General features: G+C 36.0%; 1 protein-coding gene and 1 pseudogene across 4 annotated transcripts; both read left to right on the top strand.

Annotated features, from left to right (window-relative positions):
- The first annotated feature begins 5,691 nt into the window (after nt 1–5,691).
- On the top strand, nt 5,692–27,383 carry LOC106145160 (uncharacterized). Of its 4 annotated transcripts, XM_078043168.1 has the most exons (7): nt 5,700–5,839; nt 7,530–7,635; nt 7,743–7,859; nt 19,594–19,720; nt 20,442–20,537; nt 23,543–23,600; nt 24,054–27,383. In XM_078043168.1, exons 3-7 carry the CDS (start codon nt 7,845–7,847, stop codon nt 25,120–25,122), a joined length of 1,365 nt encoding a protein of 454 aa, XP_077899294.1. In that variant the 5' UTR covers nt 5,700–5,839; nt 7,530–7,635; nt 7,743–7,844; the 3' UTR covers nt 25,123–27,383. The 4 variants fall into 4 exon arrangements, with proteins under 4 accessions (XP_077899290.1, XP_077899294.1, XP_077899302.1 ...); XM_078043176.1 differs by lacking the exon at nt 7,743–7,859; XM_078043174.1 differs by lacking the exon at nt 7,530–7,635 and having other exon boundaries at nt 5,705–5,839.
- A 7,663-nt stretch (nt 27,384–35,046) lies between these two features.
- Nucleotides 35,047–36,845, top strand: LOC144376246 (phosphoglycerate kinase 1 pseudogene; annotated as a pseudogene).
- Nucleotides 36,846–61,392: the final 24,547 nt, after the last annotated feature.

The following is a 61,392-nucleotide window of genomic DNA, read 5'->3' as shown; positions in this document are numbered from 1 at the left end:
AAGGCAAGGAGGTAGGAATGATGGTGGAATAAGTTAGACATCATTACCCTAAGTACCTGTATGAAGACAAAAATAGTGTTAAAATATTTTGTGTACAATTAGTGACCTGAAAAATTGTGATCTATATGTGTAACATGAAATAAATTGCATTCTGCCATCATGTATAACAAATTAGAATAAATAAATTTTAAAAAGAAAGAAAGAAAGAAAGGGCAGAACAGCTCTTCCATCTTAAGTATTAAGCTTCCACACTGGAAAAAGAGTGAGAGCCTGCGTTTGCTTTATTTAAATGAGGAAACATCAAAGGTTTTCCATAGAATGTTCTTTGCCAATTAAGGTAGGAGTGGGCTGTCCAGTTTCCAACAGGTTACGCCCAACTTCAGAGCTATGAGAGTGGTCTTCCTAGCAGAGCCAAGGCAGAGGTCACATGCATTGTGCAATCCATTGAGTGGGAAGGTCCACAAAATAGTTTGCAATGCCAAACCTAAACCTTCCCGGCTCAAGACTGAGTATAGATGTTCATATAAGTTCAAATAATTTACAGGCAGTGTCCCACACTAGATGTGTTGCTTTTGAACTCCAAAATGTCTATTTTTTTCATAATATTTTTCTCTTTATTGAGATATTGTCATCAAATCTTCCTTTATGTCCTTAATCATGGGTTTCTTTAGTTCTTTCAACATATTAGAGATGCTTTAATGTTTTAGCTAAATATAAAGGCAATTTCTGTTATCCAAATTTTCTTTTTTTATTTCTTCTTTACAGATATACATCATGACAGTAGAATGTATTTGACATGTTATACATACATGGAATATAACTTATTCTAATTAGGATCCCATTCTTGTGGTTGAACAAGATGTAGAGTTACACTAATCATGTGTTCATATATGAAGATAGGAAAGTTATGAGTGATTCATTCTATTGTTTTTCCTATTCCCATTCCCATTCCCTTCCTTCATTCCCCTTTGTCTAATCCAATGAACTTCTATTCTCCCTGCCATGCCCTTATTGTGTGTTAGCATCCATATATCAGAAAGAACATTCAGCCTTTTTTTCTGGAGACTGGCTTATTCATGTAGCATGATAGTCTCTAGTTTCAAACATTTATTGGCAAATGCCATAATTTCATTCTTCTTTATAGCTGAGTAATACTCCATTGTGTGTATATGTACCACATTTTCTTTATCCATTTTCTGTTGAAGGGCACCTAGGTTTTTTTCATAGCATAGCTATTGTAAAATTGAGCTGCTATAAACATTGATGTGGCTACTTCACTGTAGTGTGCTGGGTATATACTGAGGGATGGGATAACTGAGTCAATTGGTAATTCCTGCCAAGTTTTCTGAGGAATCTCCATACCGCTTTCCGGAGTGGTGGCACTAATTTGCAGTCCCACCAGCAATGTATGAGTATACCTGTTCCCCCACGTCCTCAACACTTATTGCTTGCATTCTTGATAATTGCCATTCTGACTGGAGTAAGATGGAATTTCAGTGTAGTTTTTAAATTTGCATTTCTGTAATTGCTAGGGATGTTGAACATTTCTTAATAAATTTGTTGACCATTTGTATTTCTTCTTCTGTGAAGTACTTGTTCAGTTCCTTTGCCCATTTATTGATTGGGATTTTTTGGGGGGTGGGGGTAGGTGTTAAGATTGAATTCATTATATATTCTGGAGATTAATGCCATATCTGAGGTGCAGGTGTCAAAAAAATTTCTCCTATGCTGTAGGCTCTCTGTTCACATTCTTAATTGTTTCCTTTGCTGTGAAGAAGCTTTTTAGTTTGATACTATCATATTTATTGATTCTTGATTTTATTTCTTGCACTTTAGGAGTCTTGTTGAGGAAATTGGTTCCTAAGCCAACATGATGGAGAGTTGGGGCTACATTTTCTTCTTGTGGGCACTGTTACCTGAATTTTCTTTGTGTATGGTCACACATTCCTACTTCTTTGTATCTCATAATTTGCTTTTGTTTAAAAATGAATATTGTAGACTATGTATTATGACAATGTGTCTATTGATCCCCCTGCCACATACACACACACACACACACACACACACACACACAAACCAGGCATTGTGTTTGCCTGCTTGAGGATTTTGACTTGTCTGGGCTATTGTAATGAAGTCTAATTCCCTTGCAAAGTGCAGCCTCTGATTTAGTTCCTCAGAATGGTGAAGCCCTGGGCATTTTCACAGTGAGCCACGAATAGCAATGTTCCCAGCAAAACTCCCTTTTTCCCTAATCTCTTTATAAAACTGTCCCTTTTGGTTAGTCACTACTAATTTCAAGCTGATAGTTATTGTTTTACACAATGATCTGGAATATAAATTACACTACAATGATCCAATTAAGTTCAGTCTGCTTTTCAAAAATAGTCTTTGAGACCAGGTTTTCAGATTCTGATTCCAGTGATACCAGTCCATTGCAGATGGGGAACAGGTTCTTATTCCCCAGTGTTGAAGAATAAACACAAGAGATGCTGAGGCAAGCATAGAGAGAAAGTTTTACTAAGAAAGTGATAGGGACAGAGTTTTCGAAGAGAAATGGAACCTCAGAGCCAAGAGTCCATGAAAGGGGGTGCGACTTGCTTTTTTACAGAACCTCAGAACAGGAAGGAACAGAAGCATGGAGGTTAATTGTTAGCAACCCAGAGTGCCTAGGAGCACAATCCAGAGGTTGACCATTATCAACCCATTGTTCTTTGTTAACCAGTCTTCATCCTCTCTCAACCATCATCCTTAATTACCTACACTGATTACCTGACTTTTGCCCCTCCCTCAGTTTGCTGAGGATTGTGACATATCCTGTCCACTTAGGCCTGGCTAGGCTGCAGGCAAATTGCTCTTTGGCAAAAAAAAGTATGTGGAGGTCAGAACAGTGGGTCCATTATATAGAATTATTCTCCTTAACTTTGTGTTCTACCATTTTCATCTATCTGACCCCTAATACCAGGACTATTCTTTCTAGAATGTTTTTGTCTAGTTTATTCTGGTAAACTTCTGGTATAACTTGTTTCCCTCATGGAACTACCAGCCTTCTTCATTGTCAATACCCCAAATCTCTGTTGTTTCACTTTCCATATTATCTTTCATAGTCAATTCCCATGGAGACAGCTTCATAGCACACTCGCTCACGCTTGTGCGCTCTCTCTCTCTCTCTCTCTCTCTCTCTCATAACTTGCTTCTCCCTCTGGGAAAAAACTATGCTACAGCTCTGGAGCTAGAGATAGGAACAGTGGCCTAATTTTGTCACAGTTACACCACTATTTGCACACAGACTGCTGGTCGAGGATGGAACTCTTTAGTATTCTTTGTATGCCACACATGGGATTTAAACTTCTATCCTACAAGTATAGTGTGGCTAGGACTATCAGGGTCCCAGGAATTTTGACCTACTATTTCTACAATGGAGCCTTTGACTGATGAGTGGGTGCTATTTTAGGAAAGGGGCCCTCTGACCTTTCACCTGCATTTGCCTGGAATACATCTTCTGTTCCTGGGTTTTTCTTTGTTCAAACATCAGTTTTTATTACCCATTCAATCTCATTACTTGCTATTGGTCTCTTCAGGTTTTATATATCTTCTTGGTTTAATTTTACTAGGTGGTATGTATCTAGAAAATCTTTCCATTGCTTCAAGACTTTCTATTATATTGGCATATAAGTTTTCACAGTAGTCTCTAAAGATCCTCTGAATTTTATAGATGCTTGTGTGGTAATAGAATTTCGGCATCTCTTTGAGTTTCTGATGATCCAATGTTGAATTACAATTCTGTCACCAATCTCATTGAGAACTCTTGCTTCTAGCCATGGGGCAAACTGGAAAATGCAGTCTTCCTCTACTTCATCATCTTTGATTCCCCACTCTGATGTCTCTTATTTCCCTTCTTCAGCTTACTTTCAGTTATAGTTGGTTTTATATTTCTAGTTTCTTCAGGTAGAAGCTGAGGTCATTCATTAGAGATTTTTTTCTTTAAAAAAAAAGTTCCTTTCATTCAGCAGTTACATAGTAACAACATACAAATTTGGACTGTTTTTATTTTAATTCGGTCCTAATTAGCTTCTAATTTCCCCTTTGATTTCTACTTTAACACATGGTATATTTAGATTATTTATTTTCCAAATGTTTGGATATTTTCCAGATACATATAGATATTAACTTACAATTTAATTACAATATGGTCAAATAATGTGTTTTGAATGACTTGAATCCTTTTAAATTTATGATGTATTATATAGTGTCTTTTGGTAAATTTTGCGTGTGCACTTGAACAGAATGTATATTTTTCTTTTGGAGAGTAAATGTACTTTATAAACATTAGTCACATTAGTGATGTTAAAATTTTTATGTACTTGCTGATTTTCTATTGGCATACAAAATACTGAGAAGGGAGTATGAGATCTTAAAAAATAAATTTGTAAGCAATGTATAAAACTATATATTTTTAAGCTGTCCTATTAAGTACATAAACATTTATGATTGTAGATATTGAATCAACAAAGTATTACTTAAGTCTTAATTGAGACAGTGAGCAAAATTTGAACATGGACTGTAGATTATGTTAGAATTGCATCTATTGCAGGTTACTAACCTGAGAATAAACACAAGGAAACAAAGACAACTAAGAAATACACTATGAAGGAAAGATCAGTGGGGCTAACTCCTGACAGGGTCTACCAAGGTCACTGTAAAATTAATATTGATGGCCATAGGTTTCTCAATGTAGTTAAGAAGTTTCATTAATACCACAGGCACACTAAGATGAAGTCTGCCAGGTCATGACCCCAGCACCCTCATTAACATACAATTGAATTGCAGAAGAAGCTCCCCCTCCTCCAATATTATAGTCTCCAAGACAGAGAGATGACCAACTAGGGCCCCAAACTCCTGCAATCTATGTGAAGAGGGAGTAAACATCTGATTAGCGCAGACCACAGAAGGTAGACCACAGTTCTCAAGGTAAACATAAGACAGCAATAAATTTGGAAGCAGCATTGTTTCCTTTGCCCTTCTCTGCCCACAGGCAACCCTCTCTAGAAAGCGTTCTTTGCTTGAATCTTTTTTTAAAACTAAATTCTCTTGAATTTTCATGTCTGACTTTAGCTTTTATTAAGTTGGGATATAAGAACTGAAGTTTGGAGCTTCAGCTCTCCACTATCCTGTGTCAGCTTAATGAGCTCAATTATTTTGAGACTCTTCAGAATTTCAGGTTGTCGTATCTAGTCAATAGCACTTGGCAATTTCTCTAGGCTTCGGTCTGAAAATACATTTTTGTTAAATAAAGAAATATAAAGGCATTAATTATCTGGACTAAGATTTATTGGACTTTTACGAACTCAGGCCTGAAGAAATGAAAGTGTGGGTGACCATGGAGTTTTTAGATTTAAAGCTACAATTGCTTTTCTTTCCCATATGCTTCCTTTATACCTGTCCTTATTTCTTCTGTCGTACATCACTATAGTACTGAGTCCCAACCACGTTACCTAAGTTGTCCATCAATATCACTTCGGGTGGTTTTCTGCCTTTAAGCCAATTTTAACCACTCAACTCCATGAATAACCAAAAGCTCAAGTCTCCAGAAAAGCCCAGCAGGAATCATCAGATCACTAGAGGGCGCCAAATCGCTTAACTTCATCCAAATTCGTGTCAAAGCGGAGGCTTCCCGCAGAGTGCGCTCTGCGCATGTGCAATGCCCTTTCCTTTCTGTCTGGGCGGCTTTGTCTCACGCCGCAGGGGGTTGAAGACTCCGGCGCTACCAGGTCCCCGCAGCGGAGCTGAGGGCGGGGCCGGGGCTCAGAGTGGCCTGGGATCAGAGACAGATCCCTTGCAGGTGTGTCAGAGGCCTCTGTGGGCGGGTTGGGAGCGGGGAAGCTCGACTTTGTGACAGCCGGGTCAAAATCTGGAGGCCGGGGCCTGCGCCGAGAGCCTACAGGGCCTGCGGGAGGGACTTGGCAGGGAAGCCGGCCTTTTGCACAGCCGACCTTCTCCTAAAGTTGTTGTCGCGACCTGTGAGGGGCAACCCAGGAGGGCCCACTCTGCGGGGAAAGCAGGCCGGGCCGCCCTGAGGGAGCGGCTCTGGGTAACGTGGAGCTGGACCCGCTGCGTCCGAGCGCGTCTGCGACGCTGGCTGTAGCCAGGCTTGGCCCAGATCCAGGGTGTGCTGCTGGATGGGCGAGCTGATCTCAGGGTGATTCCGTCATCTGTAAAATGATGATGAAAGCACCCTTGAGGGTCGTTTGCTGTCCTGAATAAGGCAGTAGATGTAAATAATAAGGAATTAATAAAGGTGAGCTGCTTTTATTACAAGGCATGCTGTTGTTTTCATTATTGGCTCCTTTAATCATTGGCAGTAACCACTTCCGTTTTAAGAAATTATAGTATTACAGGTTCAGAGATATAAATTGGTTTACTCGGAATTAGGTAGGATTTAAACTCTCACTGTTTTTACTCCGTAGTTAATGCTCTTTCCTACATTAAAATCCAGTCTTAGTTTGTATTTAAGCAAGCAGTTGTGCTTAAGCACCACCAGAGTATAGTTGTGAAGTGTATTGAACATCATCTCTCCATGTAGTGTTCTATTTCCAAAAATTCTTGGGATTCCTTTAGAACCCTTGGCTCAAAAAGTCAATTAAGACCCTTCCTACATCCTCCAACCTGATTGTTCTCAGCAAGCGCATAAATTGAAACCAGAGTTGGAGCTTTCAATCTTAAATTTCTCTAAGAAGTTGGAAATTCTATCAAGGCTAAAGGCTAATTTCTAGAGGGGAAATGGTAGAGACAGACTTTAAAAAAAAAAAAAACAACAACTGTGATTCTTCCATGCTTTTTATTATGTAGGTGATGTGATAATGCTTCTGATGGCTGGTGGTATCTGGGCTTATAATTATCATCTTTTAAGCCCAGAGTGGCTGGAAGTTGTTTCTGCTGCTTATGAAAAGGACCACAGGATTGTGGCATCTGTTGTCTTTGCTACACCTATGAAGTGTCTGGGAATTTTGGAGCCAAAGTGCTATTTTAGAAGCTAGATTTATGTGTCAGCAGATTAGGGGCCATGTCAGTTTATCAAGACTGGACTAAATTTTACCCTAGACCCAGCCTAAATTTGAGAGGTCAGTGAAATCCAGGGCACTATCTAGATTTGTGGTCCTGGGTAAAGACTTTAAAAATCACATGAGAGGTTGTTCAAGATTACCTGATTTTTCCTTATATTAAAGGTAGCAGCATTGAAAGTAAGCCTAAGGTAGAACTGAAGTCTCCAGATTCACTATATCAAAAGAAACTAATTTAAAGAGAAGAACTATCTCATTTTTGAAAACGCTGAAATAACTTTAGAATTGTGGGATTTATAATATTAACAGGAAAAATTGTTATGAATGTAAACTAAACACCTTTTATATATCAATAAATATATCAATTCATCATCTGTAATGCTAGACATAGGTATCCATATTTGGATATATTATACATCGTATTTAATCTGTTATTTATTATTTATTTTTCAATTCTTTTGTGTTATTCAGTGAACATACACATAATTTTCAAAGCAACCAATAAGAAAGAAATGTTTAGATTCACTCAAAAATATCCCAGGTTCATCAAGATTATGTCAGAGTCATCGATGGACAGGTGGGTACTACTTCATCATGGTACTTCCTATTCCTTCTCATGGGTCAAAGGGACATTTTTCCAGGGGTTTGTATTTTACTAAAATATTGTATGGAAATTTCCCACAGGAGATTCCTGGAGCTGTAACATATGGTCTCTTATGACTTTTCTCTTACAACTTTCCCTGCTCGGGCTTTATAGTTTCTACCCTTTCCCAAGAGCAGCAGAAAATGAACAAGTTCAAGGTGAGTCATTTATTTAGCCTTTGTTTCACTTTGTGTATGTGTGTTTAATGTGTGTGTGTTTTTTTTTAACTTGACTTGAAACTATATTTGTTCTTTTTTTTTATTGGTTGTTCACAACATTACAAAGCTCTTGACATATCATATTTCGTACATTAGATTGAAGTGGGTTATGAACTCCCAATTTTACCCAAATGCAGATTGCAGAATCGGTTACACATCCACAATTTTACATAATGCCCTATTAGTAATTGTTGTATTCTGCTACCTTTCCTATCCCCTACTATCCCCCCTCCCCTTCCCTCACATCTTCTCTCTCTACCCCATCTACTGTAATTCATTTCTCTCCTTATTTATTTTCCCATTCCCCTCACAACCTCTTATATGTAATTTTGTATAGCAACGAGGATCTCCCTTCATTTCCGTGCAATTTCCCTTTTCTCTCCCTTTCCCTCCCATCTCATGTCTCTGTTTAATGTTAATCTTTTCTTCCTGCTCTTCCTCCCTGCTCTGTTCATAGTTGCTCTCATTATATCAAAGAAGACATTTGGTATTTGTTTTTTAGGGATTGGCTAGCTTCACTAAGCATAATCTGCTCTAGTGCCATCCATTTCCCAGCAAATTCCATGATTTTGTCATTTTTTTAGTGCTGCGTAATATTCCATGGTGTATAAATGCCACATTTTTTTTATCCATTCATCTATTGAAGGGCATCTTGGTTGGTTCCACAGTCTAGCAATTGTGAATTGTGTTGCTATGAGCATCGATGTAGCAGTATATATCCCTGTAGTACGCTCTTTTAAGGTCTTCAGGGAATAGTCCAAGAAGGGCAATAGCAGGGTCAAATGGTGGTTCCATTCCTAGCTTTCCCAGGAATCTCCATACTGCTTTCCAAATTGGCTGCACCAATTTGCAGTCCCACTAGCAATGTACAAGTGTACCCTTTTCTCCACATCCTCACCAGCACTTGTTGTTGTTTGACTTCATAGTGGCTGCCAATCTTACTGGAGTGAGATGGTATCTTAGGGTGGTTTTGATTTGCATTTCTCTGACTGCTAGAGATAGTGAGCATTTTTTCATGTACTTGTTGATTGATTGTATATCCTCCTCTGAGAAGTGTCTGTTCAGGTCCTTGGCCCATTTGTTGATTGGGTTATTTGTTATCTTATTGTCTAATTTTTTGAGTTCTTTGTATACTCTGGATATTAGGGCTCTATCTGAAGTGTGAGGAGTAAAAATTTGTTCCCAGGATGTAGCCTCCCTATTTATCTCTCTTATTGTTTCTCTTGCTGAGAAAAAACTTTTTAGTTTAAGTAAGTCCCATTTGTTGATTCTTATTATTAACTCTTGTGCTATGGGTGTCCTATTAAGGAATTTGGAGCCCGACCCCACAATATGTAGATCGGAGCCAACTTTTTCTTCTATCAGACGCAGAGTCTCTGATTTGATATCAATACAGAAATGATCCCTGAAAGTATAGTCTTGTGTGTATGTGTTTTTAAGAGAGCTCAGGTATTTAACTAGAAAGGGAGCTATGTTACAGATCATCTTCAAGGAAAACACTGCTCTCAAAGTATGGTCTTAAGACCCCTGGGAACCTTAAGACCCTCTCAAGGGGTCTTTAAATTCAAAACTCTAGTGCTAAGATACTAATTGCACTGTTGGTATGAAAAGCAATGGTGATAAGTTCCTGCCTATCTACTATTGGCATGAATTAAGATAAGGACACCTAATTTATAATCATTGTATTTCTCCAAGTAAAAACCTGCCATTTACTTAAGGATAACCTTAATAAAATAGTAAAAATTATTAATTTTATTAAATATTGACCCCCAAGTGCATATATTTTTAATATTCCATGTGATGAAATGGAAAGTTAAAATAATGTGCTTCTGCATCCTGAACAGTTAGTTGTCTGGTCTGGATAACAAGCCCTTGTGCAATTATTTGATTTGTGCACATGCTTTTCATGGAAGACCTTTTTTACATGAAAGAACAAATGGCAAAAAAGCTATAGTTATTTACACTTGGGTATTTAACAAACATATTCTCAAAAGTGAATGAAGTTGGGCTGGGGTCGTAGCTCAGTGGTAGAGCGCTTACCTAGCATGTGCGAGGCACTGGGTTGTATCCTCAGCACCACATAAAAAAATAAATAAATAAAATAAAGGCATCGTTTCCGACTACAACTAAAATAAATAAATAAATAGATAGATAGATAGATAGATAGATAGATAGATAGATAGATAGAGATAGATAGATAGATAGATGAAGTGAGCCTGTCACTTCAAGGTATCTTTTTGCCAATATTAAAATTTGAGAGGACAGAGCAATACAAAGAAATAAAGGACACATAGTTTTTTAGATTTAAAGTTAATTAGACCATTCTAAAAAGTGGTATTTGTGGTAAATCCTCAATTAAATGAGATAGGGAACTATGTTGAAATCTAGTGGCAAAACATGTTAAATAGAGGAACAGCAAATACAGTCACTCTGAGGCATGTTCTAGAAACCGTATCAGGATATTATAGCTAGAGAGAAGTGACTTTGGAAGAGAATGGCAAGAAGTAACATCAAAGAAGTAGAAGAAGCTAGAAGATGTAGGACCTTACGGACTGTAGAACTTTGAATGTTGTTTTTATTTGTTCATTTAAAATGTACAATATATATGTACAACTTAAGGAATATTAATTAACATCAGCCCTGTTGGGCTTAAGAAATGAATATTACTGGTTACAACTGATGGTCTTGATCTCACCATTACCAGGAAAAACGAATACTGAATTCTGTTATCAGTTCATTGGTTTTTAAAAATTTACTTTAAATAAAACAACATAATTGTCAATTAAACATCCAGCCCTATGCTAAGCATTAGTATATTCTTCTCACATAATCCTCAAGTCAATTTTTGAAATGTTAATACTACCATATCACAAACTTTTGGTATGGACTTTACCTGTTACCAATTGAAAATCACAATCTTTGGGCATCTTGCTAGAAACAAAGGAGAAAGTAAAAGGAAGCTAAGATTCAACCTATTCAACAGAACCAATTAAAAACTAGAGTAGGACCTACAGTTCTGCTACAGCAAATCCTGAATATATTTTTATCTTTTATTTGAAATCCTCCTTATCCAAAATTAATTGGGGAGTACATGTGTTTTCCTATGATCTACAATTAATTGCTCAGTGGTCAGTCTGGGACAATAAAAACAGTTAATGAGCCTGTTTCCTGTGGGGGTTTTTCATTTGTTTGAGATAGGGTCTCACTATGTTGCCCAACCTTGTCTCAAATTCCTGAGCTCAGGTGATTCTCCTGCTTCAGCCTCCTTAAGTAGCTGGAACTATAGATCAGGGGTACCATGCCCAGCTCTGCGTTTTTTTGGTTTTTTTTTTTAAGTGCAGTTGTCATTACCAACTCCTTGAAAATTTTATTTGTTGCAGGTTCTTGAACTGTTTGTCTATAGCCATTTTGGCCAGAGTAGATTTCTCTTTTTTTGTATTCCTTCTTGCATTTCTCTACTTTTATTGGTGCAACTCTCTGTTTTTGAAAAATCCTTTATATTTACTATTTTTACTTTGGAGGAGGGTTTGCTAGTGGAAAGTTCTGTTTTGTTTATTTGCACTGTGTATAGAATTTTTCATTGGTAGTTCTTATCTTTGAAAACACTGAAAAGCATAAATAGTCTTGTGCTACTGATGCTGTTAAAAATATACCTGTCCCTTTGTCAGATCTTTAAAGCAAATTTGTCTGTTTGGGGCTAACTGCTTTCGAGATGTATTTTACTATTGTGTGTTTATGTGTGGATTTTTCTTTATCCTAATGAAATTTATTTGTACTTCTTTGGGTTTGAGGATTTGTGTTTTGAGTATTATAACTTATTGACTTTAAGCTCTACTTTTTGTGTTATTGTATTTTTTGATTAACCTGGAAATTATACTATGCCTGGTTAACCTATGTAATATCTTCAAATAACATACTGTTTATTCATAAACAGTGAAGTAAACTTTCAGTAGTATAATTCTGTTCCTATTCTTCCCATTCTTTGTGGCCTTTTTCTTTAGTTCATTTGTAATATATTTTTAACAAGTATTTACTTGTTATTTTTGCTTGAAACATTTACTAATATTTTAAAGAAACCCCCAGAAATGAGTAGTTGTTTTCTGAAATATTCTAATCTTCTGAATTTTTGCTTTTGTTCATCTTTGGATTCTCAGTTTTCTGATTAATTTTGGAAACCTTGATTTCCTAGGTAAAGGGCTTGTTCTAATTGTTAGGGTGAGATCAGTCTATCTTTTGATATTCTACATTATACTCAGAACCAATGTTTTAAATCCTTAGTGTAAAGATACTAGCTCTAATATGCTTTTCTGCTCTCTTTTCTGTGGCTTTGAACTTTACAAATGTCTTGAAATTTCTAAGCAGAGGAATAGTGCTCATCTCAATGGATTTTCCATTTTTCCAAGATCCTGATCCCTCAAATCCTGGTTACTATTATCCTTTCATGCTTTTATACAGCTATTTAGTATGTTTTGTCTTTATTTTTAGTTGTGGTTAAAGACACATAAAATTTACTATTTAACTTTTTCAAGTGTTTAGTTCAGTGGCATTACATACCTTCACATTGTTACTTAACAGTTACCAGTTACCACCATTTATCTCCATAACTTTTTTCATCTCACAACCCATTACAAAACAATTCTGTTCCCTCTTCTCCCAATCCCTGGCAACTAACTACTAATGTTATTTTCTGTCTGTATGAATTTGACTTCTGTAGGTATCTTGCGTAAGTGAATCATACAATATTTGTCTTTCTCTGACTGATTAATTTCACTTAGTGTAATTCTTCAAGTTTCATCCATGTTGTAGCCTGTGTCAAAATTTCCTTCTTTTTAAAAGTGGAATAATATTAGATTGGTTATATAAACTATATTATGTTTATCCATTCATACATTCATGGGCACTTGGTTTACTTTTTCCCTCTTGGTTATTATAAATAATGCTGATTTGAACATAGATGAACAAATACTATTTGAGTCTCTGCTTTTATTTCTATAAGATATATACCCAGAAAGGGAATTTCTGGATCATTTTGTAATTTTTTGAGGAGCTGTCATACTGTTTTCCATAGTGGCTACATCATTTTACATTCTAACCCAAAACACACAGGGTTCCAGTTTCTCTAGTCTTTACCAACATTGTTATTTTGTTGTTTTTAAAGAATAGCTATCCTAGTGGGTATAAAATGATTTATACTTTTTGTTATGTTGTTATTTTTTAACTCAGCAAAATATACTCTTTGGGGTTGTACATTTTATTGACTTTTGACACATTCATAAAAGTATGTAATCATCACCACACTCAAGCTACTGACAGTTCCACAACCTCAAAATTCCCTTATTCCCTTTTTGTAGCCTTTTTATCCAAATTCCTAGCAATCACTGATCTATTCTGCATTCTTATAATTTTGCCTTTCCCTGACTATCACATAAATTCAATTTATATTGAATTGATTTTTTTAAAGACTGACTTCTTTCATTCAGCATAATGCATTTGAGATTTGATCATATTGTAATATATCAAAAGTTTGTTCTTTTTTGTTATAAATAGGATTCAGTTGTATGGATATACATCATTTATACATTTACTAGTTGAAAACTTGTTTCCATCTTTTTTGAGGGGCAATTGTGAACAGAGCTTTTTCAGATACTTGTGTAGTGAATTTTGTGTGAACATTGATTTTATTTTTCTTGGGTAAATACTAGGAGTGGGCTTTCTAGGTTACAGGTGTTATCTTTAACTTTTTTAAAAAAATATTTATTTTCTAGTTTTAGGTGGACACAATATCTTTATTTTTTATTTTTATGTGGTGTTGAAGATCGAACCCAGCACCCTGTGCATGCCAGGCGAGCACGCTACCACTTGAGCCACATCCCCAGCCCAATTTAACTTTATAAGAATTCCGTTTCCCAGAATAGATATACTATTTTGTATTCCTGCTGCAATGTATTAGAGATCCATTTGCTTCACATTACTTGTTAGCACTTAATATTGTCAGTTTTTTTTAAGTCATGCTGATGGTTGAGTAGTAGTATCCCATTATATTTTAATTTTCATTTCTCTAATGTTTAATGATATTGAATATATTTTGGTGGGTTTACATGTTGTTTCTATACCTTATTTTTATGAAGTATCTATTCAAATCTTTAGTTCATTTTTAAATTGGGTTTTTTCTTGTTGAGTTTTGAGAGCTTTTTTTTATGTTCTGGACATAAGTGACTTGTAAATTTTCAAACATTTTATCATTATCTATAGCTTTTCTCTTCATTTATTTAACAGTGTCATTGAAGAGCTAATTTTGATAAGCTCCATATTTTTTCTTTTTTTAGTTTCTTTTGGTATCATGTCTAAAATATCTGCTTTAACCAAAAGTCACAAAGCCTTTTTCTTTCTAAAAATTTTATAGTTTTACATGATTTTTAGGTGATATTTATATGAATTATTGGCTTGGTTTCATTTTTAGATACTTTCCTTTATACATGTATTTCTGTATGTTCCAGTACCATTTATTGAAAAGTAATATTATGTATCTATGTGTGTTTGTAATCTATGCATAATCTTAATATATTGGCTCATATATATAGATAGCTCTGAAAATAATTATACATACATGCATATAAGTATGTCAGTATACATACATGTATTTCCTAACTGTGCTAAGAAGACCTAGGAGCAATGACACCCAGTTGCAATGAGCATTCCTAGTGCCCACATCCATATTTTTATACCATTTTTCAATAAAAGAACTAGAACTTCTTGGATAATTGGTTGATTCTAGGACTGAAGCAAAGGAAATACAAAATAAACCAAGGGAATTTTGTGCCATCAGAAAGTAAGGAAATGCTGTAACATAAAAGTAAACAAATGATTAGGGCATGTCAAATAGACACAAGAACCAATCTATAAGAGCTCCTCATTGGCAAAGCTGAAGCAATTTGAGCAACAAAACAAGTATGCAGTATTATATTCTAACTAAAAACATTTTTAAAAACCAGGTCATGTTGATATAAGTAAATGAATAAATAGGTAAATAATGAGAAGAGATAAATCTTTATGAAGAACCCCATGTGATATGTATAGATAGTGTCCCTCTAGGAAGTGGAGTTTATTACCACATTCTCTTCTTGCATATGGGCTGAACTTTAATTTGCTTTCAAAAAATAGAATGTGAAAAATAAAAGTAGCTACTTTACAGTGGAGAAAAATGGTAAACACAACCCTAACAAAGTAAGCCAAGTTAACGTCACTAGTAATATTATGAACCCCCTGTTATATTTTGATAAGGGTTCTCTATTATTCTTCCCCTAAACCTAAAATCTTAGTCTAATCATGAGACAACCTTTAGGCAAATCCAACTTGAGGGGCATTCCATAAAACATTTGAGTAGTATTCTTCAAAACTGTCAAGGTCATAAAAATTAAGGAAAGGTCTAGGGACATAGCTCACCATGTGCAAGGCTGTGGGTTCAATTCCTAGAATTTCAAAAATAAATAATAATGTTTTTAAAAAATCAAGGAAGACTCATAAACTAAGAGACTAAGCAGACTTTTAAAACATCAAAATACTCTTTTATTGCACTGATCTTTGTGTTTATCCTTTTTTATTAGCGCAATATCTTCCTTAATATAGCAGCGAGTCTTAAAATCAGATAGTGTGAATCCGCATAATTTGTTTTTTTGCAAAAGCTATTTTAATTCCATTACTTTTCCTTATATATTTTAGAATCAGCTATTGACACCTACCAAAAAAAAGCCTTCTCAGATTTTGATTGGAATTACATTAAATATACAGATTATATTAAGAAGAGTTGGCATGGTTCAGAGTCAATTTAACACCCCATTTATTTAGGTCTTTGACTTCTTTGTTTGTTGTTTTGTAGTTTTTGGATATAGACCATGCTAAAAGTTTAGATTAACACTCAAGTATTGCATTTTTGTTGCTATTGTAAATAATGTTGATTTCGCTTTTTTATTTCTACTTGGTTTTTATTAGCATATAGAAATATAGATTTTTAAAAACAAGTTTGGTCTGTGACCTTAATAAGCTTAATGATTAGTTCCAGAATTTGTTTTAAAGATTCTTGGAGACTGTCCACATAAGTAAATGTCATCTGAAAACAGAAACAGTTTTATTTTTCCTCTTTGTAATCTGTATGCTTTTCTTTAGCCAGTGCTATTATTTCTAATATGATATTAAGTAAGAGTACTGAAATTAAACATTTTTTTCCTGTCATTAGGGATAAAGAATTTAGTCATTCAGTAAGTGTTGTGCTAGCTACAAATTTTATATAAATGTCTTTTTTAGATTAAGGAAGTTCCCTTCTGCATTAGTTGGCTTCTGTCACTATAATAAATACCTTATAAAGAGAAAAGGGTTATTTGGGATCACACTTTTAGAGATTTCAGTCCATGATCAGTTGAAACCTGTTGCATTTACACCTGTGTTGAAGCAGCACATCATGCCATGAGCACACGATTGAGCAAAACTGCTCTCATGGCCAGAAAGCAAAAGAAAGAGAAAGGGACCAGGGTCCCATAGTCACCTTCAAAGGGATAGTCCCAGTGACCCCAAAGACCTCCTACTAGACCCTGCTTCCTTAAGGTTCTACCCAATAGTAAGGCTCTGTTTCCAATAGAGTTACCCTAGGGAGCAAGCCTTTACTACATGTTCTTTGGAGGAAACTGAAAAGCAAATTATAATATCTTTTTCACCTAATTTGTTCAGAGGTTTAATCATGAATGATAATTATTTTAAAAATTTGTGAAAAGCTTTTTCTGTATCTATTGAGATGATGATGATGATATTTTTCTTTTTTAATTTTTTCATGTTTATGACTTACATTGATATTTTTATTTTGAGCCAGAATTGCAACAACAGGATAAATCATCTAATCTTTAGTTTTGTAGATCTCTTTCTTTTGCCTGCTCAAATCTAATGTTGACCCTCTCAAATGAATTTTTAATTTCAGTTATTCTACCTTTGAACTCTGTAACTTCTTTCCCTTTTTAAACATTTTTTATTGATATTCTTTACTTGTTTATACATAGTCTTTGTTTCCTTTAGTTCTTTGTCCACAATTTTCTATACTTCCTTGAGCATGCGTCAAAGAGTTGATTTAAAGTGTCTATGTAGGCCAGGCGCAGTGTTGCACACCTGTAATCCCGGTGGCTTGGGAGGAGGCTGAGGCAGGAAGATTGCAAGTTCAAAGCCAGCTTCAGCAAAAGCGAGGTGCTAAGCAACTCCGTGAGACCCTTTCTCTAAATAAAGTACAAAATAGGGCTTGGGATGTGGCTCAGTAGTCGAGTGCCCCTGAGTTCAGTCCCCAGTCATCCCCCGCAAAACAAAAAACAAAAAAACCCAACAACTTTGAGTTTATTTTTGAATAACAGTAAACAAAGTACTCACTTATTATTTTCAAATAGTTGCTGATATTTTAACCAAGAGTAGAGAACAATTTCTTCTTTCCTACCCACCATAAAATTAACTTTTATTGTCACTTATCATGAAAAAGGAAGTTACTCAACAATCATGCATTAATAATATAAGAAGAAAGCAGAAAGTGTGAATTAACTTTTTCAATTGTTGTGAATTTCCCAAAACAAAAGCAAAATAGAAGAAAACTGTTAATACAAATCTTCAGTATTAAGTAATTTGGGACAGTAAAGAAACTTACAAACCAGAAATTAAAAACTCATGATAGAAATGGAAAAGCAAATAAATACAAAATGTAGTTTCATTAACTTAGGAAAAATATAGCAGAACAGAAATACTCAAGGTTTCTGTTAAGTTACAACATGCTCAAGGAAGAAGAAGTGAATGAAGGTACAATAAATGACATGAAATAAATGAATGGACAAGAGATCAAAGTTAGGGCAGAAACAAAATGAATGAGGATCAGGAAGATATGAGTAATAAAAGTAAAAGAAAGACAAAGTAGAGTCCTTAAGGTACAAAAACCAAATAACAAAAGAGAATAAAATTTAAAACTATAATTCAAGGGGGGGCTGGGGTTATGGCTCAGCAGTAGAGCGTTTGCCTAGCGTGTTCGAGGCCCTGGGTTCTATCCTCAGCACCACATTTAAAAAATAAATAAATAAGAAAATAAAATAAAGATATTGTGTCTAACTACAACTAAAAAATAAATAGAAAAAAAACTATAATTCAAGGAACTTTCCAGAAAGAGAAGAACTGAATCTACTTATTGAAAAGACCCTCTGTATGCCACAAAGCACAAAGCATTGATTCAGAATAGTAACCCCCATACGTATTTAAAAGTAATTAAAAAGTTCTCTGGTCTCAAGGGGGAAAAGTACAAATCACTTGCCAAGGAGGAAAATAAAATTGACATAATTCTTAGTACCAAATTATATAAACATAAAATAATAGAAAGCGTTTTCAAGAAATTAAGAAAAAAGTATGAATCAGGAATTTATGCCCAACCAAGTTATTGTTCAAGTGAAAATACATTTCAGATCCTACGGAATATAAATAAAGCATTTATCAGAAGAAATTTTATAGCCTTAAATTGTTTCTTTTAATACAAATGAAAGAAATTAGCATCCTAACTCTGGCCACCAAATCATAATAATCTGGGAGCTGTCCTCTGTCTTCTTCCCAGTAGCTATTAATTACCAGCTAATTACAGTTACATTACACTATTTTGCCATACTACTGCTACTGCTGCTGCTACTTTATGTAAATGCCTATTGCTTATATCTGTCTCTTTGTGATGTGCCATTTGCTACTTCTGCTTTATAGTTTTCTTCTAAACTACTTATCTGCTATAACTCCAGCGCTTACATCTGTATCTTTAGTGGCTCCTATTGTCTGTATTTACATCTACAAAGTGAAGAAGTGAGCATCCCTAAGATGTATAAGATAGTCTACATACTGTGATGTAGATATTGTTCTCTTATATAAATTTTATTCCTTAAATTTAAGACTTGTTAACCTATTTTAATAGGTGTAACATATTAATAAGCAATCTATTAAATATATGAAAAATATAATCTATGGGTCAAAAGAACATAATGTTCTGGCACTTGAATTTATAAAATAATTAATCTTCATCCTATAACCTATTCTCCTATTATACTGTGTTTTTTGTAGTTTAACTTTCATCATTTCTCATGCCCCATGCTTTTTCCAATCATGTATTGTTTATTCTTAAAATATACATAAATCAGGTTGACCATCTAAAAAAATCTAACATGACAATACAAAATGCAAATAACTTTCCCCATTTGTAACCATCTTATATCTTGTATCATATTTGACAATACACCCACTACACATATTGCCTTTAAGCATTTACATCTTTGCCTCATGTCAAAATATTAGTTCTTTGATAATAGAAAGAATTACTTTTATTCATCTTTGGTACCTCCCGGAGAGTTGCAGGCAAAGTAGGAGCTCAGTAAATGTGTATTGAACATATATCTGTGTATAAAATACTGTATATAGTTAGCAGTATAACTATCCAGAGTAAATTCTACAGTCAACACAAAGCTAGTTTAATATGTTTTTTTTTTTCCTCCTCAGTGCTAGGGATTAAACCTAGAGTTTCATGCAAGCAAAGCAAATGCTTTACCACTGAGTCATGTCCCCAGCCCTTACTGTATCTTTTCAATGGTACTCTTTTCTGGTCAGTTCAGATTTAATTGAAATATTGTTCCAGGGACCAGTGACACTTAAGGATGTTACTGTGGAATTCACCAAGGAGGAGTGGAAATTACTGACTCCTGCTCAGAGGACCCTGTACAAGGATGTCATGCTGGAGAACTACAATCACCTGGTCTCAGTGGGTGAGAAAAACTTCCTCATATATGTTTTATTCAGCTTTTTCATTGCTGCGACTAAAAGGACCTAACCAGAACAACTGTAGAGGAGAAAAGGTTTATTTAGGGCTCATGTTTTCAGAGGTCTTAGTCCATAGAAGCTGGCTGCATTCCTTGGGGCTCTAGGTGAGGCTGAATATCATGGTGGAAGAGTGTGGCGGAAGGAATAGTGTGGTGATCAGAAAGCAGAGAGAGAGAGGCCTCCACTTTCTATATACAAACATATACTTCATAGCCATGCCCTCAATAAACCACTTCCTCTAGCCACATTCTGTCTGCCTCCAGTTACCACTCAGTAAATCCCATCAGGGATTAATTCACTGATTAGATTAAGGCTATAACCCAATAATTTCTTCTCCAGACCTTCTTGTATAGTCTCATATGTGAACTTTTGGGGGAGACTTCACATCCAAACTATAACAATGTATAAATCCCAGTCATTTATATTTCTTCTCTCAGTTTCTGGAACATATAAGATCCTTATGGGATTGAATGATATTAGCTTTGTTTCAGAGGTCAAACTTAATCCATTTTGGGTACCAGAATAAGTGTTCCTACATCTCCAGTGAAAGAATCTAAAATTTGACAAGCCTAAGTGGAACTTCATTGTTTTTCTGAAATTGTATTTTTCTTATCCATACAAACTTCAAGCAATTTGTTTCATTTTTTTTATTTTTTTCATTAATAGGTTATCGTGTGAGTAAGCCAAATCTGGTCTTCAAATTGAAGCAAGGAAAAGAGCCATGGGTATTGGAAGTAGAATTTCCACGTCGGCGTCGTCCTGGTAACTTAGAAATTATATTCCATTATTAGTCAGGTGTTTGATGCTTCTTTATTTTTGAAATACTTTTCAGGAATTTCTCTAAATTCCGTAGACTTCTGGAAATGATTGAGAACACTTTATCTGTACATGTAATAAACCTAAATCATACCTCAAATTTCTGTTCTCGCCACTTAAATTCCTCATTTGCTAAATATTTTAAAATAGATTTACTTCTATTTTCTATATTTTCAGAATTGAAACCATATCTAACCTTAACTGAGATTTTTGTCTTTTCTCTAGAATACAGTAACTTCCTCCCTGCACATTATAATATGTGATTATAATCTTAGAAAGTGTTCACAAATATGAGCTGTATTTTTTCAAAGAAAACAAAAAAACTGAAAAATATATTTTTAGCACCAGTTGCAACAGTTTTAACTTCCTCATCTCTCTTTAAACTCTGAACTCAAATTATAAACCATTATGTTGTTCATCATTTTCTTTCATGTGGGGTTGCCCTTCACACAAAGTGTTGATTATTCCTAAAATCTTCAGTACCTTATTTGGGGTATTATAACACCAAGAGAATCCCATCCTGCTTCTTAAATCTTTTTCATTATCTTCTGACTGATGTATTGCTTGGTACATATTAATTGCTCACAAGGTATTTGTTGAAAGAATGAAATATGATTTATAAGAAACCGACAATCTCTATTCTCTGCTGTATGCTCTTTTCACTAACTACTTCGAGGACTTATCCACTCTTAAGAATAAATCATGAATTTTTGTGCTGAGAACTCCTAAAGCTGACAGAATCTCTGTTCTATTTTTATTCTGGTTTCATATTTTACCTTCTTACAACATAGTTCCACTGATTCTACTCCTTAAGGTCAAAATCAAATTATTAATTTAAATTCTCAAGGCCATTGTATAATGCAGCAGACTTCTATTGCCACTAGCCTGTCATGGTAAACTAATACTCACTCACTATTACAGCATACATTTATGTTAATTTTCTGTCAAGAACAAGTCTGACCCTCTCTTGCCTACTGCGACTTATTTCTCCTTGTAGCCCCCAATCACATATTAATTTCCACTTTACCATTCTCTTACATGTTTTATATACATAGGCTCTTATTTCATACATATTCAAGTTAACTTTGCACAACTCAGTATCAAATAACTTTTCCCACAAGTGCCATGAAATTAAAACCCCAAGCCTCTGCTCGTAATCTTTTATTTTTTAAATATGAATAAATATGAAGAATGGTTCTAGGATGATGTTGAGTAACCTAATATTTAGGGAACATGTAGCAAATTAGAAGCAGAAATGAAGGAGCCAAGATTATGAAAGCACAATTCAAAACTCAAGTTGAATCTTATCTTTGGAAATGCAGGATTTTGATGGCTAGGATAAGTTCAGAACTGAAAATCCATGATGCTACAAGGAAATTCATCCTCTTGCAGAATGGCATGCCTCTGCTTTTTAAAAAGTCCTTCTTTTTGGATGTCTATGTTCCTGCATCTTCCTGTCCTAGTGAAAATTAAGCTAATTTTATTGCTAATGAAAGCTTAAACTTCTAACAATGAGAACATTGATGATCTGAGAAATTCACTTTAGAATTGACAGCTTTTTTTATTATGGATAGACAAGGAAGAAATAAAGTATAAGTTTATAGTCTGTTAACTACAATATTTCTCCTGATCTGCACTTTCACTTTCCTTTTAGTTCCCCACAGTCATCTGCAGTCTGAAAATATTAAACAGAAAATTCCAGAAATAAACAATTCATAGTTTTAAAATATATGTCATTCTGAGTACTGTGATGAAATCTAGTGTAGTTCCACTCTGGCCCAGATATGAATCAACTCTATCTAGCATATCTGTACTGTAACATGTTACCTTATTAGTCACTCAACAGCCATCTCAGTCATCAGATAGACTGTTGAGGGATCATAGCACTTATGTTAAGTAACCCTTATTTTATTTTATAATGGCCCCAAAGTTCAAGAGTAATGATGCTGACAATGAAAATATGCCAAAATAAAGCCTTAAAGTGCTTCTTCTAAGTAGAAAGGTAAAAGTTGTATCTATCATAGGTATGTATGTATGTATGTATAGAAAAAACTAAGTGTGTGTGTGTGTGTGTATATATATATATATATATATATATATATATATATATATAGAGAGAGAGAGAGAGAGAGAGAGAGAGAGAGAGAGCATTCAGTACTATCTGTGGTTTCAGGCATTACTGGAGTTTTGGAATATATCCCCTCCAGGTAAGGAGGAACTATTGAACTAGGAATCCTAACATAGTAATATAAATTTAAATTTGAGGGGATAAAGACTTATGCTTCTGGGGATTTTCTTTCTTTCTTTTTTTTTTTTGCACTGAGGATTGAGCCCAGGAGTACTTTGCTACTGAGCTACATCCCAGCCCTTTTTTATTTTGAGACAGATTGTTGCTAAGGTTCTAAGGCTGGCTTCAAACTTGTAAATCTCCTGCCTCAGCCCCCTGAGTTGCTACAATTACAAGCATGAGCTACTGCACCTGGATAGAATATGTTATGCTCCTCCATCAAATGTTAGCTCCTCCATCAAATTTTATCTTCTTTCTGATAATTCCAGTAAACAGAATTATCCACCAATTTTTCTTACCCAAATTACTGTGGTGGATTGTCTTTAATGAACTCACAGCGTTCTCTGTGATTCCCACTTCTTGTTCAGGATGATTTTAAAAGTCTTTTGTTCTCTGTTCCATATTCTTTGGTTTTTGTCTTAATTTTTACATCCAAGTTTTTAAGGTCATATTTGTTTTAAATGTGCCAAAGGAACTTTGGTTTGTAATCATGTTCTTCCCACTGTCTATTACTGAAGTTTTTAATGTTTGTTCTGTGTTTTTCTAAAACAAAGGAAGAGAATAAATTTCTATTTGAGAGTTCTTTCATTTTGATAGATTGACCTGAAACATAGAATCAACCCTACAATCATAATAATGTATTAAAATCTTGATTCCTTTGTAGAAGAACTATGGAATGACCATGGGGCAAAGTACCAGAAAAGTCAAGCTGGAAATTCAAGGCAAGTCAAGAGAAGTATTGTAAGAAAGTCTTGATGGGGGTACTAGAAATTAGATAGCACTAGTTAATACTAAATGTGAGAAAATACTGGAGTGAATTTTAAAGAAAGTAATTCAAATGGAAATGTCCTTTTTCACAGGAGAACTTACTCAAGATCAAGTTATTCAAACTTTGAAGTCATCTTCTTTGTTCTGAATTATACAAAAATCGAGGTTTTATTACACAAAGTAGAGTGCAGTCAGTTAAGAAACCTTATGTATGTTATGCAAGTTAAGTCTATGAAATGTTAAAGCACAGTGTAGGTCAGAGAATGTTTATAGTAGAGAAACCCTATGAAGCTAAAGAATATGGGAACATCTCTAGAAGTCAGTCCTCAGAGCAACTTAGAAAATACATAGCACAAAAAAAAGCATTAAAAGTCCTATTATTAATGAATTTGGAACTTTCTATTTAGGAACGGAGAACTCACAAAACATCAGAAAACTCATAACCAGGAGGAAACTTATGAATGTAACCAATGCGGAAAATCCTTCTGCCAAAAGTCTGCCCTCATAGTGCATCGACATACACATTACAAGAACAAATCCTATGAATGTGAAAAATGTGGGAAATCTTTCTCTATAAATGAAGACCTCGTAAAACATCAGAAAATTCACACCAGAGATAAAACCTATGAATGTAAAGAATGTAAGAAAATTTTCTACCACCTATCATCTCTTAGTAGACATCTGAGAACCCATGCAGGGGAGAAACCCTATGAATGTAATCAGTGTGAAAAATCTTTCTATCAGAAACCACACCTCACAGAACATCAGAAAACACACACAGGGGAGAAACCCTTTGAGTGTACTGAATGTGGGAAGTTCTTCTATGTGAAGGCATACCTCATGGTACATCAGAAAACACATACAGGGGAAAAACCTTTTGAGTGTAAGGAATGTGGGAAAAACTTTTCTCAGAAGTCACACCTCACAGTACATCAAAGAACACACACAGGGGAGAAACCATATAAATGTAAGGAATGTGGGAAATTCTTTTCTAGAAATTCACACCTCAAAACTCATCAGAGGACTCACACAGGAGAAAAACCTTATGAATGTAAGGAATGTGGTAAATGCTTCTACCAGAAGTCAGCCCTCACAGTACATCAGCGAACTCATACAGGGGAAAAACCCTTTGAATGTAATAAATGTGGTAAAAACTTTTACTATAAATCAGACCTCACTAAACATCAAAGAAAACACACAGGAGAGAAACCCTATGAATGCACAGAGTGTGGTAAATCATTCTCTGTGAATTCAGTCCTCAGATTACATCAAAGGACTCATACAGGAGAGAAACCCTATGAATGCAAGGAATGTGGGAAATCCTTTTCTCAGAAGTCACATTTTACCATACATCAGAGAAAGCACACAGGGGAGAAACCCTATGAGTGTCAGGAGTGTGGGGACACTTTTATCCAGAAGTCACAACTCAATGCACATCAGAAGACACATACACGGAAGGGAAAAGCTGACAAATAGTATGAGTTGAGAATTTCTGTCTGAATTTATCCTTCAGTGTTATCAGATAATTTACACAAGAGAAACCTCATGAGTATCATTAATGAGGGAAAAATTTCAGCCACAATCATTACTCATAGAATATCAGCAAATGCATGGAGAGAAATTCTATAAATTTATTAGGGAGAAATTTTTACCACCCAGTAGACTATTAAATATCAGACAATATAGATGGCAAAACTCTACAAACTATAAAATATGAAGAAAAATATTTCTTTCAGAAGTTGTATTTTATTTTACATCATTACACAAGAGAAATCCTATAATAAATAAATGTCAAGATGTTTTTTAACAGTCAGCAACTTACATCCAAAGCTAACATGTATAAGAAACTCCTATGAATATCCTGAGTATTCATAAATCTTTTTTACACAAGTTGCACTTATTGGAGAACTCAAGGTAGATAACTGCAAAGTTTGTAACAGGTATAGAAGCCTTTATTAAAGAACAGATATTTCAATGAATGTCATGTCATTGATAATTTGAATAATATTTCTATAAATATTTGAGAGATTTTCAACAAAATTTCAAATAATTTCTACTGATGGAAGCAGGCAAAAATGAATATTCCAAGGGATTTGATTTTCTTTTTTAATAAACCTGCAAATGTCCACAGATGTGAAGCTTTTTAAAAAGCAAAAATAAATTGAGTAATCAGACAACATCATTAAACACACATGAAGGGTCTTTTAGTATGTGGGACTTTTGTGTGCATGTGATTTTGCTACAAAACATAACTTGTAGAAGTTGGACATGCAAGTAGAACCCATCCGTAATTGTACATAGAAAAACATGTAACCTTAGTTCAATAACTGTTACGTGTAGGAGGACGTGTCACATTATCTGAGCTGAGCAGTGATTCTTGTTATGATATGTATTGTAGTGTAATACTCTTTATTTTTCTTAGTGCATCTTTTCCTACCATTTCCTGGCACTTGTAACAATTATATAGACATTGATACTGAACGAACACTTTAAAATGAAGCTGAAATGTTCTTGTAAAATGTTCAGCTGTCTTATGGTCAGCCAAATTTTGGAGTAGGGGCACATTTATTTTTAGCAAAAGTCTGAGCTGCCTTTAAAGCAGCTGACAACACTAACATGTATTATATTCTATATAATAGAAATAAATAGTGCTATGTAAGAAATATAATTATCTTACTGTTGGTGTTTTAGCAGAGTGTATGTAATTATCTGTGCTTGTATTTTGTATGAGAGTCTTAAATGTTCTCCCAAACCTTTTTATCACTAGTAGAAGCAACATGGTATAACAGTTAAGAGTGAGGACGCTAGGCTACTAGCCTAGGCCTAGATTCCAGCAAAGAGGTCATGTCACTCACCTCCCTGTGCCTCAGTTTCTTTTATGTAAGAGTAGTGATAGTAACATCTTAATATTGCTTTGAGGTTGAAATGAGTTAATATTTTAAAGCACTTAGAATAGTGTCTGAGACACAAGAACTATATATTAGATATTATAGTAATTATAATGTGTATTTCTTGAATTATCGTATAAAAATAATGTTGGCAACCCAACACTCATCTCCCACCTTATTGCTTCCAGTGCCTTGGTTTGGTTTGGTTGTTTGTTTTCCCAGTGATTCTGGAAGAGATCCTGATTAGGCTAGGCCAGTGGTTGGCAAACCACAGCCCATCTGCCAGATCTGGTCCACTGCCCATTTTTGTGCAAGCTGATAAAAGTTTTTTTATTATTATTACTAAATAGCTGAAGAAACTTACAGAATATTTTGGGACACATGAAAATTATATGATATTCAAATTTCAGTGTCCATAGAGCACTTGGAGAACACTAATACAAATAAAAACCCATTTCTTTATGTTTTTCCTTGCCTTTGGTTGCCTTCACCAGTAGAGTTTAGTAGTTGTGACAGACCATATGGCCCATAGAACCTAAGACATTTACTACTTGGCACTTTACAAAATAAGTTTTCTGTTATGTAGAGCTGGAAACATTGCAGCCAATGTAAATGTATACTTTTATACATGAAATGTGATTCAGAAATGATGTAAACAGCAATTTGTGGGTGGATGTTTTTGTGCAGTATATTTATTTTATGCATTATATTTATATGTTTAAAACCTAAGCTTAGAAGTATTTTTTTCAAAAAAATGTGTTTTTTACTTGCTGTATTGACATAAAATCAAAATAAATTTACTGATGGAGTGTAAGAAACATATATGAAATAAACTTTGCCTAAATTGAATTGTATTGTTAATTGATCCTTTCCTACAGTATTTCTTTATTTTCTTCCAAGTCAATGAGCAGTTATCCCCATATTGTTTTATAGTTTGCTCACTATCCCATCACAAGTTACCATCTCTGTGTTATATTTGACATGACCTAATGACAGAAATTTGTAATACCTAACTCCAATAGCTGTGTTATTAGTAACCTATAAAATTATTATCTATATTTCCTATATAAATGATTATTAATTTAAGGTAGTTCAACTTAGATTTTTTTTACCTTATGATGGTATGAATGCAATACACATTCAGTAGAAATCATACTTCAAGTTTTAAATTTTTATCTTCTCTCAGGCTATTAACATGAGGTATAATATTCCTTCCTATCACTAAGCAGCAGAAGCAAATCAACAGCAATCAGTCAGCCACACAGTCACAGGATTAAAAAAAAATGTGTTGGTAAGCTATAGTATTCAGTAGGTTAGGTATTTTAAATTCATTTTTGACTTGATATTTTCAACTTAAAATGGGCTTCTTGGGATATAACCCCAATGTAAGTCAAGCAGCATCTGTAACTGCCAGTTGCTGCTCTAATCTAAATGCCACCAGCACCTTACTTCCCCTTCCTAATATAGATGACTTTTTGATGTTGAACTTCTTAAGCATACATCACTCTAATTTGTCTGATGAACACTTAATATGATATTTAGTGATTGCTTATATTTTAAGAAGGACATACTTTGTACTTACTGCTATAACTTTTGTACACTATGGTAAAAATATTATCAATATCTCTTTCTACTCAAACCATCTATGAGAGGTTTAGGCACGGGCATGCATTTAGATTTATTCTTTATTGCAACCTATTGTGAAAGAAAAGCCATTTTCTAAATCCCTCAAGCTTCTCCACCAAAAAATAAAAGTTAATTAGTACTTTCTTGGAATAACTATGGCAAATCTGTTATGAAGAATAAAGTCTGTACTGATAAGAACACTTAAAAATAGTACTATAGCTGATGAGAATATGATATTTCTATTCTACAAATTCAATCCTGAGACTATTTCTTGGCCATAATCTCAAATCACAAATTATTAACCACCAAAATTGATAAGAGAACTGATGAGACATTGATAGCAGTTAATCCAATACAATCTCTCACTAGTACATGTGTTCATGAAGGTTAACCAATCTGCAACAGCTCCACTTCTCTCAAAGCCAACCACCAAAAACTTTCATTCAGACCATGCCTTTTTTTTAAACTTAGGATTGAACCCAGGGGCACTTTTATCACTAAAGCTTTATCCCCACACCTTTTTATTTTTTTATTTTAAGACACATTCTAGGTTAGTTAGGGCCTCACTAAGTTTCTAAGGCTGACTTGAGCTTGCAATGCTCCTGCCTCAGACCATGCTTTTAAAGTGAGCAAGTAAGTCAAGCCTCAGTCCAGTGAATGTATTTTTATGACTGATTAGTTTCTCAACATTATTGCTTCTGAAAGCCCCACCAATCCATGAATCCCCTTGTTCTCTCAATCCCATATCATTTTATGCTTTGTTTTACTGTGATATACAAGTACATCCCATTGGTCTACGACTTGCTTTGGCTTCAGAGAATGTGGCAGAAGTGCCAGACCTACCCTTTAAGAAGGTCTGTGGCAACTTCTACTGTCTGTCTTGAAGCTAACTATCATGCAAAAAGTTGAACAAGTCTGAGGCCATGCTCTGAAGAAACTCAAGCTACCCATGGTAAACTCTGTGGTACCAAGAATGTCAGTGATGTTTTCTCAGCAGCCCCACCACCACCACACCCAACCCCACCACTGGCTTAATGAAGCTGGTCTATTGAAAAACCAGCCAACATCAGATGAAATGGAATAGTAACCAATCTACACAGAAAAATAAGAAATCATTAGTCATGAACTTTTGAGTGTTTTAGTTTGTTTAGGTGAGGAGAGAATTTATTTACAAAAGACTTTCAAAGGGAAAGGGAGAGTTTTCCAGTTGGAATCCTCTGACCATAAGCTCCATAAGTGCTCAGAAAGTCAGGCAGAAAGGGTTTCTTTTTTAATAGGGAAGAACAAGGCTAGAGAAAGTAAGATTTGGGGAACCATTATAGTTCAGATGATGACTGTCCCCACAAAGTACATGTGGTCCCCAGAGTGAGGGGACTGGGAGGCTGTGGAAGCTTTAAGAGGTGAGGCCTAGTGGGAAATCACTGGGGGTATGCCCCCTGGAAGGGATTGTGAGATGCTAGCCCTTTCTTCTTCTTTTGCTTCCTGGCCAGGAGGGGACAGATTTTTGCTCTTGTTTGAATTGAAACAGGAAACAATAAATAAACCTTTTTTTGTTTCAGAGACTGAATGGTTACTCTCTTTCACTATAGTTATGCAGTATATGTTGCCCTCAGGGAGTTTGCCACTATTTATGACAATTATTTAATCTGATTTATAAAAAGGACTTATCCAAATATATTCATCTGCCCCAAAGAAAGACAAGCAATGTTGATTAAATTAGAGTATCATTCCTAATTAATACTGTATGGTATCACCCCAATCTATATCAAAACTTGAAACTTACAAAGAATAAACCCAAGTTAATAGGGAAATTGTCCATTTTTGTAAATAGAGATATTATTCAAGAGATTGAACAAGTGGCCAGATCTTATAAAGTTCAGACATGGCTTAGGGCATTCTGACACATTTAGACAGTTACTTCAAAGCATAAAGTGTTTTTAAAATTTTATGTAAATTCTGTTTGGATTAAACATTCCCTTGATAAAGAACTAGTATTTGATTGAAAAGTTTTTATTTTGTTTCCATCAAAAACTAACATCATTTTTGGATGTTCTGGATAGCCTGATCTCCCAGACTGAACTCTGTTAGCTATCAACAACTCAATTTACCTAAAATATATAAAAATAAGATTTAGTGTTCCTATCCTATCTCACTTTTTTTTTTTTTGTCAGAAGACTGGCATCAACTTTTCAGAAACTGCCTGCATGTTTCATCCTAGTGTTTTCCTTAAGGAGTTTAAGATTGGCCAAACCTCCCCCAAATAGAGACTGGAACTGCTGCTCCTAGTCTCTAGGGGAGTGTGATGTTGTTTTATCCCTGCCTTTCCTTGAGGCAAAATGTTTATGCATAAACTGCCATACCCAAAACCCCTGGATGGGTATCCTCATTGCCACTACTCCAATTCCTAGCAAGCACTGGGTCAGGGAGGTGTAAGGTACAGCTCACTCTTACAGGGTATAGAAAGCCTCATATTTAAAAAACAATATAGTATTTCCTATTAACAGAAAAAATACAGAATAACATGATCATCTATCTTGTCTACAAATAAGATTACAAAACTAAAGCCCACATGTACCTTTGCAAAATTATTCCCCAAACTACAGCCCTTTTCACTCTCAACAACTGTTCTAAACTTGATGTTCATTGGTCATCTCTATTTATACTTTCACTTTATATGCATACATCTGTAAATACATGTTTTACTTAGCAATTTTTTACATCAATGCTAACTTGTACGCTCCTTTGAAACTAGCTTTTTAAATTCAATTTTAGTTTGAAAATTTATCCATACTGATCTGTGTAGCTCAAGTTTTAACTGTTGTATAATATTATACTTTATACTACTAAAATAGTCTTTTCAGTTATTGAACATTTAAATTTTTCCAATTTTTTATAAGTAGTGAAATAAGTAAAATAATTTTCCTATTTTAGTGAAGTATAATTTTTGCTCATGTCTTCTGCAGTTAAGAATTCCTTTACAGAGCATTTTAAACATTTATATACTCTTAACATAGTTTAAGAAATAACTCATTACATCAAGACTGAACACAACTACACAAACTTTTGCAAATTGTATTGAGTGCCATCAGGGAACTATTTTAGGCACTAAGAAAATCATAATGAATTAAAAAAAACCTTTATTCTAATGATGCTGGTGGAGGTGGGGAAGGCAGAGGTGTAAGATGTAATCAATATTAAAAGAAAAAACTACATAGGTAAGTTGTCCAGGGCTATTTTTTTTTTTAAAAAAGAGAAAGACGTATATAGAGAAAGGATTCTATTTTAAAGGGTGGCAAAAGAAAGTCTCACTAAAAAAATTACATTTCCATAAATAGCTGACGAAGAATAAAAAGGCAAATTTTGTGAGTATGTGTTAAAATATATGATAGGTGAATATGTGGTTTATATGTAGATAATATTTATGTAACCAAATATACTTATATATTTATATAGTATTCATAGTTGAACAATGTATATATATCAAATTGAAACAGTGTTTTGTTGAACAATACTTTTCTACCCATGATGTACTTTATATTTTCTAATCAACTCTATTCAATTCTGTTTTTATTAGTTCATTATAGATATTTATAATATTGGGGTTCATTCTGACATAATTATACAACATAGAACATAATTTGTTCTAATTAAGTCTCTAGTACTTTCCCTTTCCCTCCCCTCCTCCTTCTTCCTATTTCCTTTCCTTTACTCAAGTGAGCTTCTATTTATTTATAGTTTTTTAATTAGTGCATTATGGATATACATAAAGGTGAAATTAATTATGGTATATTCATATATGTACATAGAAGAGTTTTGGTTAGATTTATTCCATATTCTTCCCTTTTCCCATCCCTCCTCCTTCCCCCTCAATCCACTTCCTCTACTCCACTAGGTCTCTCTTCTTTTAATGGGATTGTCCCCCCACTTTTTTATTTGTTTATTTTTTTCCCCTTATTTTGGTTTACATTCTACCCTTGAACTTTCTGGGTCTGATTTATTTCACTTAACATGATGTTATTCAATTCCATTCATTTACCAGCAAATGCTAGAATTTCATTCTTCTTTATGGTTTAGTAAAACTCCATTATATACACACACCACGTTTTCTTTAGCCATTCATCTACTGATAGGCACCTAGACTGGTTCCATAGCTTAGTTATTATAAATTGTGCTGTTATAAGCATTGATGTGCCTGTGTCCCTACAGGATGCTGATTTTCGATCTTTTGGATATATACAGAGGAGTTGGGTAGCTGGGTCATATGGTAGTTCCACTCCTAGTTTTCTGAGGAATCTCCATTCTGCTTTCCAGAATGGTTGTACTAATTTACATTTCCACCAACAATGTATGAGTGTACCTCCCATACCCCCACATCTTTTATTAATTGTATTCTTAATAATTGGTATTCTGAGGAGAAAAAAATCTTAGTGTAGTTTTGATTTGCATTTCCCTGATTGCTAGAGATGTTGAACATTTTTTCATATATTTATTGGCCATTTGTATTTCTTCTTTTGTCCACTTATTAACTGAGGATTTTTTGGTGTTAAGTTTCTTGAGTTATTTAAATATTCTGGATATTCATTTTCTGAGGAATAGGAGGCAAAGATTTTCTCTCATTTTGTGGCCTCTCTCTTCATGCTCTTAATTGTTTCCATTGTTGTACAGAAGCTTTTTAATTTGATGACATCCCACTTATTGATTCCTGATTTTAAAAAAGTCAATGCCTAGGCCAATATGTTGGAATGTTGAGCCTATATTTTCTTCCATGAGATGCAGAATTTATGTTCTAATTCCTAGGTCTTTGATCCACTTTGACTTGACTTGTGCAGGATGAGAGATAGGGATCTAATCTCATTCTTCTGCATAAGGTATCCAGTTTTCCCACCACCATTTGCTTAAAAAGTTATCTTTTCTCCAGCATATATTTTTGGCACCTTCAGAGACTCTAAGTATGTGGGTTTGTCTCTGTGTCTTCTATCCTATTCCATTGGTTTTCATGTCTGTTTTTATGCCAGTACCATGCTGTTTTTGTTTTTATAGCTCTGCAGTATAATTTGAGTTCTGGCATTGTGATGCATCCAGCATCACATCACTATTCTTGTTTAGGATTGCTTTGGCTATCCCAGTCTTTTATTCATCCAAATGAATTTTAGAACTGTGAAAAATGCCATTGGTGTTCTGATGAGGATTGCAATAATCAAATATATTCTAATGAATTCTATAATATTTTACCCTTTTTTGTTTATATCAACAGATAAAACTTGGACAGATAATGAGTTTCTCTAGGCAGTTTTTTTCCTATTTTTTAAAACCTCAATCCATTCTATGTATTGCAATTTTCTTTGTACAATGATAAAAACATAAATATGCATGTCAGACATTCAATAACTTTTTAGCACTTATCAGGCACTATTCTTGGTATTAAGGTATAGAGCAGTAAGCAAAAGAAATGTTCTGTCCTTGTAGTTGAAAACAGGAGGAAAAATATTTTTTAACCAATTGTAATAATAATTTTATTTTAGTTTGTTACTTTAAAAATTTTATTGGTTCTTTTTTTTTTTGGTTATGGTATATTGTGGTAAGTTCTAGGAAGAAAACCTAGGAATGAAAGGTAGGGAATTGATATGATAGGGAAGATCACATTGTATTTGGTCAAGGAAATTCTCACTTGTGTGACTTGAGGAAAAAGCCTGAAGGACATAGGATGTAAAGGAAAGAACCAAGTTGGTATCATAGCAAAATCATTAAAGACATAAGAAAAAATATAATATATAACAACTGAAAAATAATAAATATACCACAAGTTTTTCTGGGAAAAATGCCCTTATACCTTATAATATATTCTTATTTTATATTCTATTCCAGCCTTGTATGTAAAAACATTTCCCAAATCCACTTCCTAAATGTCACTGTCTATAAGCAAGTATTATCCCCTGGGTGTAAAGCCAAAGCTCCAGTGGTTAAAAAGAGGAATGAAATTGGTGGGTCAGAGGGTTGTTACTCTCAATTGTGACTGCCCAGCTTTGTGCAATGGCAGTATCATAGCCAATGAGGTTAATCTTAGGTACAATTATTGATCGTTGAAAAAAAAAGTGACTGCCCAGTGTTTCAATGGAAGAAATAGACATGTTATCAAAACAGCTGCACACCCTGCATTAAATATGATGTAGAGACACTGGCCAAGGCATGATAGAATTAAGAAATTGTATTGCAATAAGGCAAGATAGGATTCTTTCAAAATAGATCAGACTATGATATAAACTGTGCCGCTACTGGGCTACTCGAGCCCTATAAGATGACAGACCAGTAGATTTTACTAGATAATAGGGAAACCACAATAGAGAGTTGCAGTGCATATTCCTAGGCTTCTGTGGCTAAAAAACTTGTTCTTTAGCAAAGAGCTTGTCTCCATTTAAAACAGCTCTTAGAATATTACAGTATCTGACCAGGACAAGAAACCACTGTACAAATGAAGCTGCCCTCATGCACTGGGTGTTTTTATATCCAGCCCTATAGTAAGTCTTGTAGAAAGAACCATGATATGGTTTGGATAAGTGTTAATGCCTTGGTCCCTAGCCTGTGGCAATATTAGGAGGGTAGAGCCTTTGAGAGGGTCCCCTTAAAGACATCTGTGGGACTCCTGTCTCTATTTCCCCCCACTCTCTCTCCCCACCCCCACCCCCATGAGGGTGAGCAGCTTGCTCCACTGTGTGTTTCTTGCCATAGATATCCTGCCTTGCCACAGACCCAAAAGCAATGGAGCCAACCAATCATGAGCTGAAACCTCAAAAATAGTGAGCTGAAATAAACTGTTCCTATTTTTAACTTGATTATCTCAGGTATTGTGTTTCAGTAATGGAAACCTGACTAGCCACAAACAGCAATTTGTCTTAAGATAAAAATGGGACATTCGATTCTGCACGTGTCTGGACAGCACAGCACGTCGGTCGCATTATCCTTCTCTCAGTCTCCGACCTCTCGCCCTCGCCTTACTGCCAAAATGTCGCTGTCTAACAAGCTGACTCTGGACAAGCTGGACGTTAAAGGGAAGAGGGTCATTATGAGAGTGGACTTCAATGTTCCTTTGAAGAATAACCAGATAACGAACAATCAGAGGATTAAGGCTGCTGTCCCAAGCATCAAATTCTGCTTGGCCAATGGAGCCAAGTCAGTTGTCCTTATGAGCCACCTCGGCCGGCCTGATGGTGTTCCCATGCCTGACAAGTACTCCTTAGAACCAGTTGCTGCAGAACTAAAATCCTTGCTGGGCAAGGATGTTCTGTTCTTGAAGGACCGTGTGGGCCCAGAAGTAGAGAAAGCTTGTGCCAATCCACCAGCTGGGTCTGTTATCCTGCTGGAGAATCTTCGCTTTCATGTTGAGGAAGAAGGGAAGGGAAAAGATGCTTCTGGGAACAAGGTTAAAGCTGAACCAGCTAAAGTAGAAGCTTTCCGAGCGTCACTTTCCAAACTAGGGGATGTCTATGTGAATGATGCTTTCGGCACCGCCCATCGAGCCCACAGCTCCATGGTGGGAGTCAATCTTCCACAGAAGGCTGGTGGTTTTTTGATGAAGAAGGAGTTGAACTATTTTGCCGAGGCCTTGGAGAGCCCAGAGCGACCTTTCCTGGCCATCTTAGGCGGAGCTAAATTGCAGACAAGATCCAGTTGATCAATAATATGCTGGACAAAGTGAATGAGATGATTATTGGTGGTGGAATGGCTTTTACCTTCCTTAAGGTGCTTAACAACATGGAGATTGGCACTTCTCTGTTTGATGAAGAGGGATCCAAGATTGTCAAAGACCTTATGTCCAAAGCTGAGAAGAATGGTGTGAAGATTACTTTGCTTGTTGATTTTGTCACTGCTGACAAGTTTGATGAGAATGCCAAGACTGGCCAGGCCACTGTGGCCTCTGGAATACCTGCTGGCTAGATGGGCTTGGACTGTGGCCCTGAGAGCAGCAAGAAGTATGCTGAGGCTGTTGGTCGGGCTAAGCAAATTGTATGGAATGGACCTGTGGGTGTCTGAATGGGAAGCTTTTGCCCGGGGAACCAAAGCACTCATGGACGAGGTGGTGAAAGCCACTGCCAGGGGCTGCATCACTATCATAGGTGGTGGAGACACTGCCACTTGCTGTGCCAAATGGAACACAGAGGATAAAGTCAGCCATGTGAGCACTGGTGGTGGTGCTAGTTTGGAGCTCCTGGAAGGTAAAGTCCTTCCTGGGGTGGATGCTCTCAGCAATATTTAGTACTTTCCTGCCTTTTGGTTCCTGTGCACGGCCCCTAAGACATCTTAGCATTTTTTACATCTCCACTTGGTATTAGCTAAAACCTCCCCCCACATCAACGTTCAGCTAGTGGCCAAGAGAGGTAGCACCAGGAACCCTTAAACGGTTGCACAGCATCTCAGCTCATCTTTACTGCACCCTAGATTTGCCTATATTCTTCAAGATCTCATTTAAATTTCTTAGTGACTAAACCATTGTGCATTCTAGAGTGCATCTATTTGTATTGTGCCTGTTAAAACAAAGTGAGCTGCTTTAGCTTAGTTCTCTTTTTGAAGTAGCTTATTTTGATTAGCTTGTCACTGTTCACTACTCGGCATGGAAACAAGATGAAATTCCAGTTTTAGGGAGAAGCAATTGATGAACTATTAAATGATCAATAAACATGTCCATTGAAACTGGGAAAAAAAATGGGACATTCTGGACACATTATGTTGAGCAAAATAAAAATCATAGGATTTCATTTATATGTGGAATCTAAAAAGGTTGAATTCACAGAAGTAGAGAAAAGAATGGTTGTTACTGGAGGCTAGAGTTATAGGAAGATTACAGAGATGTTGGTCAAAGTATTCAACAGTTCAGTTAGATAGAAGGGAGTTCAAGAGATCTATTATATAACATGATAATTATAGTTAATAACAATATATTATATTCTTGAAAAGTGATGAAAGTAGATTGTAAGTAGTCACCACAAAATGATATATATGTGAGACACTACATGTTAATTACCTAATTTAGCCATTCCACAAGGAATATATACATTTGAAACATGTTATAAAAATATGTACAAATTTTGTCAATTGAAAAAAATGTTTAAAAAGTTAAGAAATTATTTCCACTTGTGTTGGTAAGAACAGGGCTAACATTTTAAGCATAAAAATACTGGTGCATGTCTGTAATCCAAACTACTTGCGGGGCTGAGGTATAAGGATCACAATTTTAAGGCTAGCCTCCACAACTGAGAAAGACTCCATCTCAAAAATTTAAAAGGAGCCAGGCTTGGAGGTGCACACCTGTAATCTCAGGGACTCAAGAGAGTTCTAATCCAGCCTTAGCAACTTAGCAAGGCCTTAAGAAACTCAGTGAGACCCTGTCTCTAATAAAATATTCTTAAAATGGCTGGGTGGTTAAGTGCCCCTGAGTTCAATCCCTGGTACAAAAATAAAATAAAAGGAGTATAAATGGAGCTCAATGGTGGTAAAGTACTCTTGGGTTCAGTCCCCAGTATTCCCCCCCACTGAAAAAAGACAAGCCAAAAATAAACGTCTAAAACTAAAAAAAGGAAATGAGTAAAGGATATGATTAGGAAATACAACAGAAGATATTCATAGAAAAGTAAGTTAAGGAAAAATGTTCAGTGCAAAGAATTGTAAACCCAAGCAACCATAACATAACTTTGCCACTAACCAGTTTAGCAAATAATGAGGAAAAAAGTTATACTTGATATTATCAAGCCCTTGGATAAATGCATGTTTGTACTGCTGATAGGAATATAAATAGGCACAATCTCCCTGATGGCAACATGTCATGAAAACAGTTCTGATCCTTTGACTCACTTTGTAAAGTATTATCCCAAAGAAATTCTTGTAGAAGAAGACAAAGATGTGGTTATTAATATAATTGTAATGATTGAAAATAGGTAAAAATAACAAATAAGTTATGTAAAATATATGATGGAATATTACATAGCCACTAATAATTATGTTTAAAATTGTATTTAAACATGAAAAAATAGTAAAAAATTAAACTAATTGTGTATTTATTTGTGTCTATGTGAAACATTTATACATGAGAAAAAAACAGGTAGAAAAACAGAGAAGGAAGGAATGGAGGGAGGAAATGATGTATTTCCACAGGACACAAGTGAATTATACCCAGAGGTGTCCCAGATCCAAGTATTACCTACCACTGTTGCTACTCTCATACCTAATACATATGGCCTTGTGGGAATTTCTTGTGAATAGCTGACCAGGAAGGGAAAAACACTAGGCCTAGTTTATGAGTGGATGGCTCAATAGGATAGAAATGAGAAGAGCCAACATATCATAAGTTGAATATATTATAAAGTTCCTATAATTAAAATAATGGGATATAGGTACATAAATAGAAATATGAAAGGAAATTCCAGAAATTTAGGCTCAAAGTCATCTAGAATTTAGCAAGTAATAAAGGTAGTATTATACAGTAGGGGAAAAATTTTTCATTAAGAGATGATAAGATAACTGAATAGATAGATGAAAAAAATAAAAGAGAATCCATTCCCATTTATATATCAAAAAAATTCCAATGGACTAGTCAATGTTAAATGTAAAAAGAGTTAAAAATACTAGAAAAACAAAGTATGAATTTTCCCATAACTTAATATTCCTCACCATGATTAAAACTTCAGATACACTAAAAGAAAATATTGACAAATCTATCCACATAAAATTTAAAAATTAACAACAAAACAATTCTTCATTGTTAAGTAAACTAAAAATAAATTCACAATCAAAATTAAAAGATTAAACTGGGAATAAGTTATTTGCTATTTTCTTAACAAAGAAAGGACTAACATTCCTATTGGAAGAGTTCTTACAAATATAGTCACCACTCAAAATCCATGAGAGATTGGTTCTGGGATCCCCCACAGATGCCAGAATACACACATGTTCAACTACCTTATATATAATGTATTTTCATAAAATCTATGCATATCTTTTTGTATATTTAAAGTCATCCCTGGATTGCCTATAATTCTTAAGGCAATGTAAATACTACATAAATATTTGTTATACTATTTATACTATTATTTAGGGAATGAGGATGAGAGAAAAGCATGTACAGTGGCAATTCTTTCCAAATATTTTCAATCAACAATTGTTTGAATTGATGAATGCAAAATCCATTGAATATAAAAAGCTAACTCTATGGAGATGTAAGGAAACCAACAACCCTACAGAACTATGGGTATGAATTTTGTATAGAAAATTCATTGGAAGAGAAATCCAAATGACACTAAAGTTTATGCAATCAAAATTGCTCTTTAAAATAAAAAGAAAAAATATAAATAAATATAACATCAAATCATTTCACTATCAGACTGGCAAAAATCCAAAAGTATAATAATATATATAATTAGTTTGGTTTTGCTATAGACAAAAATGCATTTTTACATCCTGCTGGTGAGAATCAAAATATCAACCACTATTTAGTAAAATTACATATGAATTTACCATTTGACTCAGAAAAAATCTCACTTCTAGGAATCCACCTACCACAAGGACACATAGGTCAAAAAATGAAAAGACCTAAGCACAAGTCTACATTACTTTTTATATTTGCAAAAGACTGGAAACAAATAAAATGTTGATTAATAAACTGGTGTAATGTATTGTGGTATACACACACAGAGAGCTTAGCATCTTAAGGAAAAAAAGCAGAGAAATTGCTCTACATAGTACTAAAGGGAAGCTCCAGACTATATTATTAAGTAACAAAAGAAAATCTGAGAAAATCAAGTATTCTATAATATATAATAGTATTATATATTATATAATAGCTTTCATATAAAAAAGGAAAATACACACACCTATGGATTTGTTTATATTAAAAATAATGATAAACTATAAGTAATACGCTTCCTTGGTTTTCCCGCTCCCCCCACTACTCCAGGCCGGACCAGGCCAGCCTGTCAAACTGCGCGGGATCTGGTACTGTCTTCCAGATCGCACCCAAGAATCCGAAAAGCAAAAATCTACACTAAATTGCACAAACACCAGAGGACCAGTCCAGGGCTATGTGCAGTGAGCCACCAATGTGCAGACTCTATTTTCTATAAGCACGATCCACGACACTGGGGACTATTTCTTCATTAGCAGTTCAGGGGGTGTGGCCCAGGGCTATAACGTATACTCTCAGTAGCCCTGAATTTTTCCAGTGTTCCAGAAAAAACGGCCATGTACATAATCAGTGCATTATTTGAACACCAGACTACCAAAGGGAGTAAAGACACAAAGCTGTGTGAATTATGAATATGAACGAGGGACTGGGGGGTGTAATTTAATAGGAGGAAGGTTGCTTAGCATGCTGGGTTTGGTCCCTAGTACACAACTTGGGCCCTCGGGGGCACACACATGCACACATGTGTATGTATAAATTGTTAGACTAGGACCCAAAGAAAAGGCCACTGACTCCAATTAAAATCAAATTAAAGCAAGCTTATTATTTCCACCAGCTGGGCTGCCTCTCCCAAAAAAAACTGCAGGAAGGAGACAGCAATGCATCTTTCTTGCAGCCCAACTTTATAGCCCAGAAAGTGGGGGTTACAAATGACAAACTCTGAGGAGCTTAACACAAATGGTAGTTTATATTTTTGCTGGCCCGACATCAGAATTTATGAAGGTCATTAGAGCCTCAAAGAGAGTAGTTATCTGGCTAGTGAGGCCAATATTTATGAGGCATCACTAATGTTTCAGAGAGGGCTGCTATCTGTTCCCAGAAAGCCAGGCATGGGTGAATTAAGGCACAGGGCAGGCATTCCAAGCAAGTTCAGAATTTGCAGTAATTTATAGTAAAGCCAAAATTAGCTTTTTATGTATTTGTGGAGAGATGGCTCCCAATTTTAAAAGGCAATCAGGCTGAGTTTAACAAAATATATATACACACGTATAGAGAAGTTAAATTATACTAGGAAATTAAAATACTAGCAAATAAAAACACTTAAAAGTGAGTGGTAAAAAATTGGGGAAAAAATAAGAAAGTTGACTCTTAAAATGACAAAATAAATCCTGATTTGGGCAAAAGAAAGTTTATTCAAAAAGTTTTTGTGTGGGGCTGGGGATGTGGCTCAAGCGGTAGCGTGCTCGCCTGGCATGCGTGCGGCCCGGGTTCGATCCCCGGCACCACATACCAACAGGGATGTTGTGTCCTCCGAGAACTAAAAAATAAATATTAAAAATTCTCTCTCTCTCCTCTCTCACTCTCTCTTAAAAAAAAAAGTTTTTGTGTGTGTGTGTGATAAGAAATATACTCTTATCTCAGGATCTGAAAGCATCTCAAAAATTAAAGGATTTTTTTTTTTTTTTACATGGAGGGATAAGAATGGTTAGTAACTTTTGAGAGGCAATTGGGCAAGCAAATGGGGAAAGTGAGAAAACAGCCTGATGGGGTTAGTCTGACAGGATATGATGCCTCCTAAGGTCAGCCATTCTGCATTTGAGTATTTACTCAGAATTTCAGAGGCCTGCCAAGAAGAAAGAAGCTTGAAATTCGGTCAATCTCAATGGGTAAATAATGAGCAACTGTGAAGATTTGGCCATAAATCAAGCAGTAATATATGCAAATTTTAGAAAAATCAGAAATACTAGTGAAGGAACAAAATAAACACAAGTGCCTCACATACTCCCCTCCCACAGAAAACCAAGATTAAATGTTAGATACAATTCTTCTGATATTTTTACAAAAATAAGATCATTAGAACAAAAAAAAGATAAAGTAATTTATCTCTTTGCACCAAACAACACATAGTGAACATTATCACTTGGTATTGTTTTATAACATCGTCTTCATTATAGGCCAATAATAATACAATAGAGAATGGAATCTCATTTTTAACAGGAAAAAAAAAAACATAAGCAACACAGAAAACACTAGGGAGGTGGGAGAATCTGATTTCCCAAGTGATCACATTGTAATATTCAAAATATCCAGCATCAACAAAAATTTCATGGCATATAAAGAAACAACTATATGGATCAAAGAAAAAATTGACAAAACCATCTCTGATAAACATGATGTTGAACTTACTAGGCAAATACTTTAACTAACTTAAATATGCTAAAGAGTTAAAGGTAGAATGATGGATGGTCAAATAGACACTATAAATTATAAATTCATAAAAAGTTCTGGGGCTGAAAAGTACAACAGCTTCCCAAAGGTAATATCTCCAACTACACAATACCATGAGGTGTTAGAATCTCAAAATGTAAATTTTGGACACACACAAATAGTCAGTTTATAGAAACATATATCTGATGAAAAATTGGCATCAATAATTCATAAAGAACCCCTACAAATAAATAATTAAAAGACCCAATTAAAAATGGACAGAATTTGAGTGCTTATTTCCCAAAATAATGTGAACAGACAGTAAATAAGTAAATTAAAATGTACTCAACATTACTATTCATCAAGGAAATGCAAATTTAAAATATAGTAAGATACTGCTATATACCCACCAGAATGCCTAAAAAGAAAGATCAAGCATTGAAGATATGGCATAGTTAGAACTCTCATAAATTACTACTTGTATGACACTTTTGGGAAAAATATTGGGCAGTTTCTAATATAGTTAAACATATACCTCCTATCTTACTCAGCAATTCCACTCATATGTATATGTGTGTGTGTGTGTGTGTGTGTGTGTGTGTATAAAACAAAAATATATGACACAAAAGTATTTTCACAAAAATTTTTAGCAAATAATCAAATCTAAGAAGAATAGGTCATGAGAACACCTGAAATATGAGTGGTCTGGGATTTGTGATTTCTGTATTAAGTGAGAAAAGGTTTATTAATTTGGAACCTTTCCATAGTGTGAGAAGTAAATTGTTGGGACTTCAGTTGATGTCAGAGAATTGGAGAAGCGGGACTGGAGAAGATATATGTATTTTGTATCAAAAAGAAGAAAAAATATCTTATTCAGTATCAGAAGTGTTGTGAGTAAAAGCAACTCAGAAACACTATTCCAAGATTTGAAAAAATAGTAAGCATCAAGTCATGCAAAGACAAAGATGAATCTTAAATGTAAGTGTAAGTAGCCAATATGAATGGTTAAGATTCCATTTTTCTGACACTCTGGAAGAAAGCAAAAATATGCAAATATTCCCAGACAGAGATCTGACAGTTCATCACACAATGGGCCAAGTAAATCAAGAAAGACAAAGTATTGAGGCAGGGAAGGAAAATTTATTTGCAAAACCAGTTGGTCAAGAAAGTGAAATGTTAATGTCCAAAGTCTATCCTGCCAGGATGCTGATTTAGAGTTGATTACATAGGCAGTTGATGGGTATCCCCAGACTGTGGACATTTCTCACAGGAGTGATATGTGATCACAGACTAGTGGGTGCCTTATTAGAGTGAAAGTGTCAAATGACACATGCCTGATTTTAATTGCTTAATTGCCGCAGTCCAGCTGCAGCAAAATAACGGGGAGGGGGGGGTTGACAAGCAACTTGTGTACAATGATACAGCAGGAGTGGGAGCTGTTTATTGTAGGACAGGAGGGGTACATATATACATTCCACACAGCTTATCTTAATTAACATAAACTAGATACAGCAGTCAACCAATAATGAATCTCTACACTTAATGGCTCGATGGTGTTGTAAAGGTAAAATTTCTAAGCTGACTCTAAGCTGCAAGAGTCTGAGTTAAAGTGTAAAAGACTGGGGATTGTAAGGTTTCTAAATTGAAAGGCTTGGGCTAAAAATAATAATAATAGGCCAGGTATTGTTAAAATTCCTCTGCTACCCCCAGAACCTGTAATCTCTGTAGCTGTTAGAACAATACCTGAACTGCCCAGTAAATATTTCCATTGATTCCCTGGTTGTTTATTAGCTAAGGGCTCCAAATAGCTCAGATGTAAGCATCCAGGCCACAAACCAATCAGTTTAAATGTGTACCCCATTCAGGGGTGACCAATCACCTCTGCCCAGACTGTTCCCACCAATAGATGTACTAATCATGGCTCAGGGTTGTTGTTCAATTTTCCCGCGCCTCAAGATGATTTGTTCTGATGTATGCAAAGCCCCCCACCCTCTCCAAAAAGTATACTTAAGCTCTGCTTGACCTCTGCTCTGGGCTCTGGGCTGCTCTCCCTTCCTGAGTGAGCCTTGAGCCCCAGCATGCTGGTCCAATAAAACTTCCCCCTGCAATTGCATGAGGCTGGTCTCTTGTGTGGTCTCTCCCTCCGACGCTCCGCGGACCTTTACATTTGGTGCGTTGGCCGGGAACTGCGCATCGCCGGACAGGGAGACCCCAACGGACTGCTTCGGGGGTAAGTAGTAAGGCGCCTTCCTTCCTTTCTCTCTCTCTCTCTCCCTTTCTCCTCCTTCTTCTCTTGTCTTTTTTGCGATCGCTCAGGGCTTGGTTTTGGGCTCAGTGGAGAGCGTGAGCTCTCAGAGCCTCTCCAGGTGTTTGGTTTTTGGCTCAATGGCGGGCGTGAGCCCCCAGAGGGCGTGAGCTCTCAGAGCCTTCTGGTTTTGGGTTGGTAGCATGTGGTTTCCAGTGAAAAACGTGAGTTTTCCCTGGCTGTGGCTGGCTGTGGTGGACAGACGTGTCTTTAGCCAGCCACGTTCCCCAGAGGGACGCCCTGGGGAACTCGGGGGAGGGACAAAGGTCCCTCATCTGGGGGAGCGAAAACGCCCCCGTCGGGGCTGCCAACCCGTCTGGTTTTGCCGGCAATTCTGTTTTCTCTCAGGTTGAGTTTACTGCCTGTCTTTAATCTTTGCTTCTAAACTGTGTTAAACGTTTACTGTGTGTCCATGTTTGTGTCAAGTTTGTATTGTCTCTCTGCGCTTCAGAATGGCCCCCAGGAGGGTCCCTCCATCTCTCTCTAATCCACAAAGTCAGAGATATTGTCTTTCAGCATGTATGATGGATTTGTCCCGTCCCTGTTCCTCTGGACGGGCGAACTGAATCCAGGGTGAGGTCAGCGGGGGACTGCCCCTCCTCCCCCTCCTCTGCCGGCAACGGGCTACCACAGGGCATATTTCCACCACAGCAGGGCGGGAGGAGTAGGAGGAGGAGTTGGCAGGGGACTGCTAAAAGGTTAAAAAAAAAAAAAAAGAGGGAACAATGGATGCAATAATGTGTTGATGTTATGGATTGTTTCTTGGGAAGGATCTGGGCTGAATGTGTACCTGGGTTTCTAAAGCATTGCACTATCTTGCAGTTAAAAGTTGGGTTTAAGCAATTGTTTAGTTTGATTTCAGATAGTTCGTGCTAGAAAACTTAAATACTTAGGATAAAAAAAAAATTAAAAGTTTCAATTTTGAACTGGGTAGCCTGAAAAAAAATCTTACTAGGTGTACCAATGCATTAACTAGGATAAGAATAGTAAATTCTGATATGTCCTCCCAGGGTGTAAGATTCAGAAGAAAAAAAAAATGCCTTAGGCCTAAAGTGTCTGCTTAAAATACCAGTTTTCCCTGCTCCTTCCAGACTTTGGCCAGGGCTTGAGCTGATATGCAAACCAAAGCAGCTTGGAGCTCAGGCCCAAGAAAATAAATAAATAAATAAAAGTGTCTTTTTACCTGAACTCAAACTAGACCAAACCAAGAAGTAAATTGTATGGTATTTACAACTACTGACCAGTCATCTTTTTTTAGGACTCTTGCTTTTTCTTAGATTCTGTATTTTTTTTGAGCTCGCGATTCTGATCCTGCAGACCTGGGTTAATGTTTTTCTGATCAGTGGAGTTTTTTTAAAAAAAAAACATTGCAATGGAAATTTCATCTGTGAAAATCTACGAGGCCTTTATTATTGTCATGTGTGCACACTCTTGTTATGTGTTGTATGTCAGTATGTCTGTATGTGTGTATGTCCATATATCCTGCAGTGATATAACAATTGACAGATGAGGAGCACTCATAAAAAAATTAAAAATGGATCCAAATATCTTTAATTCACGTGATTCAAATGGTTCAATTTAGATTGGGTAAACAGATAAAAGTAAAGATGTCTTTAAAATTAAGCTTATAAGTTTTTCTAGGTGTTCAAAGGGACCCTAATAAAATGTTGATGTCTATAAAATAATCTGCTTAAATTCAAAAATTTACAAGTATTGTTTCAAAATGTGAACAAAAAGAGGTTTATAAATTGGTTATGTGTATAAGTTTTTGAGTAAGTTACACAACTATGGTTAAACAACAACTGTTATTTTTCAATACTTTTCTTGTGCTCTCTTGCTCTGCATAAAGAAGTTCCTTTAGATCCAATTGCAGAAAGTCTCAAATTAAACTTCCAACCAGCTTCTACCTAGGCACTACCAGCCTCTGATGACCGATGGACCCCCAACATCTTCAAGAGAACAGTTCACTCAGTGCTAAAGCTCACTACCAGGCACGATGGAATGCAACGGACATCAGACAGTGGGAAATAACAAGTTCAGAGAACCTCTTAATCCAAAACTAACCTTTGCCTTATCTTCTTCAGGTGCTGGTAATGATATCTGAAAAAACTTGCCAAGAGACGGGTTGCTGCCATTTAACTAAGCCCTGCCATCTCCCCCTTAGTCATTTCTTTAAAAGCCAAACTTGGTTAATATAAAATCATCAATGTAATTTTAATGTGCTCATGTCTTCCGGGTATACAAGTCTGTAAGGTAAAAGCTTTATCATTTGTGTTCTATAACTGGACTTGGTATCAGTAAGATATGTAAAGTTCTATGATGCTTTCTACACTGAGACACAATTTAAATGTATTTTTAAGTTAATGAGAGCCTAATCTGGGTAAAGGTTTTATTGTAAAACACAGAAGTACTTTGCTGCTCTCCTACAAGAGGTTAAAAGCTTCCAGCCTTCCCTTAATTCATGTTTTAGATGTGATATTATGTTGTGTTAACTAATGTTCATGTAAACTTAAACAACAATTTATGTAGGCTTTGTAAAATGATGTCTAAAAAAACAAGGATCAATAGTATTTAAAATTTATAAAGAACCCCGCCTTACTTGAGATAAGACTCTATGTCCCATCTCACTATGTGTGAAAGTGACTATAAAAAAAATTAGGCCAGATTTCAATACATTTACAGTTGTGCCCAAAAGTTAGTTTTTGTCACGATTGCCAGGATATCAAACAGGGGATTATAATGTATAACTCTGCCAAAATTCTAGGTAGCTATTATATAAATTAAATATGGTTTTTACCCTAGTTAGTTTTGTTTTGTAGTTTGCTTGTACATGGACTAAGGATTGCCTGTTAATGTTTTAAGGTACTGCTTTAAGAGCTCATGACCTGGGTTAATTTAAGATAATGTGTTACAAGGAGTCATCACCTACAGGATAGAGAGATAGGTACTAAAGCCTAGTACCCTTAATATAAGGCTGTTGACTTATTTGCTAGATGTTTAAGATTAAGTTTTAAAATTAAAAATTTGACTCTTGCCCTCTGAGTCAGTCTGAATCAGGGAATAGGGAACTTTTTCAAAGGGCTCTGCAACTCTAGGCCACATAACTTCCCGAGCAGGGAGATTAATGAGACCAGTGGAGGGCAGAAGGCCAATCAGTGCATTTGCTATAAAGAGGAGGGTCATCAGAGAAGGGAGACATCCCTGATGCTTCTGAGGGAAGCCACATGGTCAAGCAAGGCCTGGACCCATCCTAGCGCAGATGGCACTAGTAGAACTGAGAAGCTGCTATGAAGTTCCCGAGGACTCCAAGGAGACTCAGCTGACTGTTAAAGAAACAGAAGTCAGTTTGACTTGCTTCATCTTAAACACTTAGCAAAGACAGTCAAAGCCAAAGCACAGCGGTTCCTGGACATCTTAAATAATAATAATAGTTAAATGTAACCTCCAACCATAAGTAAACTGGAGGCTGCAAAAGAGACTCTTAGGTAAAAATGCCTGATAACTGTCAAAGGGACTGATAGAACAATTTTAATCTAAGGCCTTTATTTCTAACCAACGCAGGTAGGCTTGATGTTTGCTAGTATGGTTATCCAGCCCTAAGTAACAGAATTAAAGATTTCTCTATTAGACATAGAGGTTACACTAGTAAAAGGATTTTACAGGATCAGATGGCATTAAATTATTAGACTATATCTTAAAGGAAAAGACATCTGTAACCCTAAATGTTAGTTGTTGTGTTTACATACCTGACATTTCTGACAATGTGGCAAATATCCTTAAAGATTTTAGCTCCTGGTTCTTGGTATTTCCTGATAAAAAACATTGTTAGTCTTTCTCTAGGCCATTATACTCATTGGCATATTCCTGTGCTGTGGCATTTATTGCTGCATCAGTCTGGTTCCAGTACTAATGAGTTCTTGTTTCTCTTATAGACCACCCATCACTTGAATGGCCCTCCAGCCTATTACTTCTCAATTGGACTTTTAACATGGACCACTCGATAGACCCGATATTTTTAAGGGGGACTCCAAACTGCTTGCCCCACGCCGTCCCTTTTCAGCCTGAAGAAGCCAGAAAGATTCTCTTCGTCCCCCTTCCTCACAGCAGTAAGGAGTTCCCAAATTAGAGGGAAAAACGAAGCCAGATTTAAAGTTAGGTAGTCAGTGTAGTTAGGTAAATCGGGGTCTAATATCAAGTAAAATCTAAAATGAAGGCCATACTAAAAATGATTCCAGGAAACACAGGACAACTCATGTAATGTAATACCCTTCAATAATTATGATTCAGTACTTTTAAAATTAAAAGTAGCCAGAAAAAGGAGTGGGGAATGTAAAGGTAAAATTTCTAAGCTGACTCTAAGCTGCAAGAGTCTGAGTTAAAGTGTAAAAGACTGGGGATTGTAAGGTTTCTAAATTGAAAGGCTTGGGCTAAAAATAATAATAATAGGCCAGGTATTGTTAAAATTCCTCTGCTACCCCCAGAACCTGTAATCTCTGTAGCTGTTAGAACAATACCTGAACTGCCCAGTAAATATTTCCATTGATTCCCTGGTTGTTTATTAGCTAAGGGCTCCAAATAGCTCAGATGTAAGCATCCAGGCCACAAACCAATCAGTTTAAATGTGTACCCCATTCAGGGGTGACCAATCACCTCTGCCCAGACTGTTCCCGCCAATAGATGTACTAATCATGGCTCAGGGTTGTTGTTCAATTTTCCCGCGCCTCAAGATGATTTGTTCTGATGTATGCAAAGCCCCCCACCCTCTCCAAAAAGTATACTTAAGCTCTGCTTGACCTCTGCTCTGGGCTCTGGGCTGCTCTCCCTTCCTGAGTGAGCCTTGAGCCCCAGCATGCTGGTCCAATAAAACTTCCCCCTGCAATTGCATGAGGCTGGTCTCTTGTGTGGTCTCTCCCTCCGACGCTCCGCGGACCTTTATAGTGTTACTTCACAAACCACTCCCTCTGCAAAATGCCAGGCGCCATCTTGACTTGTTTACAGAATCTAACACTTAATTATAAGATTCTTGTCAGTTTTGCAAATATCAAAAACAAAGGTCATATTTTCTCAGGCTATTCTTGTTAGTTTTCCCACATACAGATTCTGACATATTACACAATGGATAGGTTAGAAAGGGTAGCTATCCTGAGACCTTCTCACTAATTACTAAACTCATGACAGTGAAAGAAAACATACTTCACCTTATTATTGTGGAAGATAGGGGTCAGGTGAGGTTAAGTAGGGCACAAGAATTGGTCTCAATGCTTGTTTTCAGAAACAGTATGCTTGACCCCCACCGACTTCATGAATGAAGGTTTGAGATGTGAGAAACCACTAGGGAGTTTTGAATTAAAGAGACAAGACTCTAATTACCTTTAAACCAAGCTCCTGGACGGCTCCTTGTGGGAGGCCATCCTCGCAAGTGATTTGAATTACCTCCCTGGCTGGACGAGAGGAGCTTTGGCATAGCTGTGTCAGAGCTTTCCCCACCCTTCTCAGGTCCGAGGGCTTGTCCGTGAAGAGGCATGTCTGACCACTACTCTGAAGACCTAATCATTGCCCCTGACCTTGGGATGCTGCCCCCCTTAATCTTCATTGGATAGGATTTTTTCCCAGAATTTTTTGTTCCCCAATTAAAGTCCACTCCCTGGCGTGTTCTCTCTCTCCCTAGCCTCTTCAGTAAACCTCACTATCACAATAGGTGGCTGGAGGCTGGAGCTAGGAGAGCTTGTTTTAAAGCCGCTGCGAGAGTAAAAGTTTATAAATGAGTTGGGTCGATATCAGAACACAAACCAATGAACTCTGAAACCATTCCCTTCTTTCTATGGGGTCTGAGAACATCTTGACAATATTTGTTTGCATTTTCAAATGCTAGCTGTTTAACAATAAATTCACATGTACCTGGGTCTCCAATAGATGGGTTTGCGGTCTGATAGAGCTGGGCGACAAGGTCAGAATAGAGTTCATTGGCACCCCAGTCACCCAGAGGGAGTGGCTGGCAGTTAATTGTCTTAAGCAAGTTCTGTATAAATGGCAGATTAGGACCATAAACATCATAAGCATTTTTTAATTTTTTAATAGTTTTAAATGGAATTACCGCATGGATGCAAACACGCTGGTCTTGATCATAAACCTGCTCAAAAACTGGAGAAAGTTGAAAGTCACTAATATCTTCCCAGTTTTCGGTGCCTTTCTAACTTCCCACTGGAATGGAGTAAGGAAGGTCATCACCAGTTCAGAATACCTGTTAAAATTTGTCCTTCTAACAGGGAGCGGCTGAATTTGAATGGCAGGAGCAGGCCCCATTAAGCATAATTTGTTAAAATTCCTGGTAAGGGCTGGGGTTGTGGCTCAGTGGTAGAGTGCTCGCCTCGCATGTGCAAGACCCTGGGTTCAATCCTCAGCACCACATACAAAAATAAACAAGTGAAATAAAGGTGTTGTGTCCAACTACAACTAAAAAATAAATATTAAAAAAAATTCCCTGGTAATTCCTGACTTCATTGTCTGACTCCTCTCTCTCAGACTGAACTCTTCCGTGGGCCTTTCCCTGTCGCCATCTTGACTCTGACCTTCAAAGCCTCATGGAGGAGGAGGAGGACTTTCTGTCTCTATGAATTTTCTCTGGATTTTCCTCTCCTGGAGAGGGATCTTCTACCCACCCCCCCACCCCCCAGGCCTCCTATCTATGGTTCTCCTCTGGATTTCTCTGATCTGGTTCAGGCAAAGCTAAGTTTTTTACTTTAGGCCTTGCCCTGAGGTTTTTGCTTGAAAAGATTTTTGTTTTGTTTTGTGTCTGCTTAAAGGAAAAAAAGGTTTCCTTAGCCTCAGGCAATTTTTCCATTTGAATAGACTTAATGGCTCTCTGAATATCTTTCAGTAGATCTTCAGGGGGCCAAGGACTTTGGCCCATGTAATCAAAAAGACAGATCTCCAATGCAGTCCAAACCTTTTGAATATTGTCAATGTTTCCAGGTAATTCATTAGAAAGGCAAACTTTATGTAATTTTCTTCCTAATTTTTCCCATGTATGTAAATTTGGTGAATCTTGGTCACAAAACAAAGGACAAAATTTACCAACAATTTTTAAAAATTGTAGCAGCTGGGTCCTTTTGACCTGCTTTCCCTTCTGATTAATTATTGTCTCTAAAATGGTCAAACACATGTCCTTATGGGCAGAAGTTGAATTTCCCATTATTAATTCTTTTAACATCTCTTAGCTCCAAAAACTGCCTGGTACCTTTATGACCCTAAAAATTGTCACAAATTCTGCATTTCTATAGCGCACTTTCTAACTCAACCTAAACCATTTGACTTATGTGCCTCACTTTAGGGCACCACTTAAAGCCCACAACCTGCACCGGCTTCATGAATGAAGGTTCAAGACGTGAGAAACTGTAAGGGTATGGCGAAACGTCGGAGGGAGAGACCACCCAAGAGACTGACTCCATGCAATTGGCAAAAGGGGATATTTATTGGGGATCCATTCCAGCGCGCTGGGACTCTGTGCTCACTCAAGGAGGGAGAGCAGCCCAGAGCCCAGAGCAAAGGTCAAGCAGAGCTTAAGTACACTTTTTGGAGAGGTCAGTGGGCTTTGCATACATCAGAACAAATCATCTTGAGGTGCGGGGGAAATTGAACAACAACTCTGACACGTGATTGGCACATTCATTGGCGGGAACAGGTCGGGTGGGGGTGATTGGTCATTCGTAAGCGGGTTACACATTCAAACTGATTGGTTTGGGCCCTGTGACGAACTGCACAGGGCCCTAGGCTAAATGGCCAGAAGGGCGTTGTCTTAACTATCTCAGGAATCTGGGTGTAACAGAGGTACTTAATAATACCTGATCTTTTACATTCAAGCTTTCCAGCTTAGAAACTTTACCCTTTCAAAACCACTAGGGAGTTTTCAATTAAAGAGACAAGACTCTAATTACATTGAAACCAGCTCCAGGACGGCTCCTCTTAGCTCCAGGCTCTAGCCACCTATTGTGGTAGCGAGGTTTACTGAAGAGGCTAGCAAGAGCAAGAGAACACACCAGGGAGTGGACTTTTATTGGGGAACAAAAAATTCTGGGGAAAATCCCATCCAGTGAAGATTAAGGGGGGCAGCATCCCAAGGTCAGGGACAATGATTGGGTCTTCAGGGCAGTGGTCAGACACGCCTCTACACTGCCAAGCCCTCAGACCTGGAGAAGGGTGGGGAAAGCTCTGATACAGCTATACCTAAGCACATCTCTCCCAGCCAGGGAGGTAACTCAAATCACATGTGAGGATGGCCTCCCACAGTAAGCATATTAGCAGGATAATTTTTAGGGCAGCACAACTATTCTTTATGACATGTAATGGTAAATTTAGGACACGATGCATTTGTCAAAATACATATAACTTTATAGCACAAAGTAAACCTTAACGTAAGCATTTTAAAAAATCATTTGGTTAGTCAGAGACCTTAGAATAGAAATAGGAACTAAAATAATCTTAGTGCATTGTAAATATATGAAACAACATAACTAAAATGAAGTAGAAGTGCTGACTTTAGTCATCACAGAGATGATGAATTTTTTTTTTTTTGGTGATATTGTGATTGAATCCAGGATCTCACACTTGCTAGGCCAGTGCTCTATCACTGACCTACATTCCCCTGTACTCTAGTTGACAAAGTGGTTTACCAAGGGAGTGCTAGTTAACAGTTCTGAAACCACTATACATGCATACTGGAACTGAACAACTAAAAGGATAGTGGATAGGAGAACCAGATTTCTCACAGTTTGGGTGAGAGTTTACACACATGCAAGGGAAAGTGATTAAAATGATCAATGACATAACATTATAGCAGAAGGAATCATTATTAACTCATGCTTAGCTTCATATAAAGTTACTGCAGAGTGTTATATATAGAAATATAGATATGTTTATATACAAGGATTAGTGTGTGTAATTATATATATATATTTTTTTTTTCTTGTCAACTGAGAGGGTCTTGAAGAAATGACTTATAAGAAGCAACAAGCACAGCTAAAACTCCATTCTTACTTTCTATACCATTATCTAATAAAGGAAACCAGAGCTCCTTGGATAATTGGCTGACTCCAGGACTGGGGCAGGAAATATACAAGAAGAGTATGAAGCATCTTAAAGTGCCAGAAAGCAAGGAAGTATTCAAACAGAATACTTCTAAAAGAGGCTTTTACATTCCACTTCAGACTTGAGAGTGTGAGGAACTCTGAGGACCTGCTCCCCAGGGAAAGCAATGAAACTTCAAAAGCAACTGCTGAAAGTCTATAAAAATCATCCTAGGTGCATGCAGCAAATGAAACACGTATTCAAGAAAATCTACTAAAATTCAGTAAGAACAGTAAGAGTCTGTGATACCTAAACAAAGATCCTCACCTTCATTCCCATCTGAACAGTTACAGCCAAGAATATGTAACTTTCTCTATTTTCACTTATAAGTCTATCTTCCCAGAAAAGGCAATAGGTAGATGTTTCTATCTTGCTCCAAATTACTTTCTGCCAAGTCTAGGTTCTTGGTGAGTACAGCTAAGAGGGAGCTAATTATTTCTTTTCAGCCACCTCTAATGGGTGAGAGCCTCTATATTGGCATGGTGACCTTGAAAATACTTTGGCCCCAATCTCTGAGGAAGGATTCATGCATAGAGAAGAAAGCTGAAGAAGGCTAAGAAAGCAAATATTCATCTAACTAATCAGGGCTGCCATTCAGGGAGAAGGGTCTGTGGTCATGGCTCCAAAGTCATGGCTCAGAGAATTTGTCATGGGAATAAGCAGGTTATAGAACAGAGAACTCCAAGTCTCTCCTCAAATAAATTGATTTACAATAGAGTATGGGAAAATTCATGCTTAAGCACTCTCAAAAACAGTAGTGATTGTGGGAATTGATGTCAACAAGGTGGTGGAATAAGAAGCTCCAGACCCTTATGTTAGACCAGGATGCAAGAAAAGACCACTGACTCCAATTAAAATCAAATTAAAGCAAGCTTATTATTTTGACCGGCCGGGCTGCCTCTCCCTCCCAAAACGGCAGGAACAAGACAGCACCCCAGCTTTCCTGCAGCCCAGCTTTAAAGCCCAGAAAGTTACACAAAAGGGGGGTTACAGATAACAGAACTCTGACAAGCATCACACTAATGGTAGTTTACATTTTTGCTGGCCCCAACATCAGAATTTATGAGGACCATTAGAGCCTCAGAGAGGGTCGTTGTCTGGCCAGGGAAGGCCAAGATTTGTGAGGCATCACTAAAGTTTCAGAGAGGGCTACTATCTTGTCAGAAAGCCAGCATGGGTGAGTTCAAGGCACAGGAAGGCATTCCAAGCAGGTTCAGAATTTGCAGTAATTTATAGTAAAGCCGAAATTATCTTTTCTTGGCATTGTGGCAAGATGCCCAATTTTAAGAAAAGATCAGGTTGGGTCTATCACCTTGTTCCCTCAAGAAGAAACTACATATGTGAGATCTCTAGATGTTTCATCACCCAAGTAAGCACACAAACAAGAAAAGGGACTGCATCAAAAATGATAGGGGAGTGTGCCATATTTTGCTTAGTCACACTGAACCCCTAACAGTGTAGTATAGTATAATTAGGGAATTTCTTTTTTTTTTTCCCAATTCCTGGATTGTCTCTCAGAATGAAAAAAAAAAAAAAAACATGAAACTTCTATTCACTGCTCTATACTGTCTGAGGACTGCCCAAGAAACTGATCTCCATCTCACATGTTCCAAGGTATTGATGGAATGGTAACATAATTTGTATACCAAATTGGAGTTTGCTAAAAACACAGGCAAGTTCATTAGAGCAGCAAGGAGGAAATGATGGACAAAAAAACCTACAGATGTACAGAAAAAAATTAATGAAATGCCAGTGATAAGACTTTTCCTATTTGTAATTACATTAAATGTAAATGAATTAAAGTTCCTAATCAAAAGTATAGGTTGGTTGAGTGGATTTTTTATATGTTTTTATTGATACACTATAATTGTGCATAATGATGGAATTAGTTTTGCATATGGATATATGCACATGATATAATAATATAATTTGGTCAGTACTATTCCCTAGTATTTGAGCTTTCCCTCTCCTCTTCACTCCCCCTGGTCCCTTTCATCTGCTATATTGGTCTCCTTTCAATTTTCTTGATATCCCTCCACTTTTTTTGAATTTTTTCCTCTCTAGTTTCCACATATGAGAGAAAATATACAACTCCTGACTTTCTGAATTTGGCTTATTTCATTTAACACTTAACATAATTTTTCTGCAAATTACATAATTTCATTCTTCTTTAACACTGAATAAATTTCCATTGTGTATGTATGCCATATTTTCTTTATCCATTCATCCAGTGAGAGATACTTGGGCGGGTTTCATAATTTGTGACTTTGCTGCTAAAAACATAGGTATTCATGTATTGCTATAGTATGCTGACTTTAATTCTTTAAGATAAACAGCAAGGAGTGGTATAACTGGGTCATATGGTGCTTCCATGCCTACTCTTCTGAGAAAACTCCATACTGATTTCCAAAGTGGTTGTAATAATTTACAATCGCACCAATAGTGTAGAAGAGTTCCTTTATCCCCACTTCCTCTCCAGCACTTATTATTATTTGTATTCTTGATGGCTGCCATTCTAATCAGAGTGAGATATAATCACATTGTAGTTTTGACTTGCATTTCCCTAATTGCTAAAGATGTTGAACGTTTCTTCATGTTAGTTGACCATTTTATTTCTTCTTTTGAAAAGTGTCTGTTTAGTTAATTTTCCTATATTAATTTGATTTGTTTGCTTTCTTGTGATGTTAAGTGGTTTGTTCTGAATTCTTTATATATTCTGAATGTTAATTTTAACAAAGATTTTCTCCCATTCTGTAAGTTCTCACTTCATCTTCTTAATTGTTTTCTTTGTTGTGCATAAGTTTTTTTAATTTGATGGCATCCTATTTATTAATTGTTTATATAATTACCTGAGCTATTGAGGAAGTTCCTCTATTGAGGAAGTCTTTGCCTGCATCTATATGTTGGAGTGTTAACCCTGCATTTTCTTCTAGAAGTTGTCAAGTCTCTAGGACAATTCCTAAGTCTTTGATCCAGTTTGAGTTGACTTTAGTACAGGGTGAGAGATAGGGATCTAGTTTCATTCTTCTACGTATGGATTATTGGAATAACTTTCTGGTTATAGCTAGCAGCTACGAGGAATTTGGAGTGCTTGAAAAATCTACGCTCCTTCAGGCCTGACAAGAACACCTGCAGGATTAGGTGCTCTGCTCTAGCAAGCCATTAGTGAGACCACATCCTCAGAACTTGTGGTTAGCGTTGCCAAACTACCAGGCCAGGAAACTGAGACTCAGAAGCTTTGGGCATCAAAGCCCTGACTCAGAAGGCCCCCTTCCCTAGGGACAAAGACCCTTCTAGACTGCTTTCCACCATGACAGCAATATTTAGAGCTTCCTTATAGTGTGGTTACATTAGGCATAAAATGATTGGCTTATAGATATTAACTACATTTAACCACACCAGTGACCAGAACAACCACAATTCTGACATCATTTGTTTAAAATGCAGTTTTTCTCCAATATATGTTTTTGGGTCCTGTGTCAAAGATCAGATGACTGTATCTGTGTGGATTTGTCTCTGTGTCCTCTATTCTATTTCATTGGTCTATATGTCTGTTTTAAAACCAGTACCACATAAATTTGTAGTATAATTTTAAGTTGGATATCATGATGTCTCCAACATTCCTTTTTTTGGTTTAGAATTTGTCTATTCAGGGTGTTTTATTATTTTCTTTCATTGTTCTTCCCCACCCCTTTGGGGATTGAAATCAGAGGAGCTTTACCATTGAGATACATCGCCAATCCTTCTTATTTTTTATTTTGAGATGGGATCTTGCTAAGTTGCTAACATTCTTGCTAAGTTACTGAGGCTGGCCCTGGATTTGTGATTCTCCTACCTCAGCCTCCTGAAGTGCTGGACTTATACGCATCTGTCACCACGCAAGGGTGAATCTTTTATTCTTCCAAAGGAATTTTATATATGTTTTTTCTAGTTCTATGAAGAATGTAATGGATGTTTTGATGAGAATTGTATTGAGTATGTATATTGTTTTTGGTAATATGGCAATATTAATTCTGACTCTCCATGAACATGAGAAGTCTTTCCATCTTTTAGTGTCTTCTTTAATTTCTTTCTCCAGTGTTCTATCATTTTCATTGTAGAGTTCTTTCATATTCTTGGTTAGATTTATTCATAGGTATTTTATTTATTTTTTAGGCTATTGTGAATGGGATAGTTTTCTTGTTTTTTTTTTTCACCAGATTCATTATTGGTGTATAGGAAAACTATTGATTTTTTTATGTTGATTTTGTAAATTGCTCTTGTGCTGAGTCTGTTTATTAGTTCTATCAGTCTTCTGGTGGATTTTTTGGGAGCCTTTTAGGATTGTGTAATCTACAAATAGCTACAATTTGACTTCTTGCTTTTCTATTTTTACCCTTTTTTATTTCATTCTCTTGCTTAATTGCTCTAGCTAGAATTTCTAGTCACATACTAAATAGAAATGGTAAGAATGGGCATTCTTGTCTTGTTCTGGATTTTAAATGAAATGTTTTAAGTTTTTCCCCATTCATTATGATATTAGCTTTGAGTTTGTCATATGTAGCCTTATGAAGTTGGAGTAAGTTTCTTATATCCCTAGTTTCTTCCATGTTTTTATCATGAGTGGGTGATGGATTTTGTTGGAGATTTTCTAAACATGTATTGAGATGACTATGTGATTTTTGCCTTTAATTCCATTTATGTGGTAAATTACATTTATTGATTTGTCTATCTTAGGCAAAACTGGAATGGAACCAACTTGATCATGATGCACCAACATTTTAGTATGGTGTTGAATATGATTTGTTAATATTTTATTAAGAATATTTTGCATCTGAGTTCATTAAGAATATTGATCTGCCCCTTGGAATGTCCTTATCTAGTTTTGGCATCAGGGTGACAATGGCTTTATAGAATGAACTTGGAAGTGTTCTACCTTTTTCTCTTTTTTGAAATACTTTGAGGAGCAATGCCACTTGTTTTTCTTTAAATGTCTGTTAGAATTCAGCTGAGAATCTATCTCGTCCTGGGCCTTTCTTTGTTGGAAGGATTTTCATTAATTCTCTATCTCATTTCTTGTTATTTAATGGTTGAGGTTTTCTATGACCTCTTGATTCAATTTTGGCAGGTCATCTCTGTTAGAAATCTATTAATGTCTTCTAGGTTTTCCAACTTATTGGAAGATACATTTTCAAAATAATCCCAAATGATCCTCTGGATTTCTGTGATGTCTCTGGTAATTTCTCTTTTTATTTCTAATTTTAATAATTTGGTTATTTGGGTGAAGAGTTTGTCAATTTTGTTTAATCAACTATTCATTTCATTGAATCTTTGTATTGTTTTTAAATTATCTATCTCATTGATTCTGGTCATGATCTTAATTATTTCCTTCTACTTGTTTTGTAATTGGTTTGTTCTTTCTTTATTAAAGTACTTTGAGAAGAACAATTAGGTTGTTTGAAATGTTCTAATTTTCCTATATAGGCATTCATAGCTATAAACTTTTCTCTCAGAACAACTTTCAGAGTGTCTTAGAGGTAGTGGTATGTTCTGTCACTATACTCATTTGATTCTAAGAGTTTTTAAATTTCTACCCTGATTTCTTCTATCACACATTAATATTTTAAAAATGCATTGTTCAATCTCCATGTGTTTATAGAGTTTCTGTATTTGGGGTGTGTGTGTGTGTGTGTGTGTGTGTGTGTGTGTGTGTGTGTGTGTTGATTTCCAGTGCCATTCCATTATGAACAGATAAAATGTAAAGAATAATATAAATTTTTGTGATTATTAAGAATTGCTGGGCTGGGGTTGTGGCTCAAGGGATAGCGCGCTCACCTGGCATGCATACGGCCTGGGTTCAATCCTCAGCACCACGTACAAACAAAGATGTTGTGTCTGCTGAAAACTAAGAAATAAATATTGAAATTCTCTCTCTCTCTCTCTCTCTCTCTCTCTCTCTTTTTTAAAAAAAAAAAGAATTGCTTTGTGGCCAGGTTCCAGTAGCATCTGAGAAAAAAGTGAATCAGCTCATGAGATATTCTATATATACCTCTTATGTCTATTTGATTAGGGATATTTTTTAGGTCTAAAGAGTCTTAATTCAGTTTAACTAAGTCTGGGCAACATATCTGTTGGTGAAAGAAGTGTGTTGAAATAATGCAGTATTATTGTACTAAGGTCTATCTGAGGCTTTCTGTTGAGTAATACCTGTTTTATGTAATTATATACACTGATATTGCATCGTTATATCTTTTTGTTGGATTGTTTCTCTAACCAGTTCAAAGTTACTTTCTTCATTTCTTATGATTGATTTTGTCTGCTTTGTTGGATATGAGAGTAGCTATTCCTGATTGTTTTCAGGGTCCCTTTGTATGAAATATTATTTTTATCCTTTAATTTTCATCACCTTGTGCCATATTTTGATATCTTTGCCTATAAAGTGAGACTCTTATCAACATATTTGAGTCTTGTTTTTTTTTAATTGATTCTATCAGCCTATGTCTTTTAATTGGGGAGTGGGGACCACTTACATTCAGTGTTATGATAGAGAGATTTATAAATTCCTACCATTTTGATTGATTTCTGATGTTTAATTTGGTTATGGTTCTCATTGTTTAGCCACTCTTCAAATGAGATTTGTCTATTTTTCAGTTCTTGAGTTTGTTTTATTTCAATATTTTTCTTTGCTTTTAAAGTATTTTCTGTAATACTAGTTTATGGCTCTTTTAGTTTCTGCTTATCTTAAAAGGTTTCCTAAATTTCTTCTTAAAATCTTTAGGATAGTTTTGCTGGATACAGCAATCTGGGTAAATAGTTATCCTCACTCAGTGTTTATAAAACATCACAAGACCTTTAGATTTTAGTGTTTGTGCTGAGAAATCAAAAGTAATTCTGATTGGTTAGCCTCTAATTAGTAAACTAATATTTATCTTGAGACTTTTGAAATGCTATTCTTGTTCTGTATGCTAGGTATTTTAATTATAATGTGTCATGGAGAGGTTCTTTTTTTTTAATCTTGCCTTATTGGGGGTTTGAATTCCTTCTATATATAGATGTCCATCTCATTCCCAAGTTATGAAAAAAAATATTATAAAGAAGTTATCTATGCCATTCATATTCATCTCATAGCCCTCTCCAATTCTAATGATTGTTAAATTTGAATTTTCATGTTGTCCCAGAAATTTTTCATATTCTCATGGTTATTTATTTGGTTTTCTTTAATACTGTCTTAATGTTCAAGGCCATCAGCTTTGTCTTCCAGCTCTGACATTCTGTTTTCCTCTATAAGAGAGACATTCCACTAAACATTTGATTTATTATACTTTTCATTTATAAGATTACTGTTTGGTTCTTTTTCACTTATGTCCAGTTTTTCTATATTCTTTTAAAATTAATGATCATTTTAAATAATTCTTTATCTGGTATTTCATCTAATTCAGTATCTTTAAAGTCAGTTTTTGGTGAATTCTGAACCTTAGCAGGTGTCATGTTGCCTTAGTTTTTCATATTTCTTATATTCTTCTGTTGGGTTTTGTGAACCTGTTGGGATGGATTTCGCTTCCACTTTTATGTGGACTTTTTCAGGGTATAGCCTTCTGTTAGCAAATAATTCTGGTATATCAGATTGTTGTGAATTTTTCAATATATTTCCAAGTGAGTTTTGTAGTATGGTTTCCCTGCTACTTCTTTAGTGAAAATTAATGTGCTTTGATACAATTTGTATTGTGTCA

This window comes from Ictidomys tridecemlineatus, chromosome 1 (genome assembly GCF_052094955.1).
Source record: "Ictidomys tridecemlineatus isolate mIctTri1 chromosome 1, mIctTri1.hap1, whole genome shotgun sequence".
In the NCBI taxonomy this organism is placed as follows: Eukaryota; Metazoa; Chordata; class Mammalia; order Rodentia; family Sciuridae; genus Ictidomys; species Ictidomys tridecemlineatus.
This window is presented reverse-complemented; position numbering and strand designations above follow the sequence as displayed.

Coding starts and splice junctions, on each gene's coding strand:
- LOC106145160 (XM_078043164.1), top strand. CDS start 5,699: ATGCCCTTTCCTTTCTGTCTGGGCGGCTTTGTCTCACGCCGCAGGGGG. Junction 20,538..23,542: donor TCCACGTCGGCGTCGTCCTG/GTAACTTAGAAA, acceptor ATTCCTTTGTAG/AAGAACTATGGAATGACCAT. Junction 23,601..24,053: donor AGTCAAGCTGGAAATTCAAG/GCAAGTCAAGAG, acceptor CTTTCTATTTAG/GAACGGAGAACTCACAAAAC.